Below are 72089 nucleotides of genomic sequence, written 5' to 3' on the forward strand. Positions count from 1 at the left end.
GTGTTCGGCATGTAATATTTACTCCTTTCTTTTGATTAGACCAATTTCTTTTTGTTTTTAAGCACATGTTTAATTTAAGAGTAAAACTAAACCACAATATGATTATCAATTTTAGAAGAACTTAAGGTAAATTAATGATGCACTGTTATGGGATTTAGAGTCACAGATAATATGAAACAATTGCTGGTAAAATTCAATTCAATCAATGTTTATTAAAGATATTGATTCGATTATACACGAAGAAGTCTTATTCAGGTTACCCTCAAAAATTACATGTTCACCTCCAACATTCGTAATTATATTTATTCATGTTTCTGAATGTCAGCATTTGAAATTAATAGATATTTGCTTGTAATTCAGTGCAATTTTTAATAAGGATTGTTAAAATATTATTGCATAGGTTTTTCAATAATTATTATCAATTAACAGCATGCCATTCAAGTATATTAACTATTAATAACTGTGGAGAGCTAAACTGTTTAGCAAATTAGAGGTTTAAATTATAAAATCTCATAATTAGTTATTGAAAAATGTATTTAAGATATAACTATATCTTTATTTACATGTGTCCCAGATTTCATTATTGGTTAAAATATGTACATATTTTCTATTTCTACCAGGCCCTCTCCTAAAGAAGATTTTACTTTTCTGTTCTGCTGATATAAGGCTTTATAGGACAACTTTAATTAGAATGTGTGTGTCATTGGCCATTGGATGTGTCTGCCATTTCCAAATGCTATATATTATGTCATGTGATAAGGTTTTTATTTATTCTTTTCTTATTTATTTTTCCTTATCTTGGACTCAATACTCGCATATTTGATCGAGAAAAGAGCTACTCACTTTGTGCCTATATGGCACCAGCCACATATGTCAAGGTGGCAGGTTTGAATCCAGCTCTGGTCAGCTAAACAACAATGACAACTGCAATAAAAAAATAGCCAGGTGTGGTGGTGAGCACCTGTAGTCCTAGCTACTTCGGAGGCTGAGGCAAGAGAATCGCTTAAGCTCAAGAGTTTGAGGTTGCTGTGAGCTGTGATGCCACAGCACTCTACCGAGGGCGACATAGTGAGACTCTGTCTCAAAAAAAAAAAAAAAAAGACAAGAGCTACTCAAAGTTACAACCTGCTTAAATTTGAATCAATTATTTATTCCATTATCATTTTAAAGTTTATTTTATAATTAATTAATTATTGTGTATATGTAAGAGTACAATGTGATGGCTTCAATACATAGATATACTGTTGAATGGTCAAATCAGACAATTGGCTTCTCTATTATGTCAAATATTTATCATTTCTTTGTAACAAAAATGTTTGAAATCCTTTTTTCAGCTATTTTGAAATATACCATACATTATCAACAGCTGTCATCACTGTGCCGTGCCACTGTACAACAGAGCCTACTTCTCCTCTCTCACCGAAACTTTTCAGTTGACCAACTGTTCTCCTCCCTCCGTCCTCTCACCTTCCCCCAACCCGTCCACCCCAACTTCTGGTAACCACCATTCTACTCTACTTCTGGGAGTTCTTCCAGGATTTCAACTTTTTAGATTCCATTTGCATAGTATAAGTGAGCTTACACGGTATTTGTCTTTCTGTGCCTGGATTATTTCACTTAACATAATCTCCTCTGGGTACATTCATGTGCTGCAAATGACAGAATATCCTGCATTTTTTAAGGCTGAAAGGTATTCTACTATGCATGTATCCCACATTTTTAAAATACAATCATGAGTTGATGGAAACATAGTTGTTCCATACCTTGGCTATTGTGAGTAGTGCTGGAACGAACATAGGAGTGCAGAAATCTCATCCACAAACTGGTTTCCCTTCTTTGGGTATACATCCATACATCAATTACTGGTGAATAGAACAAGCCACAGTAAGTGGAAACATTGCAGACCATGACTTTGACCATGCAGTTTGGCCATTCATTTTGCTGCAAATTGTTTAAGACTAGCAGTGTTAGTGGTATTTACATGAATTATACGAACTATGAAATATATGGATTAAGATAATTTGTATTGGAAAAAATATATAAAATATTGAAACCATATTTTATTTGTATTTATTAAACAAATTTAATAATATTTTCAGTGGATTTTCTTGCAATATAGAATTAAAACTTGAGTTATTTAATAATTAACCAATCATATTAGTGGAATAAAAATAGTGCTTATTATATTCCATAGCATTACTCTTAAATTTAATGTCAATCTTTTAGGGGGAAACAAATGGGTAAAATTGTCTTGTTTTTTTTGACTCAAGAGAATAAGCCAAGGTTACAAGTGTTGCTTTCTCACCACAAACAGCCCACAGGACAATCCACTGAACAAATAACTCTTTAGTGCAGATCCAGCATACTTTCCCCTTCCTAAGCACAAATCCCTCCACATCTGTTCAACCAACTCTGTTCCAGGTTTTTCACAAAAATGTATTGATGAATTGCAAGCCTTGTTTCACATTCTGTTGTTCCTGGCAGCAAAATCCTTTTTTTTACTTAAATTGTAAACCAAAAAGCCATTTTTAGTACTATGTCTTTTGTTTCAAAAAATTTTTCCTACACAGATATGCTACAAAACACTGTCAAGACTTTCTCTTAAATTGTAGAGTTCTTCATATTTAAGTATAAATTAATACATTCTTTAAATGAAAAATAGTATTTTGAAATTGTTTGAAAAACATTGTGGGAGATGGAAACAAAAAGAAAGAAAACTCTTGTAGGAGAGTCACCTTCACCGATACTGCCAAATCCTGTTTCCTGTCCGAAGGATGATTCATGGGATGTATGGAGGTCACTTTCTTGTAGGAAAAGAGTGCAGTTTTAAAGCATTAGCATTATATAATACAAATCAGCTTCCAAATTTTAAGTATATTTAACAGTGAGTATATATTTCATTATATATGCTACTATTAATCTATTGCCTATTCTGAAAAAAATTTCTGACTTGTTTATAATGACTTTCTTATCTTTGTTTCTCCATTGAAATAAAATTATTACTATTTTCCAAATGACATGGTGTAGAATATTTTTAGTATTTAATGTTATCAGCTTTTTAGCTTACATATGATCATTTTTATGTCAAAAGGTGTCATTAGAACATCTGAATTGAAAACCATGGTCTATGCTGCAGCTCTGACATAATAAAGCCATCAGTGAGTAGTAAATATTATTTTCTCTAATAATGGCTAATTAGTAAAAAACATATATTGGCTAATATGGCTCATCTAACATATGCTTCAGTGCCCTTAGTGAGACCCTGCCAAAGTACTGTATTTATCTTTGGACTGTTTTGATGAATTAGCAGTTATTTCTTCCATGATTGAAAAAAAAATGCCTCAGTGACTTGTTCATATTGGTTCTAATTATTTCTATCCATAAATACCAAATTCAAAATATGTGATTTTCCATTTTAAAGTTCTTCAAATGTTTGAAACACCTAGTACGTATTTTGTAGGCTTTTTCTCCTCAAGATTAAAAATGCTCCTATCTTTCAAACAAATAACATTTTCCCTTAGAAAAATATAACAGGCTTCTTTATAGTTATTAATCAAGTTGAACTGATGAAAATCATTTACTGAAATATCTTAGGTCTCTGCAGGTATATTGAAATTCACACAAACAGCCAGATCCCTGTCTGGGGAGGCTGGGAGGGGAAGATCACTCCAGTACAGGGGCAGGAGTCCAGCTCTGGCAGCACAGGAGATCTCGCCTCTAAATCAATCTATCAGTAACACAAATGGAAATGGATAAACTGCCAATACCTGATTCCTATTTCCTACCTTTCCACTTGTAATCATATAGTTGGGAACATTTTGATCCATAGCAGAGGCCTGGTATGGGGTAGGAAGCTAATGTTCAGAACAACTAATAACAGAAAGAAGATGGTTTCTTTGCTTGTCCATTTGTTTTAGTATGCAATGTCTCCCATCTTAGTGGATTCTTTTTTTTGTTTTGTTTTTGTTTGGGATTCATTGAGGGTACAAAGAATTAGGTTGCGCTGATTCCGTTTGTTAGGTAAATTTCCTCTTATAATTGTGTCCTGTCCTCAAGAGGTGTGCCATACACCGTGACCCCCCATTCTCCTTCTTCCCTTCCTCCTCCCCTCTCCCCACTCCCTCATTTGCCCACCCCCATCTTGTATTAGCTCATCTACTGCCTTCATATCAGACTTGAGTACATTGAATTCTTGCTTCTCCATTCTTGTGTTACTTTACTAAGAAGAATGTGTTACACCTCCACCCAAGTTAATACAAAAGATGTAAAGTCTCCATCTTTTTAATGGCTGTATAGTATTCCATGGTATACATATACCACAGCTTCTTAATCCATTCCTGGGTTGGTGGGCATTTAGGTTGTTCTCACATTTTGGCGATTGTAAATTAAGCTATGATAAACAGTCCAGTGCAAATGTCCTTACATTAATTTTTTTTTCTTCTAGAAAAGAAAAGATGCTTAGTAATGGGATGGGAGGATCAAATGGGAGGTCTAATTTGAGTTCTTTGAGGATTCTGCATACTTCCTTCCAAAAAGGTTGTATTAGTTTGCAGTCCCACCAGCAGTAAAAGTGTTCCCTTCACTCTACATTCATGCCAGCAGCTTTGAGACTTTGCAATGTGGACTATTCTCACCCGGGTTAGGTGATATCCCAGGGTGGTTTTGATTTGCATTTCTCTGATGATCAGGGAGGATGCGCATCATTTTCAAATCAACATTTTCAAATGTTGTTAGCCGTTCATCTGTCTTCATCAGACAAGGTTCTATGCATGTCTCTTGCCCAATGATAGATGGGATTGTTGGCTCTTTTTTGTTGATTAATTTGAGTTCTCTGTAAATCCTGTTATCAAGCTTTTGTCCAAATTTTTAGTGAATTTTTAATAACAATCTCCAGGTAGGCGACATGCTAGCTGGATTTTTGAGCATTATTGTTACATGTTTAGCATGGAAGGCACACAGTTGGTGTTTTCAAAAAGGCCAATCAGGTCAGCCTCATTTGCCTCCTGCAAGGCACCAATAGCTGCCCTCAGAACCTCAGACCCATTTTTAAGTCTTGAGAAATTTTTTGCATGACTAGATGCTGGAAAGGAATTTTGCAAATCGGAGTTCAGGGGACGTCTGATAGTGTTAGCATTTGCGAAGTAACACAGTACGAGGCCTGTAACGATCAGTTTATCAGTTCAGTAGAGGAAGCACACTTGAGAGAGGCTTTTGTAGCCAGTTCTATACTGTGTTTTATCACTGTCCACTTGCGGGTGGTAGCTTTGCGTCAACCGAGGTACACAGACCTTCTTACCTGCAACCTGCCCTTCTCCTTTGGCGGGAACTTGTGGAGCTTGAGACGGTGCAGCAGTGGCTGCATACACAATTCCAAACAAATACCTCTTGAATGGTTTTGAGTACTATTATGATTGCTGTCTGTAGCTCTGTAAAAGTTGTCATTCATTCACATGTGCAACAATAATCAAAATATGGTACCAATGTGCAGTAGAGTTTAACTGTAGCCATTTGATACCCTGGGGGACATTCTGGTACTCATACAACCTACAAGAACATAATTGGGTGGGTGGCTCTAAACACCTATGGCATAAATTAAGCTAACTTTTATATTTATGGTTATTTGCAGCATTGTCATTTAGACATGGATTCTTTAATATGTGTATAATAAATTGGTGGTAAATAACCTTCATTTGAGGAGCATTCCCTTGGTTCCAGAGGTTATTTTCTCAATGTCTGCTCACCTCTTGGCTTTGACTCCCTCCTTTGTGTTATGCCCTGGAGGGATTCCGTCTTTTGAAGCTCTTTCATCTCCCTTGCACTGTCATTTTACTTGATGCTTGTTAATGTGATGGTGGTGGGGTGCAGGGAAGCGGAGCATCCTCAGATGTTCTCATTAAGCCTCAGTCTTCAGAAGGTACTATGTCACTGAACACTGAGGGTGTACATTAAAACTTTGGCTCCTTTAGGAAGGGGGTAGCTAGTTGGTCTGGGAAAAATACCAGCAAGAAATGCTGTTTTCTGCTATTCAGCATCATTATCAAATCTTTCTCATGATTCATTCCGATTTTTCCTGCCAAAACCCAGTGGAGTTAATGGGGGGAAAACCTGACAGTGGGTATAAACCTCTCTAATAGCCCCGGAAGCTGAAGTTCTCACACTCATTCACACTTGCATTAACAGATTAATTACAATTTCTCAGCTGTGTCTTTGAACTGGCTTGTATGGCACGTGGCAATATGTATTCCAGGTATCCCCTTTCTTCTTGCTGGTGCATACATATACCTAAATTTTGAGTTATGTAGTTTACCTACAACTTCAGTTCTTTACATTTTAAAAAATTAATTAATTAATTTCAATTTTCCCACCTTTTTAATTATTATAAGTATGGGAGAAACACTCCAGCTTTCTGTCCTTGAGATCAAATTCAGAGAGACTTGAACAGGGTGTTGGATATTGAAAATGTCTGTATCACTTGCCCTTATGCCTTACACTAGTCAGTTTGGACATTATTTTTCAGTACATGCATGCCTGGAAATCTGTCCTTTCTTCCTAAATTTCCTCTTGAGTTCAGTTGATTTTAAACTCATATTGATTAAAGGAATGTAATGGAAGAAGAGAAGGCCTAGGACCAATACTACACTTATCCCCATCGGTAAATTGGGATGGATTTGCAATTTTTCTAAGTGCCTAGGGGATGGGCTTACCTTTTTCAGTCTAAGCTCAACCATACTTTATTTGCCATACTCTTTCCTTTCTACTCACACACTTACAGCAGTGACCATGAGTCAAATAAAACTTCGAGGAGCTAGATTCTGAGCACTGCCATTGTTGTTCAAAAGATGACTTATTTGTAATTCTGTAGCCCTTTGTTTTGAGAAGTATACTTACTTCAGTATCTAGCCAGTATTCGCTTTTTCATTATTTATTCTGCATACCTCCTAGGTTTATATGATTGATTCTTCCTACTGATCTGGGAAGTTGTATTTTCTTCTTCTTTTTTTTTTAATTTGTTTAATTTCATATTAAAATGAAGGTACATATGATTAGGGTACACAGATTGCTTTTGTAAGATACAAATCTGAGTGGGCAAAGCTGGAATAGGAAAGGACAATACTAGAAAACAGTTCATAGTAACTCTCTCACTTTCTTCCCAGGTTTCTTTACATCAAATTACACCTTTCTAATCACCACCACCACAAGCAACACACACACACACACACACACACGATCATTTTCTTATTCTTTTTTTTTTTTTTTTTCATTTTCTTATTCTTAAGTCAAGCTATTTTTCTTTGTTTTCCTGTAGTAAGTCTGGCTTTATTAAACTTCCTGGTTCAGTTTGGATGGTGGTTTATCAGCCAGTGTTAATATGTCATCCTGTTTGGAACGAGAAATGTTATAGAATGATCTTTTCTTTCTAGGGGAAACCTCTCATGCTTGAAATTTTTTAAATTAATTTGAATATCCTAGGGAAAATTCTCCTTTGCTACTAACTTGCCACATACCAACCAATAACATGGATTTTAGACCATCCGCACGAATTTTAAATTCCACGAGGTAATTCAGAAAGCTCTGGAATGAAGCTGTGTGTTGACCAAAAGTAGATGTTGAGAGATGCTGATAGAAATTATGACGGGGCATGGACAGAAGTCAAAGGGCTGAGTGTGAGATAAGTGACATGGTGCTGAGAGGTGGGGCTATAGGCTAAACACAAAATCCTACATCAGGATCCGAAATCAGTCTTTTTTTTTTTTTTTTTTTTTTTTTAGCACTATAGCTTTCTAAAACTGGAGAACAGCTTCACATTTGCTTAAGAGTTGAATTTTTCCTTTCCAGTCAAGGCAGTGCTACAAAATTTCCTATTCTCCAGAGTCTACGAACACTATTTTCCATTTAAGATGGTAATTGTTTACCACTTGTTCAAAGAAGCTATGGAAAAAGAAAACAGATTAAAGTTGGTTTTAAAGGAATGTTTTGCTATTAATTATGCTGAATATTCAATGTCTGTTTAATAGTGCAAATACATTTATGAAAAATGTTAAAATTTTACACATTCTAGAGATGCTAGAATAAATTATTTCTCTGGCTAATAAAAATAATTAGTTTTGGTGGTGTTCTCATTAAACTATATGTTACATGTTGTACTGGACATTATCACTCTTCTATCCCCAATACCTAACCTATAGTATATACCCAACAAGTGCTTGTAAAAAATGAAATGTTGATGACAAGTAAAAGATAGTATCATCTACATTTTCTAATTTCAGAAGAATTTTTTTAATGTAAATGCCCTTTTTTCCACTGCAGGTTTTGTTGCTACATAACTTCTTGAAGTTATTTTATTATATATATATATATATACACACATATACATGTTTATATAAACACATGTATATACATTTTAGTTATTTAAGCACATGTTAAAATTACTAAAGATAAATAAGGCGGTGGTAAAATTACACCTGAGTAAGAACTGCAAGACTGAAGCTAATTAATTTCATTTTAGCTAGATTTTATTTTGGTCTTAGAAGCTCGTGTAAACAAATATCTTGGTTTATTTTCCTATAAAAATAAAATTGCCATTTACAATTGATTGTTTATAAACAATGTAGTTTTGATGATGTACCTTATGTCATAAGAAATGTAAATACTTTCTAAAGATCACCTATCCCTGAAGATCCTAATTAGCACACGTGTGTATTTTGTCTGAAGTTAATATGTAACAATGCTTGAACACACAGTGATAGATTTTCAAAAATATTAAGTGTGTTTCGCAATATTATTAACTTACATCAGGAAAAGGACTATATTTTACTTCTCCGTCTGCCAACACATATTTTTAATGTTTATTATGGGTGGTCTTGCTGGCTACTAGTCCCTGTAAAGTAGTAGAATGCATATTCTACTCCAGTGTAATAAAAGACCCTACATAAAACTATTATATTTTTCAAGTAAAATTATGGTATTTGTTCAGTTATTAAAATATAAGAATTTAATTTGGAGACGTTTGATTAAAATATCAGAGAGATATTTTAAACTATTTTGAGCAAGCCTGTGACTTTGCTTGGCTTAATAATATCTTGTTGAAGATTTTGTTCATTTTAAAGAAGAGGGTATTAAGTCACAGAAGGAGAAAATCTCAGCCAAGGAGGACAATAATTTTCTCCTTTCTATCTGCTTTGGTGTAGCTCTGGCCTGGTCAAAATAGTTATCCCTGAGTGGCTTCATCTGGAAAGAAGAAAAAAATAAACTGGAAATTATGGAACCTAGGGGGACCTTTTTCTAAAGATCTATCCCAGAACTAGTTGATTTTAAAAAGTGGTCTTTATAGAAATAGTATGATTAGGATATATTTTATATGTTGAAAATATTTTTTATAATTGCTATGGAAAAATATTTCCATTTTAATACTAAACCAGCATTATTTTTAGAAAAACTACATATTACAATGAAATTATCTATAACATTACCTTCTTCCCCCCAAAAGTAATCACCTTTGGTATTATTTAAAAATGTTTTTCAAGGAATTAGTATTATATTCAAAGTTGAGACCTTGTTATTCCTATGGTTGTTAGAATGGTGATATTAATACCTTTGGTTCTTAGGAAAACAATAATACTTTTAAGTGCAATTGCTCATATTACATTTTGCACTTTGAAAAGTTAAACATTTTGTGAAAAAAATATTATGTATATTCTTTTATTTCATTTTATTTTATTTTTTTATTAAACCATAGCTGTGTACATTAGTATGATCATGGGGCACCATACACTTGGTTCATATATCGTTTGACACATTTTCATCACATTAGTTAACATAGCTTTTGTAGCATATTCTAACTCCTCCTGAACTTTACCTTTTTCAAGACAAGTTGTAAATTGGTGTCTCTTAACATACAGTAGGGTAACTAATGCCGATGTTTTAGCAGGGAACCATGCCTGGTACCTAAACCCCCAGGTACTGACTTTATACTTACAGAGTGGAGCAAGACATATGTGTCTTCAAACCTCCACAGGTGATTCAATGTGCAGCCAGTATTGAAAATTGCGTCTATAAACAAACTCTAAGAGCTCTCTTGATGATTTTGGACTAGACAGATGTTTACTCAACAAAGAGAACCTCCTTTTACTGCTCTTTTTATTTCTTTCTTCCAGTTTCTCCTATCTTCTACAGTTCTTTCTCCTAGATGCTTCCTGAGATTGCAGAATTGCCCAGACATTCTCTCAATAATTGGAAAGGTATATGTGTCATACTTGGTGAGTCAGGAAATTTTCAGAGGAGCACAGGACTTCATTGAGTCTTACCATACACGCACAAAAAAAAAAAAACAGGTGAATGTACTTGATACTAAAATATCCATGGAATTCCATGATTCTGTTTTTTTCTAGAATGTTAATGTTCTAATTCATTTAGCTATAATTTAGCCTCTCTACCTTTTCCTTGACTACTCAATATTATCTTACTTTATTTTCTAAGAGCAGTTGTGAAATAATATTTAATATTAATTAATGTCTGTCCTTCTGTACAATGTGGATCAACGTTGTAGAAAAAATATAGAAGGAATGGCATTAATATTTTCAGAAGGCAAAGTCATTTTATTTTAAAAAGTGCTATAAAAATGGTAGAACTATATAGCTTCTTCCTCATTGGTGATGTCTGCTTGAATTTTTCATGCACATCGTCACATATATAGTCAAAATCAAATATTCTGTATTTAATTCTAAACTGAGGTTTTCCCCTTGCACTAAATAATTCCATTTTCAAAACTTTCCAAAGCTAATAACGTGGAAATCAGTCATGATTTCTCCTTTGTCTTTATTGACTCTATTCAGACACCAAACACTAACAATTTTCTTTCCTAAGGATCTCACAGATTCCTCTATAGTCATCTTTCTGATAATGATCAGATCATCTTTTGCTAGACTAGTACAACAGATTGTTAAATGGCTTAGTTTGCACACTATTGTCAATTTGTCTATTAATTCGTCTCTCCTCTGCTTTAATTCATTCATTGGATTCTCACTGCCCTAACGGTAAAGCTACCTATGTTATGAAGCCTTGTATTTTTAAGGTTTGCCTTCTTTACAACATCTCATCCCTTTTTCCAGTCACACTTTCTGTGCACTTGAACTCTAAACTTCATATATGTATCTTGAAGTGTTTTTCCCATCAGAGTGACCTGATGTCTCTTATTTTTAGGTTTATGCATAGGCTGATTGTGTCCCAAAACTCGCCTGTCAGCACATTCTCTGAGCAACCCTCAAGTGTCTCCCAAGTCTTGCTTTAAATGGTGCTTTTTTCTGAAACACCTTTCTGAACCTAAAAATAAGTTCTACTTTTATTTTGCTTCTGTCACATCCAGTAGTCCACCATGACAATATGATAGAACCTCCATGGTTGACCACCTCCCTACATTGACCACCTCCTTAAGTTGACCTAATTTTCATAGACTGGATGTGCCCCACATGTACATATCAGTACAGTAGGACCAGCACCTTATGTTGACCACCGCTGTATATTAACCAGTTTGTAGAGTCAGTAGATTGCAGTAAAACGGCTGTAAGTTGACCACCCAAGGGACCATAACAAACAGGTGGTCAATCTGAAGGTTAAACTGTATGTGCCATTTGGAAGATTCAAGTAAAGATAGCAAAATTCTGTAAAATGAACAATAAGATACAGGAAAAAGCTATTGTCAGTATATTTGCATGGTAACGTGCTCACAAGCACCAGGGATCATACTAATAAAAATCGTTTTTCATTTTCTTTCCTTTTTCTTTTCAAACAAAAGGCACAGAAGGTCTTTGGGTAACACTTTTTATGTGATTCCTGTGACTAGCAGCATTTTGATTAACATAATAACATTGCTTTGAGACAAATAGTTGTGAACCCCTGTGGAGGATAGGAGTCAAGGGCCAGACCCACAACATATAAATTGGCAGCACTTAGAAAAGTGTAAAGAATGTACTTTCATAATTAATAAAGAAATGAAAGAGCACAGTAATGCCATGTATCACTTTTAATAGGCCTAACTTCCAAGCTCAGGAGCATAAAGTGGTACTAGGACAAGGAGTCCTTGCCTTCTTTCAGTTTTATGGGTTAACTGCTCAAATAATCTTGGAAGTCATTTTTTCTTAATGTGGCTCCATCAGCCCCATAATAGCTGCTGGATATTGATTCAAGATTCTAGCAAAATTATAGCTTCTTTCATCCACATTGGAGCCTGTACTTTTTTGCATTTGTTGCTTGAAACATTACCTGCCTATCACTTACTTACCACTCAGGGATTGGTTTAAAAATCTGCTTATCTATACATTCTTGTATCTTCTTCAAAATAAAATGGACTTTCTATCTCATAGAACCTTGCTTTATGTATTTTAAACACATCAAAATATATAACTATGTATTTATTAACTTAAGTTCTATCTTCCCAAGTATTCTATGTGAGTCTATTAGCATACGAATTCTGTCTGTATTTTTTTCTGTTTCAGTAGTATGTTTTCAGTGATTAATCTTATTATTGAAATGCAGGAGGCATTTAATACATATTTGTTAAATGAACTAATCAATATGCAAAAAACACCTGGAAAAAATAACATTATTATTATATTATTGAGTTATTCTTTGTTTTTACAAATTTTAGAATGCTGATGTTTCTAAAATTATCATCTATTTCTATTATGATCAATCATTTTAATATTATATATAGTTTTATGGTATTAATGTAAGAGTATATATCAATTAGGCTCTGCTTTGTGCCAAGCATTATGAAAAAGTCTCAAGACATACTAGCATTTCTATTCTCATTTTACTACTTTATAATTAAGAAATATTTGTAAATGGTCATTGTAATAATATAAGACTTTCCTTATAGTTTGATTTCTGTATTGACATAGTATGAACCTAAAGTTTTGCATGATAATGGAAGTAAATCAAACTAGCAAATTATATACATTTACTATGTTGATCATAATATTTAGTTATAAGATGATGTGTTATTTTATAAAAACAATGGTTAATTTACTCACGATCCTCTGCCAATTTTGTTAATTAACTGGTGTAATTTCCCTTAAACTTTAAAACCAGGTTATGTATTCTTGGAATTCAATCAATTGTAACACGTATTAGCCATTATTTAACTTGTATCAGCTCTGTGACAAAACAAAATACCAATAAAACTTTTCTTAGCAATACAATCAATCATTATGATTGACTTATTATATTCATAAGATGACTTTAGATGTATTAATGTTGTATTACCTGGGGCATTTACATTACTATGATAATATATTAAAGACCCCATTAAATTATCTTACTTTACTAATTAATTTATACCCATCATATTGCTGAAGCAGTTAAAAGGAGTTTCTAGAGCTTATAGTGATGGAACAGGATAATTTTTTTCTCTCCAATAAAGATATAAAAATCTTGTGAATATATTTCAAAGACATTTAAATTTAAAATAAAGTCTAAATAATCTATTTTCTACTGCTACATAGACAAATTTAGTCATTTAAAACAGTATCATTCATTATTTCATATTTTCTGTTGTGCTGTGGTAACTGTGGGTAAGATATAAGAGCAGAGCACAGCATATATGTGTCTTCTGACTTTGGAACTCGATAAGGTACAATCAAGGAACCAGCTGGGGTTGTAGTTTCATATAAAGGCTTGACTGAAAAAGGATCAGTGTCAAAGCCCACTCACATGGCTGGTGGCCAGATTCACTTCCTCCAACGCTATTGGCTAGAGATTCTTATTGCATTGAGCCATTTGTTGTTCAGATTCTTGCTTTACGAGCGATTTTGTAAGGAAGATCATAACATGGCAACTTGCTCTATGAAAGAGAAAACAAAACTCAAAAAAGGCAGAGAAATCCTATACCAGCTAAAGGTATATCACAGTTTTTCATAACCTAATACTGGAATTGGTATACCAACATTGTTTCTGTAGTCTATTCTTTTATTTTTTTATTAAATCATAACTGTATACATTGATGCATTTATGGGGTTCAGTGTACTGATTTATACACAATGTGAAATGCTTACATCAAAGTGATTAACACATCCATTTCCTCACTTATTTGTTGTGGTGAGACAATTATATTCTTTTCTTAATAGTTTTGAAATGTACCATTGCATCATGCACATTAGGAGAGGTCCTCTGAATACCCTCCCTTCTCCTACCTGCCTCCCTCCCCTCTCCTCTCTCTGCACTTCCCTTCTACTTTCTGGGCTACACTTATTTTTACCATTCATATGAATGTGTAGGTGATTATATATTGATTTCATGGTAGTATTGAGTACATTAGATACTTTTTTTTCACATTCTTGAGGTACTTTACTAAGAATATGTTCCAGCTCCATCCAGGTAAACATAAAAGATGTGAAGTCTCCATCTTTTTTATGGCTGCATAGTATTCCATAGTGTGTGTGTGTGTGCATGTGTGTGTGTACACCACAGTTTTTTAATACATTCATAGGTCGATGGGCACTTCTGGTGCAAATGTCTTTGTTATAAACAAAGATCATCTGGGTACATACCTAGTAGAGGAATTGCAGGGTCAAATGGTAGGTCTACTTTTAGTTCCTTGAGTATTCTTCAAATTTCTTTCCGAAAAGGTCATATTAGCTTGCATTTCCACCAGCAATGTAGAAGTGTTCCCTTCTCTCCATATCCATGCCAACATCTGTAGTTTGGGGATTTTGTGATGTGGGCTAGTCTTATTGGAGCTAGATGATATCTCAAAGTGGTTTTGATTTGCATTTCTCTGATGATTAAGGATGATGAGCATTTTTTCATGGGTCCGTAGGCCATGCACCTGTCTTCTTCAGAGAAGTTCAAGTCTCTCGCCCACATGGAAATGGAGTTACTTGTTCTTTTCTTATTGATTAGTTTGAGTTCTTGGTGGATTCTAGTTCAGACCTTTGTCGGAAGCATAACCTGCAAAAATCTTCCCCCATTTTGAAGGTTGTCTGTTTGCTTTACTTACTGTGCTCTTGGCTGTGCAAAAGCTTTTTAGTTTGATCAGATCCCAGTAATATATTTTTGGTGTTGCTTCAATTGCCCTGGGAGAACGTCCTCATAAAATATTCTCCCAGGCTGATTTCTTCAAGTGTTTTGCCTGCACTCTCCTCTAGTATTTTTATAGTTTCATGTCTTAAGTTTAAATCTTTAATCCAGTGAAAGTCTATATTAGTTAATGGTGAAAGGTGGGGTCAAGTTTCAGTCTTCTACAGGTCGCCAGCCAGTTCACCCAGCACCGTTTCTTAAATAGGGAGACTTTTACCCACTGAATGTTTTTGATAGGCTTATCAAAGATCAAATGATGATAAGTAGCTGGGTTCATCTCTTGGTTCTCTATTCTGTAGTCCATTCTCAGGAAATAAGTCACTAGGCCCATTTTGTACATAGATGGAGAGTATCACACAGGGGTATAAATATCAGGAGGCGAGAATCATTGAGAGCCATTTTAGAAGTTGCCCATCATAGTATCAGTGCAAGTGCATAGCAATTACCATGATAGTGTAGCAATTACTTGAGTTCACTTAGGTTCAACTTCCAGCTCAGTTATTTATTTCCTATGTAATTTTGGCAAATTAATAATGTTAGAATTGCTTCATTAAAAAAAATTCTAAACTAGTAATGATAGCTAATTGTCTCATAGGTATTATAAAAATAACAAATATGGTTTTCTTAATTTGGCACTATTGACATTTTGCAAAAAATATGTATATACACGCACATATATACATATGAGTACATATATATTCATATATATGTGAATGCATTTGCATATATATACACACACACACACATGAATGCATTTGCAACCATTAGTGTGTCCTGTGTGTTGTAGGCTGCTTAGTAAAATCCCTGGCCTCTATCCATTACATAACAGTAACAGGACTGCAATAGTGACAAACAAAAATGTCTCCAGAAACTGCAAAAGTCTGCTGAGAGACAAAATAACCTCCGATTGAGAGCAACTGGAATAAACAATTTAGTGTGCATGAAGTTATTGAAACAGTCTATGTTAAAGCTATGTAATTTTAGCCATTTTTTATAATATTGACTATGGTTTCAAATATTTTTTCCATTCAAGCACTAAAAGAAAGGGTACGAGATCCTCCAATAAAACTCAGGAGACACCTGAAGTAGAGTTCAGAACAGACAGCTAAGTTGGTTATAGTAATACATGCTCTGGGCAGCCTGGATTATTAGTAAGTTCTCATGGGGGTATTTACTCAGTTAGTGTCTACGCTGCTTGAAATTCAAGTGATTCCAGTTACTTACACTATTTTCATTTATACTGTTAGCTCATACACACACAGGGAATATTTTCCAAAATAAAATGACTCTAGAAATAGGAATTATTAAGTGAATTTTAAATATTATTTTACAGATTTCTATTCAACTATAACTATCGAATGCTTGGTTCTTTTGTTTGTAAGGTCTGAGAATCAGGTAACTAAGTCTTAACTTAATTCGAAGTATTCATTGTGTAGGACAGTACTGTCAGCTAACGAAGGTCTAACTAAGTCATTCATTGTGTAGCACGGAGAGCAATAAAAAGTTCTGGAACATCAGTATAAGAAATATAAAAGGCTAATTTCTTTTAATGCTCTGAAATATCAACTACTTTTCTAGGACAGTACCAGAGATTAGCCCTCTTGAGAGAAGAGTGCTAGTTGTATAGTTTGCTTAATGCTGCTTTTGAAGAGAAATCTGACGTTACATTTTAATAAGGATTGGTTTTTATGTTATTCAATTCAATCAAATGTCATAATGTTTGGGAAAGCTTCTCTTTTTTCAAAATTGGAATATATGTCTATGTAAGAGTTCATGTTAATGCAAATAGCGAAAATGTCACAGCTAAAGCAGTTTTTACAGTTAATTTAGTGTGTAGGTGTAAGAAGATGTTATTAAGATTTACAAAATATATGTTGCAGCTGATATCTGTAATAAAATTCCCTTGCTTATTGAAATAGCCTAATTCCGAGGCAGTGAATAAAAGAGAAAAGAAGATAAATAACTGCCTTTCGGGGGTTTGAGGTAATATAACTGGTTACAAATTAATAAGCTTCACAAATCTATCCTTGTGAAGGTCACCACCGGGCTTTGGCCATCCCTGCATTGACATGAAAGGCAGTGATAGGAAACTTCCGTTTTCCTTCTTGTTTAGCCTACTTAATTCAACACATGCTTCTGCTGTAGTCACATCCATCTTTATTGGATCGAAGTTTTTCTATGCTATTTAAGCAAACTCTTTGTTACCTTCTTTGTTAATGATCATCCACAGTATATTTTTAATTCTCTAAATTCTTAATTTCATTCTCTGGTAATGTCCTAGAGTAGTTGATACTTCAGAGCATTAAAAAAATACTTTCGCCACACCACAAAATGTTATTTGTGTATTTAACTGATTACAAATTATATTTAAACTACTGTGGTCAGTTCAGTTGAGAATACAAAGATCAATCAGACAGTTCATATTCTCAATAAATTAAGAAGAAAATATTTGTATTCTGTCAACCACACTAAAAGCCAGGTTATACTTGTTTGCTTGTTATTAAGGAAAAGTAAGGACAGCTTGACACATTAACAGCACATCTGGTGACTGGCACACAGGAGGGAGGAGTTTGCTTTGAGACAGGCTGTGCATAATAGTTATTTAATCAGATAGAGAAGAGAATTGTCATTTCTGGAAGAAGTATAAGCACAAATGAAGGTACTGTGTATATTCAAGAAATAATAAGTTGAAGGGAGGGTAAGTTGTGGAAGAGTAGGTTGGGAAAAGCAGGTTACAAGAATATTCTGAAAGATCATGAAAAACCAATACAGCAGAGTCTGTAAAAATTAATATTTCATTTGTTTTAATTGCTGTGAAAGCATTACTTATCCTCCCTTTTAACACATTTTGCAACACCCTTTTTCCCTCTGTATTAGTTTCCTAGAATTACCATAACAAAATACCAGAAACTGGGTGGCTGAAAATAAGAAAAGTTTATTTTCTTCCGGTTCTCCAGGCCAGATGTCTAACCCTATGTGTCAGGCCCTGCTCTCTCTGAAGTTTCCACCTTTTCTTGTCTTTTAGAGGTTACTGCTAGCTTTTAAGATTTCTTGGTTTGTGATTTTTTTCCATTTTTCCCCAAGATTTCTTGTTTTGTGTTTTTTTCCAAATTTTTTTTTTTTTTTTGGCCGGGCCTAGGTTTGAACCTGCCACCTCCGGCATATGGGACCCGCGCCCTACTCCTTGAACCACAAGCGCTGCCCATTTTTTCCAATTTTTATGTGTACTCTTCAAATGGCATTCTTCTCCTATCTCTGATATCTTTCTTCTCTGTACCTGAATATCTCTTTCTTTTATTTTATTAAGACATACATCACTGGATTTAGGTTTACATGTAGAAATGACCCATTCCTAACATGATTACATCTGCAAAGGCCCTCTTTCCATATAAGGCAATAAATACAGGTTCCTGGGATTCGAATTTCGATATATCTTTCTGGGAAACATAATTCAACCCACAACATTCTCTTGAAATGAGCTTAAAGATAGCAAACCATAATTATGTAATAAATACATAATTTTGAAAATATATACAATGTTCTAACAATCAAAAGAACTAAATAGTAATACTTCATAATGAAATAAATGTACCTTGTATTATGGTTGGGAACTATCAAAATAAATAATATCAATGGACTAGTCAAATACATACCCGGATGAAATAAAATATGAGAACCATATTTTAATAATGATGATTCAATACCATAAAAAACATTGCCATCAGATGCGTGATTTTCATATTGAATCATTTTGGATACAGTTCTGAACAAAAGTGAATAGAATTTTCTTCCTAATCCACAGGATATTTGAATTTTAGAAATAAGTTTACAATAAAATATATAAAACTCATGATGATTTTATATATTGAAAATGTCTTTTTTACATTTTTTGCTCAGAAAATTAAAAACCTGTTTTTTTCCTGTTGGACGAAAAGACATAATAACATCATGGAAAACTCAAAATTATTATTTAATAAAATGTGATGGAACTGTGCTGAACAGGATGCCAAATTCCCCTTTTACATCCACTAAAAACCTAGAATACCTCCTTTCTAGGTTTCATTTTAAAAAATTAGAAACAGTCTTACTTGCACAGTCCATAAAATTATAGTTTAGGGTCACCCAAGTTACTGTAGAGATCTGTAGTCATAATTTCTAAGTTATTCTTAACCCATGAATGAGGCCACAGGATTTGACCTCTCTGATATTGTGAAGGGTAAAGATAAATGTAAGCAAATAATTCAATAAATATAAGTCATAATTTATTTAATAAATATTGACTAATTTATATGCTCGACATTAAGTCCTGGGGCAAAATGATTAAGAAGAAAGATAAAAAGTGTTTACCTATGCTGATCCCAAATCCTTCATCAAACACCTGCATGTACAGAATTGAGACTAGACTTGTGTAGTTATATGTCATTTTTTTCTATAATGAATATTATTGGTTCTTATCATTTTATGGATTTTTAATGTAACTATAATAAAAGCACCTTAACCCTATTTATTTTACACCCATCATGATAGTTGACTTACATGTTATTCTTTCCACCATCTGAACTAGATAACTTTTGTCTCTTATTTACAGCTGGGGACACTGAAGTGTATGGAAATAAGAAGTGTATTTCTGCTACACTGGCAGACATTTCAGGTACCATTTTGAATTGAAAAGATCATAGACATATTTCAGGATATTCTATCCTACAACATTTCAGATCACACTAGGCAGGCTTCATGTAAGGCCAACAGACATCTCTGTTTCTATTTTCAATGCCCTATTCATTCTAACTTCACAAAGAATGGGGATTCATATGAGTGTGGTACAAGCTGCAAACATAAAATCTGTACACGTGTGCTTGATGAATAATACAAGATAGAAGAAGACCAGGGGTTGAAACTATGCTGTCACAAAGAAAGTGACAGTATGCACATGGCAGATGCATGAGAAGTGAATCAATAGTGTTCTTAAAGTAGACATAGAGCTTTAGTATGGCTAAGAGAAGAGTACTGGATGTATATTACTGAAAGAAATCCCTTTAAACTAAAATGAAAGAGAAGTCTTCAATCATTACATTCTCTTTCTCTTTCCATGTTCCAATGTGAAGAGTGAAAATATTTGTGACTTAGAATTCACTGAAGACATTTCTTAGAGTGCTTCTGAAAACTTTACTTTATAAACCAAAAATAGAATAATAGAAATTTATTTTTAAAGCAGTTAAATTTATTAATTTTTTCACATGAATAAATATATATGGCAAGCGTAGCTTTGTTTAAAGATTTACAGGGTTTGTGGGGCCCTCCTCATAGTTCAGACCTTACCATGGAACCAATTTGAATAAGATATAATGACATGATAATTACCTCTCAGTCCCTCTCCAGATCCTGTTGTGCGTGGTCTGCCTAGTCCTTTCAGGCAGTCTTCCTTCTCCCAGAGGGGGCAGTTAGCTTCTGGGGATAGGATTAAGTTGTTAAGCAGGGAGGTAGAGCCCACCTTTGCCCTTCTTCCCAGGTGGGGCAACTTCACCAGGCTGCCATACAACAGATTTCCCATTTTGTCCCTTCTCTCTAGGAGGGTGGAATTGCTATCCACATCACGAGCCCTACTATATGTAGAAAATGGCTTTGAATTTATAGTCCAAGGTAATTTGTTTGCAAAGTAAATGAAGTTAAATTTATCACACTATTGATAGTATTAAAATAAAAATACATTTAGCACATTTTCAGTGTATTCCATACTATCATCAAAATAAATATTCTGAAAGATCTTTGTATAACCTTAAAAATAGAATATATTAGCTCAGGAATCTGGCTAAATAAAATTTTTTCAAGTTGGCTTTAGGAATATTTTGTCTGATAAAGAAAGAATCTGTAAATCAAACCACTGGTTCTAATAAAGAGGTAATTCTGAACTATACCAGTGTTAATGGAGTTACCTGAGTGACACATGTAGAAAAGGAAGTGACTAGAAGACTATAAATTAATGAGTATGTGGGAAAGGACTCCAGAAACAAAGTGGGTCACATACAAGTTATCAAGAGCACCATAAATCAGAAGCCCCGCTAATAAAGGGTTCCCAGTTCAGAGCTAGACAGGGACCCCCCCTATGTTCTAGACATTGGTGAGTTCAGAGATCAGTTTCGTCTCAGACTCCACCCTAGGCACAAACAACCTTGTGAAACCAGCCTGATCAGTATCTCAAGTGGGCTACCTCTCCTGGAGCAGGGAACAAATCCTGGAGCAGGGAACAAGAGGCTGCCCCTCTCATGGCAGTTCGCCTCAGACTGGACCATATTCCTACCCAGGGGCAGTTTTCAAATTAACGTCTGCCCCCAGACCTCTGGTGCCAAACATTTGTGACATAGTCCAGACATACATTCCATCTCCCCAAACTCCCCTGCCCACAAGATAGGAAAAGATATAAACCCTTAGAAAGAAGGCCCAATGGGCTACCTGTACGCAGGTCCCCCCATCACTGCAGCAGAAGTTTCCTTATCCATCGTATCTAGCTGTCTATCAGTAAAATCTGTCCTTTGCTAAGTTGTGTGGTCCATGGGTTCGCTCTTCGAATCTCAGAGAACAAGGACCTGGCAGAGAACAAGGACCTGGCAGAGGGAAAGAGAGATTCTGGCTGTACTATCCCAGGAGTGGGAAACCTTTCCACATTGGAAGACCACATTAATTAATCTGTAATCAAGTAAGGCCAAATTCAAGACACCTCTATAAGATATACTTAAACATGTCTATTATTCTTTAAAAATCTAACTACTATGTACTTAATAATTTGAAAAAATAAAAACTATTTGTTAATTTTGAAGTTAACTAATCTTTTTATGATTTTGTTGTGTCTTCTTGAAGGTCTAAAGTTTCAACTGACTTTCTAGATGGGTATCAGTCATTCATGACCTTATAAGATTCTTTATTTGTGTTAGGTGGGAGAATGTAAACTCATAGCAATAAGTAGTTGAAAGCAAGAAATCGTCTTTTGGGCATGTTGCCTAAGGAAGACATGAGTATTCTATTGCAGTTTTCCATAATTAAATCGGATCTTTCTTAGAATGAAACAATGACTTTAAATTGTCATCTACTGAGAGCTCAATCAATACCATCTGTAGTTCTTTAAGTGCCTTGGTGATATCAACTAGGTGAGGCTGAAATGTTAATTTGAGTGTCATGCCATGGTTCTCAGAGTCAGCAAACCTTTGCTTGTAATGGGGTATGTAGCTGTTAGAGACCTGTTGAATTAAAGGGTCTATAGCAGCTACATATTCTTCAAATTATTTGCAAATATCACCCTGCCCATCCCCTCAATGTTCTTTGGTAACTGGGGACAATGTTCATCCAAAATTTTCTTTGAAGAAGCTTTTTTTAAAAGATAGTTTGTTTTTTTTTCCCCCAAAGGCTTATTTTTTTCTCCCATATTAAATATAGACTAAGTTTTACCTTGAAAAGAAATGTTCAAGTCATTTTGTTTTGACATGGTAGCACACAGAAATGCTGCTTTTCTATAGAAATCATCTTTTGATAAATACACATTGCTGATTTAGTTCTTCATAAAATTTAATGATCTGTTGTCACAGAGATGAAATTTTGGCTAACACCTGTCTCTGGGATAGCCAGAGCACCTTAAAATAATATGGTAAGGAGTGGCGCCTGTGGCTCGAAGAGTACAGCACCGGAGGTGGCGGGTTCAAACTGGCCCTGGCCAAAATCTGCAAAAAAATAAAAATAAAAAGATAATAATAACACTATGGTAAATCCACACTGAATGCTTCATTGTTCAACTGTAGCATGTTATAAAACTGATGATGCTGTATTACATTTGCAGGAATATAATTAAATCATTGCTAAGTGTCACTTAAAATAGTAGCTAAAGTATAGAGTTTTTGTTTGTCTGTTTGATTTTGAAGCAGAGACTCACTCTGTTGCCTAGGCTAGAGTGCTGTGGTGTCAGCCTAGCCTACAGCGACCTCAAACTCCTGAGCTGGACTCAAGTAATCCTCTTGCCTAGGCTTCCCAAGTAGCTGGGACTATTGGCACCTGCCACTACAGCTAACTAATCTTTCTATTTATAGTAGAGACAGGGTCTTGTTCTTGCTCAGGCTAGTCTCAACTCCCAAGTTCAAGCAATCCTCCTTCCTCAACATCCCAAGAGTGCTAGGATCACAGGCTTTAGACATCATGCCCATCCCAGCACAGACATTTTGTTGATGCAAGATACAATGAGAAGAAATGAGAGCATCTGGATCTTTTCATGCTTTTTTTTTTTAATCTATGCTATAAACTCTTCATGTCTTCTTGTCATGGAAGGTGCAGCGTCTGTACATACACTTACTTCATTTACCAAATTCAGTTCCACTTCACAACATTTATCTTTTTTGAGGTCTAGCCCAGTCAGCCAAGGTGCAGTGTGAAGTGAATAGAAAGTGAGAGAGTGAGCAGAGAACAAAAGTTAAACAGGTCAAGATCTGAAGGTCGGCTCCAATGGGGGGAGGGGAGGGAAGGCAAAACAGTAAGAGAGTCTGAAGCTGGAATAGAATGCAAAAGTAAACTCACATGAGCTTTAGTAACAGAGGAAGTTTAATGTACTTCCAGTGAGAAGAGAGAGATCTCAGAACAAAGGCAGGATAAAGGTATAAATACCCTCTTTCTCTCCCTTAAAAATCTCTTGTGTAACTCTTTCACTGATCTCTCTGCATCTCCGGGTACCTTTCTCCTTTTCTATTGGTAATTGATTAACTTGGTTACATGGTACCTACATCCTTTCCCTTTCTTGGTGAAGATGGCTGAGTGCTGATCTAATTGTTGATTATACCCATACTTGGGGGATTTGTGGTTTCACCCTATGTCTAAATACCGAAACTGTGTTTTGTGCAGGACATGCTTGAACAATTGAGTCACAATGTGCCCATAATGTTTCCCTGACCTCTCCAGACTTCCTCATTCAGCAAGCTAGGCTTTTCACTCATTTCTCATGAAGCTGTTTTTTTTTTTTTTTTTTTGTCATTATTCACTGATTTGTTATGGTTTTCCTTGAGACAGTTGTTTGTACTTTGAAGTAATATTGGGGCCTAAACATCCTATACCTTCAATGATGCATTCTTTTGCAATTTCTACATCATTGAATGGCTTACTTTCCCCTCTGCCAAGAATATGAGCTACTTTATAAATTGCTTCAGTGGAATAATTTCTAGATATTATTGCGGCCTGAAAGAATGTCTGTGCTATTGCTTTTCATCTTTTAATTTCTGCAATATAGCTTTTCATAACTCTCTCTTTAATTTGAAGTATTTGTGGTCTTTATGAGTGTTGCAAGATTTCTTTCATACTGATATTGCAGTATCACAAAGCAAGCACACCATCTTTTCTTTAGCAGAAACAAGATAATATTGCAATTCCCAACATCATTAAAAAAAAATCTGTTTTTGGCTGGGCACAGTGACTCTTGCTTGTAATCCGAGCAGCTTGGTAGGCTGAGGAGAATGGATTGCTTGAGCTCAGGAGTTCAAGACCAGCCTGAGCAAGAGTGAGGTACAACTTGTAATTTCTACTAAAATTAGAAAAACATATCGGGGCATTGTTGTGGGTGCCTGTAGTCCCAACTACTCTGACAGCTGAGGCAAGAAAGATGGCTTGAACCAAGAATTTGAGGTTGTGGTGAGCTGTGACACCATGCACTCTACCCAGCATGACACAGTGAGACACTGTCTCAAAATAATAATAATAGTAATAATAATAATAATGATAATAACAATAATAATCCTAAAACAAAAAATTATTTTCTTTCATCAGTGTTTGCTTGGGCTTCTTTGATATGATGGGCTGTTAAGCAGACAGAATTAAAAAATATTCAAGATGTGCAACTACAAATTCCATACTGAAGTACCAACCCCCATAAACTCTCACTAAAGAAAGGTAGTGGTGCTAGTCAGGTGGGCAAAGTTAGAGCTAAGTCATGACCCTAGCAGCTGCTAATTTAGCCCTAATAGCTTACAAATGTTTTAATTGTGCCAGTCCGGGAGAATTATTTCATTGAAGCTTACTTTATTATTCAGTATTTTAAATATGTTTTCTAAAAATTAAACATAAAAGATGAATAAAAATGTATTAATAAAATCAAAATAATTTGTTCTGCAACATTTGTTTGTTTGTTTATTTATTTATTTTTATTGAGATAGGGTTTCACTTTGTGGCCCTCGGTAGAGTGCCGGTGCATTATAGCTCATAGTGTTGCCTCAGCCTCCCAAGTAGCTGGGACTACAGGCACCTGCCACAACCCCAGGCTTTTTTTCTTTCTTTCTTTCTTTCTTTTTTTTTTTTTTTTTGTAGAGATGGGGGTCTTACTTTGGCTCAGGCTGGTCTCTAACCTCTGAGCTCAAAGCAATCCACCTGCCTTTGTCCTCCCAGAGTGCTAGGACTATGAGCCACCACAAATTAAGTAAAATGTTGCACCTACAAGGCACGTGTGCCCTTACAGCCTCAGGTTCCTCACTCTGAACCCTAGACCTATTACCCCAACTAAATCAATTTGTCATCTGAATCAATTATAATTAATATGCATTTTTAATATCATCTGGAAATGGAATAACATAAGGCATAGCATTATACAGTTGTAAATTTCTAAGAACTCCAAAAAAAATTCAATGATGCAAGGAAATATTTTAAAATATCAATATACCAAAAAAATCAATATACCAATATTTCATGTTAGTCAGTCTGGAAACATATGAGAAAATTATTGATAGCATAACATTCTTATGTTTTACTGATATCATGACACTTTTCCCCATTTGGATTTTCTATAGAGAACATAAGAAAATGCATGAAAATATCCTCTTTAAAACTCCCTGACAAATAGAATAATGTATCCTTCAGAATATTTTCATGCAATTTTAGAATTATTTTATGTGCATTATTTTCCAATCAAGAAAAGAAAGCTCTTTGTCGAACACAGTGTAAGATGAAGTTACATGTACTCTTATTTCTAGATGGGTGATATCTACAAGTTAGATTAAAAATGATATTTGTTCGGAGACTGAATGAGTGCCATACTATGGGAATTTATATAGATGTTCTTAAAATCTGGTATTACATATGTATTGTATCTTTCTAAATCAAGCTTCAGTTCTTTCACAAAACAAGCTCACAAGACCAAAGACACGGAGAATTTAAGATTAATCACAGGCATTATCAATAGTCAAGGGATCTAAATCCAAAATGGGAACAATAACCATATGAACAAAGTCCTATAAAATAATACTTTTCTGTGTTTCCTAGATGCCAGAATCCTAGTTCCAAGGAAGTTCCTTTGAAGTGGTGAGAGTGATAGTGGCAGCTGAGGCATAAAATAAGTAGAGATAAACTCCAGGAAACAACATCCTCTCCAGGGCAATAGTACTGAAGTTCAGAGCTGAAGACTAGCCACCTGTGAAAAATAAACAGAAAAACCAAGACTCAGAAGTCCAACAACAAAGATTACATTCTGCTTGAATTTAGACTATTGTCTGTTGTAGTTATCTATCCCTGGTGACGTACAGGAGCGTATTTCTTTCCCAAGAACTAGGGGAGTAGCGTTGAGGCCAGCAAAATAGATTCCATTCAAAGCTACAGTCTGGACATCAGAGATATCCAGGGCCCATTTCTTCCCTTGACATTAACTTTTCAATATGTATTGCGCTACTACACACAAAGTTAATTAACCACATGGATACCTCAAGTAGGATGTATATGCTATGGGAAAAAATGCCAGATGGAACGTCAAAAGTAATATAATTTTCATTATCATGAGTTTTTCTGACAGGCACCTTGGAACAAGTGGAGAATGAATAAATTAATACATATGAAGTTTTACATAGTTTTGTTCTTAAAGGAGAAAATGAGGGCTATTTTATCTATAATTATTATGTCCAAAATATTACAAATTGCCGTCCTGGGTTATTCAGTACAAAAAAATATAATCAATTGAATAATTGACATTTTCAACAAAATTTCCTATATTTTCTAGCATTTCATGTTTTTTCTCTATGAAAATTACTACATATCACTGTAAATAAATTAATAAATAAATTATCCAAAATGAAATAATTATAGCTTCAGAATCTGTGGATACACACTGTTGTCATTTTGTTGTAAATACACATTTTATGTGTTTATATGTTCCATAAAAATATTTAAATAGAATATTGATTTACTTTTTTAACCTTAACTGTACTGAAAAAATTACTAATTCTACTAGCCAGTGCTACCTGCTGAATTTCTTTTGAATCATTTAATTTCTTTCGATTTTCACTGCCTCCCTTTATCACAAATGACTATCATTGATTACCTAAAAACCATACTGTTTTTTACCAAGTTTCTCTGTCTGTACATGCTGGTGGTGTTTTCTTTTCAAATAGTCTCCACATGTAGTCAGAGTTCTTATGTCAAACACATTTTATTTATGTAAAAACATAAATCAATTTGCATCACTCTCCTGCTGAAGTATTTTAGTCTTCAGTTTCAAGCGTGTATGAAAAGACTGTTCAAGAGGTAAAATGCTATTTATCTCTTCACCCTCATCACGTATTTGTGCCTCTCCCCTTGTCTACTGACTAATTCAGTCTGTCGTTGTTAGGATATGTCACTTCTCTGAAGATTTTTCCATGTTGCAGCCTGTAGATTAGTTTGGATTCAGCACCCATACTTGTCTGCCATGGAACTACAAGCTGACGGTAAAGTCGTTTGAATAACCGAGTGAAATCTATCTGGAAAGAATTCCAATTTTAAAAATATTATGTTTTTAAGAACAAACATTGTCTCCCTATGTGCATATTATTTCCTCTTAATGGGATAGTCTTTGCCACTACCAAACTTGCCTGACTCTTCCTTATCTTTAAGTGCATTTCTTATCCTTCAATGTTCTTTATTCACAGCCCCCCCATCCCAAACCTAAAATCCATACACTGTTAATACTCTCTCAAAGTATGGATTAATTGTTTTTCATAGTGCAAGTCATGATCTATAACATATGTCTTTTTCTTTGACTATGTGATTATATTAATTTCTCCTACTATAATGTCCATTAGAGCAGGAGATGATTTTCTTTCTTTCTCTCTGCTGTCCCCAGCAAAATGTTGCACAGCACGAAATGAAGGCTCAGTAAACATCTCTTTAATGAATGCTGGATAGTAAGACTTTGGGGTTTTGTTTGTTTTGTTTTGTTTGATTTGGAATTTGTGTCTATTTTATGTCCTATTTAAGGAAATACAAATTTCTCTAACAATATGACAAGCCACGTTTTCCCCAATGTTTCTGATGCATAAAAACAACAACCTGGAACACATAACTGGAGAGAAAACATGCTGATATCTAGGGGATAAATGTTATGAATGGGGGTTTATTTTTAAATTGATGTTTACATCAAGGAAATGATGTTTTAGTTGCATTTTATTTCAGTGGCAAAAAACCATTTGAGCAAAAAATATAGTTTTTATTTTAAAAATTATACTCTAAGAGACTCATCTGTCACCCCTTGAATCAGGATCATTTTGCCCTAACATCCTAGCCAAACTGATCCCAATTTATTCCTTTATTGTCACTGTGGTTGAGAAATAGAAAGCACAGGGGACAATGAAGCTTTAAATTGCTTGAACACTATTGGAAAAATGTGCATTTCCTGCTTATTTATGCCAAATAAAGATTACCTGAGACATGGAAGTTAAATTTATTAGCATTTCACTGAAGATCAGCGTGCAAAGTGAATAATGTCTCTTTTTAACAAATTAGTAAACAATATGCATTCCTTGGATAATGGTAAGTATATCATTCCTGAGGCCACCTTCAAGGAAAATAATGTAAGAAAAACAGTTATTCTAGAAATTAACACATTAATAATTTATTTATAATGTTTTGGGAATTTTAGTCACAGAAATTTTTTAAAATAACGGTAACTCCTACATATTCGTGTCTTGAGACATAAGTTTTATAAAACCAGTTTACTAATGTTCCTGCAGAAGTACAAATAGGATTTAACAATAGAAATGAATTAAAAATGTTCATCCATTATTAATACTGAATGTATAAACTCTATTAGAAAAAGAGCAGAAACAGTTTAATTAGACACGATCATATGGATATAGATGTGTCAATACTCTCAAGTGACTGGTATATTCATCCATAGTTCATCAAAAATTCATGGTTACTTAATTCCTGACAAGCTCAAATAGGAACACTAAGCTTTAGAAAAAGAGGCAAGCTATTTGATAATAAGTTTCACTTTATTTATTTTAATATAATTTTTTAGTTATATTTTTTTTCAGGAGCATATTTTTCACTAGAATTGGAAATTTGTCTAGGAATTTATGAAAGATTTCTTGTCATTTCTGCTTATTGGAATATTTACATGGGATGCATTTTAAAATACTGAAGAATAATGGAACTTTAAGCAGAGTTCTGTCTCCTGAAAGGCTAAGGTGAAAATAAAATCAAACTTTTTTTTTTTTTGCAGTATAGTAGCTTTCTTTTTGAAAGGATAATTTTTTGTATTTATTCAATATAAGGAATTTTAACCTTAAAAAGTTGAGTTAATGTCTTATTACACTACTGATCATGAGTTTGCTTTTGACTATTTAGTATGTCAACAGAGGATGGATACTAATTTTTTGTTTGTTTGTTTGTTTTGCAGTTATTGGCTGGGGCCGGGTTTGAACCTGCCACCTCCAGTATATGGGGCCAGTGCCCTACTCCTCTGAGCCACAGACACCACCCAATGGATACTAATTGATATATTCCTAGTGATCTAAGTAACATAACACAAAATTTGAAACATGAGAACAGAAATAACAACAAAATAAGAAGACACTAAAAAGTAAAATAACAATAACTTGTAAAGATTGAGACAATAAGAAACATTAGAATAATATATCAGAATTAAACATCACATTAGTGTCTATATCTGTTGTGAAACCACATCATATTTATCATGTTTTCTTTCAACTAAAAGATAATTTTGGAAAATTCTTGTTCTCTATTACATGGAATATTATGCTAGAAATTCAATGCTATTTTGTGGAATACATGGCCAAATATTTAGTGTTTATTTTTATACTTCTTAAAATTATAAAAACAATAAAATAATTTTAATTTTTGAAGCCATAGAAGGTACTTGTATCATTTACTAAGCTATTTTCCTAATCTGTAATATTGCCTAATTTTTTTTATCAAATTCTTAAAGAAGTGGATTTACCATCACTCTCTTTGATGACCTGTCACACCCCACGCATGCTCTGCCACTGCCCTGCAGAAATGCTTGGGTTATTTATAGCTCTTTGCCAAATAAGACCAGTGTCCAGGGCACTGGCTCCCCATCTCACTTAGAATTATGCCAAAGATGTAAAATTTGGTGTGGATGCCCGAGCCTTAGTGCTTAAAGGTGTAGACCCTAATAGCCGGGCGTTGTGGCGGGCGCCTGTAGTCCCAGCTGCTCGGGAGGCTGAGGCAAGAGAATTGCGTAAGCCCAAGAGTTAGAGGTTGCTGTGAGCCGTGTGACGCCACGGCACTCTACCGAGGGCGGTACAGTGAGACTCTGTCTCTACAAAAAAAAAAAAAAAAAAAAGTGTAGACCCTTCAGCTGATGCTATAGCCATTATAATGAGGCCAAAGTGAAGAGCAGTGATGATTGAACAGCTTTGGGGAAGCCCCAGGTAACAAGAAATGACATGACTATTCCATAATCAATTGACTTAAAGTATAAACATAAAAATATTGGAGCTAAACTTGTTTATGATGTTGCCAATAACACAAAGAGGCGGGGGATGGTACCACCACTGCCACTGTCTGGCACAGTCTATGGCCAAGGAAGGCTTCAGGAAGATTAGCCAAGGTGCGACTCCAGTGGAAATCAGGAGAGGTGTATTGTTAGCTGTTGATGCTGTCATTGCTGAACTCAAGAAGCAGTCTAAACTTGTGACAGCCCCTGGAGAAATCGGGCTCCTGTTAACTATAGCAGAAGTTGCAGTCACAGAACTTCTTAAAGAAGAGAAGGACCCTGGAATGGGCACAATAGATGGCATGGAGGTGGCATGTCTAATTCTTAGAATAGTGCTTTACCATTAATGAGCTGTGATTGGAAGCCAAGACAGTGTTGCTTACTGTCAGCTGAAGAAAGTGAAGAAAAGCCTGGCTGATGTTTAAGAAAATCACTATAACCATCAGTTACTGGTTTCAGTTGACAAACATAATTGTTTACTGCTGTCATCCCTTCTCCATGCATACAGATAATTTATTTTGTATTTTTGAATAACAAGTCAACAAGGTCTGTTGAATGTGGTGGATTACAAAGAGTTTGACAAAGAGTTATGATACTGGGTGCAAGAGTCATGTATCAGCGTACTGCTTTTAACTTGAATCACTGAGGTATTTTTACTACTGTTCTGTTAAAATCGGGATTTTAGTGCTTGCTATAACCAGATGAAAAGTTAAAAATCAGCCTTTCTTTGGAGAGTAAGTGTACAAAAAGTAAAGAAATATGTGACGATCTTGTGTAATAAAAATGGTTTAAAGTTAAAAAAAGAAGTGGATTTAATGTTTTTCAATTTGTTCTTTCAAAGAAAAACATAATATACCTTTAAAAATGCATTCACTCATTCAAAAAATTATATTCTATGCTTATCGGAAATGCTAGAGAAACGGTAGTGATAGACATAAAGAAGAGCCTTACTCTGCTAGAACTTACAGTGTAAGGAGAGAAAGGCTTTAAACTAATAGGAAACAAAAAATAACAAACTGCTATAATCCATACAAGAAAAATATAGAATAATATGAAAAATTATAACAGGAGTACCAAATTTAAATTGAGGTTTTTGGAATGCATGAGTAAGAAATTTATATACAATCTAAAACCTGAAGGATAAATAGAAAGCTATAAAACTGTTGACTCCATCATATCCAGAAATAAAGGAACCAGCTCTATGTGCTCTCCTACGTAAGCCTCATTACTATTGTGTAACTTTGTGCAATAACCTTATGACTTATTTAAACTTAGCAATTATTTCAATTGTTGTCATTACATTCACTCAAGAAATGATTTAATAGCTAATCACAGAGAATAACCTTTCCTGATTTTACATTTTTAAAAATGTAGGTCATTAAATATGGGATGTCTGATTTATAGCAAAAGTTTAGTTTATTATATCTCAACAAGAACCAGTACAATTAATCAAAGTATGTGCTCAAACGTAGTGACAAAATTTTGCCACCTTAATGGTAGCTTTTATGCCCACAGTGAAGAAGCCAGGAGAGCAAGTGGTGATGAAATTTCAGAATTTTTCAATTGAATATTGAATTGAATATTTTTCCTTCAGGAAGTGGTCCAAAGCCTGGAAGAAGTGGTAGTCACAAGGTCTACTGAATATGGTGGATGACAAAGAGTTTCCAGGTCCAGCTTCTGTAGCATGAGCAGCATGTTTGTGTGGCAAGTGGTTGAACATTGTCTTGCAAGAAGATTGTCCTGTATCCATTGACCAATCCTGGCTGCTTAATTGCAAGCATCCTTATCATGTCATCCAATTGATTGCAGTAGACATCTGCTTTAATGGACTTACCAGGTTTCATGAAGCGGTAGTGCATAGTAACCAGCCCTGAGCCACCAAATAGACCCATTTAGCTTTTTTTGAGGATTATTCAGTTTTGGATTGTGTTTTGATACTTCAGCTTTATTCAACCATTGTGCTAAATGCTGTGATTATAAAAAAGCATCCACATTTACCAAGTTTCACATATACCCTTGTAAGATGCACCACTGGTAGGATGTAAGTGTCTTGGCACAGTAACTGAGAGAATGCCAGGAAGGCTATGTTGACCAGTGTGATGAACGTGTGTCAAACGGTCTGTGAAGCTAGTGAATGATGCCCCATGATCATATCAATGTACACAGCTATGATTTAAAAAAAAAAAAAGCATCCATTTCTCATAATATGTAACATGTTATAGAAGAAAGGCAAGCTTCATGATATCTCTTCTGATGTTTCCTTAATTTATGCAGAACCCATCTATCCAGGTTCCTTGCTTGCTGATTCATTTCCAGTGGTTCGATATATTGTTGAAATAGCAATGCCAAAACTTGCTGCTAATTCATACATTGGTTAAGGTGGATTTGCTTCCACTACAACTTTTAGCTCATTATCTACGTTGGTGTTAGGTCCACCATGTGGCTTATTTCATGATTGAAATCACCAGAATGAAAATTCTCAGACCATGGAAGTACTGTGTGTTCATTAGCCACATTCTTCCCAAACATTTTACTGATATTTCAAACTTTCTGCACTGCATTGGTTCCACAACAGAACTCAAACTTGAAAATAACATAATTCTTTTTTTTTTTACTTATCTACAGTTTCACAAAAAATGCCCTAAATTTTTTTTGAAAGAGAATCACAAGCCAAATTATGAGTTTCAAAGAACAAGAATATACTTTCACAACTAAATAAAGCAAGAAGTGTCAAAGAGAATGGTCAGGTTGGTGGGAAAAAAAAAAAAAAAGAGAGAATAGTCAGGGATATCAATTGTCAAACTTATGGAAATCAGACATTTCATATGTAATAATATAATAATGTCTGGTGTTGGTATCTCCCCAATTTTTTTTTTTTAGGTTGAATGTCTAATTGAACTTCTAATGTAATTAACCTTATACAATAAAGTTCTACTCTTTGTTTAATACTTTTTAATGTCTCTCTTTTGCCTTCCATATGTAAGTCTCATTCTTTTAGCCAAAACTTATAAATATTTATAGTCTTATCTTCATTGGACTTTCAAGACACAGTACTTTTTATACTCACTCTAGCAATAACCATCTCAAGTTTCAAAAACATGCCAAGTTCTCTTGCAGCATCTGTATTTGGACATTTGATTTTCCTTTTCCAGACCCTGCATCTATACCCAAGTTGAGCCTTCTCTCAAACATCAAAAGGAAGTTTATTTTTCTTAGAGGTCTTCCCCAATTACCAGGCTATGTTAGTAGACAATCATATATGTTCTCATACTGTCACCAACTTTCTTTTTCAGTGGCACTTTTATTTAATTATTCAATCATGACTGTGTACATTGATGCATTTATGACGTTCAGTGTACCGATTGATATACAATGTGAAATGCTTGTATCAAATTGATTAACACATCCATCACCTCACTTACTTATTTGTTGTGCTAAGACAATTATACTCTTTTATTAACATTTTTGAAGTGTCCATGGCACTTTTAATAATCTACTGCAATCTTTCAAAATTTGTGTTTTTGCAAGTAGGTAATGCATTTCTTAAATTTGGGGAATAAATTATAGTTTTCTTGTATGTTTCTCTTTTGTTCAGTGGTCAGTTCACGGAATGTGCCTGATAAATATTCATCAAATTAACAAATGCATAATTTAATAAAATAAATAATATGAGTAATGATATTAATGAGAAAAAAACATGCTTAACTGTAGTCTTAAGTTTAGTGTTTAAGAATATTTAAGTCTTTTTACCTCTCTTTTAACATTCAATAGGCTTTTAATTCATGTGTCTATGATCAGCACATTTGTAAAGATTCATAACTTGCAAAAATTTAAGCATTAAAAGTTGAGAATAAATTGAACTTCTAATGTAATTAGAATTTATACTGCAATTTTATACAGTTTAGCAGTCTATAAAAACATAAGTAAGCAGATATTGTAAATCACTAATAGAGTGCACAAACTTTCTCAGAGCACAGCATAACCACGCCGAAAAGCTCCATAGATATAACTTGTTGCAAACCTTTCAAAGCGAACTATTAATCTTAATTTTTACTGTTGCATTTATCAGAATTAATGCATGGAAAATTATATATGTGAGCTATTTATATGATAATGAAATTCTGTAAAATCTGTAGCGTGCACAAATCAAACATTTATATTTGCTTTCTTTCTTGCTATGTTTATTTTGTTATATGTGTGATTTGTAATTTATTTTCATATGCCATATTTATGAATAGGAAATTATAATCTATATAAACTATACTCACAGAAGATACTGCATTATAAAGATTTTGTCATCTTTTTGTTGATGTATTTTCTCATTCTCTAAAATATTATAAATATGTCCTAGGTAATTGTATATATGATGGCATTCTCAACAAAGCATAGGTGTGTAATTCTAAATGAACTTGGAATTCAGTCCAGTCGTGCCACAGATCATGTTAAACATATTTGATCATTCTATGATTATTATGCTTACTTAATAAAGTGGGAACTACCTTTTAAATTTGAGAATATAATCATAGAAAAACGTTAATCAATTTCAAAAGACGTTTTTAATGCCAGCCCTTTCCACCTCCTGAGTTTTTAAAACAGCAAATATCTGGCAACATCAATTTATTTTTAATCTGAATCTTGAAATAATAAACTTTGTCTCTACCTTTTACTTTTACCTTTGACTTTCTATAGAACTTTAATTATCACACAGGGATACATTCTGCCCTTAATTTTCTAATGAAAATTTAATCTGAAAGGCATTGGTTTATTTTTCTTCAGCTATTCTTCCTTTCTTTCAACTTTTCCATGGCTTTTGATATTCTATTAATTCCGTAATTTATTTTTTTAAAAACAGTACCTCATTAAAACTATTTGTTTCATTTTTTTTGTTTCTGGAGCCTTGGTTTTTTCTGTATTTCTTTGTGCAAGCAGCTGTGATATCTCTGATCTTTCATCCCATTCTACATCTTTCGTATTCCTTCACTTTTCTTTATTCTATTAATATTAAAGTTTAAAAGGTATTTTTTCCTATTCAGACTGCACATTTAAGTATGTAATAAGATTCAATGGGAAATCATTTACCAAACAAATATGATTTTCAAATAAATTCCAAAAACTTGTTCAACTTGTGTTTATTTGTTACATAAAGGCTGTGGTTCTTACTAAAGTACATTATTTAAATTTTTATTGTATACACATAAATATATGTATATATCTACTATGTTAAAGTTTAGTAATTTTGTTTATCACAAAGGCTATACATATTAAGTATGCTTTTCAAAACATTCTTTCAGATAGGAGTTTAGTCAGTATGTACAATAACATTATAGGCAATTTCATTTGGGGTTTGATAATCTGAGCTTTCAATGAAATCATTGGAAATTCTCAAGCAAGAAAAGATCATAGAGATGTAAATGCTTCAAATTGTTTATAAATTTGAATTTTGATTCCGAGTTGCCTTAAGCCATCTTACTCTAAATCATACTTCATCATTGTCACAATTTCTCCAAAATTCACAGTCTTAACTAGATGATTACTGTGTAAATCTGTATAAATATAGCAATAGCCATTGCCAGGATCTCTTTGAAGATTTCAGGTGATCATTAACGTTAAATCTTTAAACCTTATGCTACCATTAGTCTTAAGGACAAATACATTTTTATGTTTTATTTCTTATCCATTTTTTCACCCTTTATACTTCAAGTCTGTTTTTCTTAAAATAAATTTTAATTTATGAAAACAAAGCAAGTGCTGTTCACAACTGAAATAATAGTTCTTTTCCAGTGACTGGTGGAGATGAGAGGATGAAGGCAAAATGAGGAGTAGAAGACGCAAGAAGAAAGTTTTAAAAGGCTGGGCTGTGGGGCTTTCCACCTCCAAACCTGAGGACCGATAAAGCCCCTAACTCCAGGCTAGCTCAATTTTTATTATGCACATCACTGTTTTAATCATCACTCTAATGGGGGAAGGCTGAATCCTTATCTTATGGTTCTTTCTGGGCTTACATTGTCTAACCAAACTATTTCTTTAACTACCCTTAATTAGACAGATTTACTTCGTACTTTTATTATTCTTATGTCATTGATGATCTTATTACAAGCAGAGCACGTCCCAGGGAACATAGTTCAGAAGCATTATGTCAAAGGAGATCCCAGTCAGACAAAGCACACAAATCCCAAGAATGGTGATTAACCCCCCAGGAAGACTTGTAGGCAGAAGAGCTGGCACTCAATACTGACATGACAGAAGATAGGACGCATTTTCCTCTTTACCTCCCTGAGAGACATTTTCTTTCTTAACAAGGTCAGGGCCCACTCCGTCTCCAAGCGCGTTTTGCACTCCCTCACTATTTCCCCAACTCCCCAAAGGCACTCACCTCCCTGAGAGGGTAGCCCCACCTGCAAGGAGCCTTGTCTCTCAGTGCTCAGTGACCCCTTAACCTTGAAGCTGTTGCAAGACAGATCTTTCTGTTTGAAAACACTAGGCTGTTGCACTTTGTAACAGAGTTGGGGCTCCTGGCGTTGCTATTGTGATCTGAATGGGCACATGCTTTTCTCTGATCCACTTCTCACCTGTCTCTTTTCCCTTTTGCCCATCATCTGCAATTATTTTCTTAATTCAATTCCTAATTTACTTATAATAAGCAATTGAAAATTGGTCTTAAGCTTATTAAATCATTTCTAGCAATGCAGATTTGACTCTTCCCTTAAGTATTCACATGTCCACCTGCATATTTGTTTCAGAATTAGTTAAACACATCAAATAATAGGCTTGTACTTTAATGCCTAGAGTTTTCAACTTCAGACTCCATTTGTTGAGTTCATTTCCAACTACGGAAAATAAGAAATTATAGACATTTCTTCAACTCATTTGTATCCCGCATTTCCATTTCTACCATCTCAAAAGGAATAGCAATTAAAAGAATAGTATTTAGTGTTTTCACTGTTATTCCTATTAAATGCTGTTTATAGCTAGGTTCATAAAATCACATTTCTAGTTCTTTATCTCACTAATTTTAATTTGAATTTATTCTCCAGGATCTGCTGTTTTTGGGTGCTATGTTCTTATTTAAGTACTTAGGAAACCTCAAAATGTGATTCTGACCTTGAATTCTTTCAGAGCTCAACATTAAGTTAAATGGTCAAGACCCGAATTGTTTGATTTAAAGATATTTGGAGGTCAGTTTGTGTTGGTATTTTTAGCAAGATTTATCATTTTATTGAGAGAAGAGTCCCCAATCTGCTAACAAGTATGATCATTCTGGCACGTAACAGGGAATAGCAGCTGGTGGTCCTAAACATTCAGTTTGGAAACTTTCTCTTAATCACCTTGTTTTTGCTAAGAGACATCATACCCCCATCCCATCCCTTTTATCTTGAGCTCTTGCTAGTGTTTCTAGACCAAATCTCTTATATTTCACCACCAAATCAGTGGTAAGCATTCTTTCTTTACCTTGTTGAAGGGTAATGAAGGGGAATCGCCTTCACATCTGGACTAGAAATATGATCTGGGATCCTTTCTGTGCCTCTAATAGATTTTCACCCAGCCCTCTTCTTTTGAGCTTTTTTTTTTTTTTACTCAACCCTTTGGGAGAATATAAATCCAAAGGTGTTCTGCATGCATCTATAGTAAGAATAGTTTGAATTCTCAGTGGTATTCATATGTCGCTACCTTGGCTATACAGGCAGGTTGGTTTTAAATTTATTTTTTTTTCTAATCAATTGCCAAAAGTTCTTGCTTTCTATCTTCTTAAATCATATTCGAATTTCTTCTTGGCTTCCAGCATTGTTATTGTCAGATTAAAATTTTCATTCATTAAAATAATTATTCATGACATTAGTAGAATCGTAGGAAGAAATATTAATATATATATTCAATAAATCTACATTTTTTACTAATAGATTCATAGTATTCCTTTTTAGTTTTCAGAGTGAGATCCAATATATATGCTCTGTTACATGTATATTGTAACAGATTTATATACAGATACATATGTCTAATATATGAGGTCAGACAATTAAATTAGAGAACTCACCCTAGAAGAAGTGCTACATACCTCATTGTTGATTATTGCTATGGCACCCTTGAAGCACTCCCCTTGGGAAGCTGTGCAGCAACACAGTGCCTTGTCCACCTTTCAAATCACATTTTCTAGGGTAAGTACATGACCTTTGTTGTCCTACCTCATATATTTTGTTGATGACACCTGTAATGACCATATTATGAAAAGAATTACAAAATTGTTTTTAAGGGTGGACTAGGAAGTGTATTAGTGCATAGTTTCCTATGGGGAGCACTTCAAAGGTGACTGTAGAGATACTCAGCAATGAGGCATGTTGCATTTTTTTTTTTGTTGTTGTTGTTGTTCTTTGTTTTAGGTTGAGTTCACAGATTAATGTCTGGACTCATATGTATATATGTATATAGGATATGCCTGGATACAATATCTGATCATATTCCCATATTTATACCTACTTACCTCTGTCTAAATAATCATAGGATTGAAAAAGAAATGAAAACACTGTTCTAAGTGTGACAAATGATATAATTTTAACACATTATTTTTCATTTCAACTTTTCAGCTATTACTTAAGATGCAGTTAATTTTGTCCCAGAAAAAGATATACCTGTGATAGTCTCCTAAGACTGACTTAAGTCAGGTGATTTAACAAAAATAGAAATGCATTCTCCCATTCACAAACTGTACATCTGGCAAATGATTGATTTTCATAATCTACAAAGTACTCAAACAAGATAGCAAGAAAAAAACAAATAATCCCATTAAAAAGTGGGCAAAAGACACGAACATATTTTTTTTTAAAGAGGCACAGATGCCAAACAAATATGAAAAAATGCTGCATACAGGGTGGCACCTGTGGCTCAGTGAGTAGGGCGCTGGTCCCATATGCCAGAGGTGGTGGGTTCAAACCCAGCCCCGGCCAAAAACCACAAAAAAAAAAAAAGAAAAAAAAAGAAAATTGCTGCATATCACGAATCATCAGGGAAAGCAAATAAAACTACATGAGATGTTGCCTTTTTACAGGAAGAATGGACATTATTAAAAAGTATAAAAATAACAGAAATTGGCAGGGATGGAGTGAAAAAGGAGTACTTATAAATTTTGTGTGTGTGTGTGTGTGGGGGGGTTGTAAATCACTACAACCTTATGGAAACCATGATGGAGATTTCTTAAAGAACTAAAAATAGACCCACCATTGATCCAGTAATTTCACCACTGGGGATCTGTCCAAAGGAAAAGAAGTCATTACATCAAAAAGAAAATTGTACCTATATGTTTATCACAGCACAATTCACAATTACAATGATGCGGAATAAACTTAAGTGCTTATCAACTGATGAGTGAATAAAGAAAATGTAAAACACACACACACACACACACACACACAGACACACACCATGGAAAACTACTCAGCTATTTAAAAAAATGGAAATAATGTCATCTGCAATATCCAATGGAACTAGAGGCCATTATCCTAAGAGAACTTGCTCAGAAATGGAAAACCAAACACCCCATGTTCTCATTTATAAGTAGGAGATATGCTATGATGAATGGCCATACAAAGTGGCATAATGGGATTTGAAGAGAAACTTCTCTGAAGAAGACAGGCTCACGGCCTTCAGACATATGAAAAAATGCTAATCATCTTTAATCATCAGAGAAATGCAAATCAAACTACTTTGAGATATCATCTAACCTCAGTGAGACTAGCCTATATCACAAAATCTTAAGACCAGAGATGTTGGCATGGATGTGGAGAAAAGGGAACACTTCTGCACTGCTGGTGGGAATGCAAATTAATACATTCCTTTTGGAAAGATATATGGAGAACACTCAGAGATCTAAAAATAGATCTGCCATTCAATCCTGTAATTCCTCTGCTGGGCATATACCCAGAAGACAAAAAATCACAACATAACAAAGATATTTGTACCAGAATGTTTATTGCAGCCCAATCCGTAATTGCTAAGTCATGGAAAAAACCCAAGTGCCCATCGATCCACGAATGGATTAATAAATTGTGGTATATGTACACCATGGAATATTATGCAGCCTTAAAGAAAGATGGAGACTTTACCCCTTTCATGTTTACATGGATGGAGCTGGAACATATTCTTCTTAGTAAAGTATCTCAAGAATGGAAGAAAAAGTACCCAATGTACTCAGCCCTACTATGAAACTAATTTGGGGCTCTCACTTGAAAGCTATAACCCAGTTACAACCTAACAATAGGGGGAAGTGGGAAAGGGAGGGGAGGGAGGGGGGTGGTGGGTAGAGGGAGGGGGATCCGTGGGATCATACCTGTGGTGCATCTTACAGGGGTATTTGCGAAACTTGGTAAATGTAGAATGTAAATGTTTTGGCACAGTAACTGAGATAACGCCGGAAAGGCTATGTTAACCATTGTGATAAAAATGTGTCAAATGGTCTATGAAGCAAGTGTATGATGCCCCATGATCATATCAATGTATACAGTTATGATTTAATAAAAAAAAAGTGGCATAATGGATTAGAGACTCAAAAAGGAGAGGCTAGGAAGTTGGTGGGGGGATGAAGAATTACCTATTGGATACAAGGTACACTATTTAGGTGATGTTTACATTAAAAGCCCATACTTCACTACTATACCATTTATGTAACTGAAAGCACCTTTTAATCCCCAAATCAATTTACATATACTGGAAAAAATTATATTTTGTCACAGTCTGGAGGCCAAAAGTCTGAAAGCAATATGTGAACTGGGCCATGCTCCCTGTACAACTGTGAAGGATCATTCTTTGCCCCTTCCAAGCTTCCAGTAGCTGCTTGCTATATTTTGTGTTCTTTGATTTGCAGTTGCATATCAGGCATCTTTGCTTCTCTTGTTTCTTGACCTTTCTGGGCTTTGTCTGTGTCTTTGCTTCCACATGGCCACATCCAGCCATTGGATGTTGCTTCCTCCCTAATTCAGTACGACTTCATTTTGGCATCACATTATGACTTTCCAATGGGCATGAATCTTGGGAGGATATTACTTAACCTAGTTCACTACCCAATTCATTTTCTGATTCCACTAAGTCTAAGACTGATTATGAAGGAGGTTCTTCTTCTTTCTGAGCTTCATTTTATAGTATATGACATTGCTGCATATTATGCATTTTTTATAACCTGCCTGTCAGATTTATATTAATCAGTAACTAAGCACAATTGCATTTTTATTGATGTTAATGTCCTAGCAAGGAAAAGCTGTATCTTATTGTTTTAGCAGATTCCAATTGCTTTTTTATCTTTCTTTTGCATTTTAATTTTGATATATAATTAAGTATGTCTTAACATAACAACTAAGAAAATGCTGTGAAGGCCATGTTAATCAGTTTGATGAAAATATTTCAAATTGTATATACCGTAGAAGCAGCACCTTGTACCCCATGATTGCATTAATGTACACAGCTATGATTTAATTAAAAAAAAGTAACTACTTGTAAAAATAAATAAATAAATAAATATGTTTCTAAATTTAAAACTCACAATACGCCAAAATGTTTTTTTCCCTGTTCCTCTGATGATATATGCCTCTCTGAAACCTAAAGTATTAAACCTTATCACCTATTGTTTAGTGGTGGATATCCGCATCATTGACTTAGCTCAGTAGACAGTAGATACTTTGCACTGCAACATTTCTGACATGTTTATCTGAATAAATGCCAATGACTTTTAGCATTTCCTACTTATTTCAAAGTTAAACAAAAGAATTAGCTCATCTCTCTCTTTCTCTCTCCTTTATTCTAGCAAATGACACAAGGTAACTAGACGGTAGAATATAATGATTAGCATATACTCATCCCCTTTGTAATGTATAATCACTAATTTATTTTTGTACTGTGCTTTTTTATTATACTTATTATTATTATTATTTTAATATTAAGAAGTAAATAGACATAAGTACTATGTAGAAATAATTAGTTTAAAAGTTGAACCATAATTTTACAGATAGGTTTGAATATTAAATCTCAAACTTTTTATAATCAACCTATTTAAATTGGGGTTAAATATTCTTGTTTGGGTACATGGATTAGAGAAGAAGCTTTATTGAATAAATTAAAGGAAAATTAAGAAAAACTTATTAGTAGTGAAAAATATGAAGATTTACGATCAAAACATCTATAAATATTCATTACTTCGAAGAGCCAGTAGTTAGCACAGAAAATGTGAGCTTTCTATTAGATCTGCTAAAAAAGTCAGGTGGGCTAATTGGGGCAGGAGTCCCTGAGTAAAACTTAATGATCTTCATCACTTTCCTGGGTAAGTAGCAGTTGGGAGATGTCATGAGCAAGCAGCTGAGATATGAATAATATGTAAAATAAAATATGTAACTTATATGTGAACCTTAGTAAATGTGGCATGTAAATGTCTTAGCACAATAACTAAGAAAATGCCAGGAAAGCTATGTTAACCAGTGTGATGAAAATGTGTCAAAACAGTCTATGAAACTCGTGTATGGTGCCCCATGATCACATTAATGTACACAGCTATGATTTAATAAAAAAAAAATGTAACTCACATTTATTTTTTCTTTTTATATAAAGAAAATATGTCAATTTATGATACAATAATCTTAATACATGTAGTAGACAGACTCAAAGGTGACTTGAAAATCTTATATGTTCATATCATCATTATGTTTTGGCAATTCTAAACAATCTCAATTATAAGAAAAATTCTCTCACTCTTACCCCAGTCCACCCTAATCCTTCTATCACTTGTAGTTCATCAAAATTAAATTACTTCTTCTGATGAAATATTCTCTGCTATACGCTTTGTAAATCTACCTTGATAGTAAGTCTTCAATGCTTGGGATGGAAGGGCACAGAGGTGGAAGGTAGAGGATAAGATAGGACCGTGGAGGTGGGTGGGAGAAATGAAGATGAAGTGAGTCTATATGGAATCTCTTATTTGACTGCTAAATCTGTATATTTTTTCACTGAATTCAGATCCTAAACATTAAAAATAATCACTGAATCAATTATAATGTATGCAGGTCAGGGGAAAAAGAAATAGAAACCAATGTTGAGACCTATAAATTGTCACTCTGCTTTCCGATGCATTGTACATTATGGTGTTGATTGACTAACAGCCAGTGCCTACCCTGGCTCACCCTTACTTCCCTGCCTTCTTTGTTTGCCCTTTCCACAATGTTCACTTGATGAATATGTGCTATGTGGTGTTTAGCAACCAGGAGTAAAGTACAGAGCAAAACAGATACCATTCTGCTTCATGTTGTGTTTTTAAGTTAGAAACAATTCACTTAGGAACACCTTAGGTTGTAATTATTACTGTGTTTAATAAAAAAAGATGAAGTAAAAAAATGGGAAACATGTATACTTGATTAAAAACACAGAACAGATAAAATAAATGAACAAGTAAACAGAATTACAGATATTCTATTGCTATATTTGCTTGAGCTACTAGGCATTAGATTTTAAGATATATTTACTCATGCAAATACTTCGCAACTGAGCAATGTCTCAGATAAAATACACGAAAAAGTTTTACTACAAGAATATGTTTGATGTTAAAATTCTAGCAACATTGATTGCACTGATTCATATTGATAATGAGACTTGAGAGAAACATAAAGTTATAGTAAAAATGAGTTTAAAAGGCAAGGTGAAAGAAATAATTGACTTACAGAGGCTTTTCAAAGATATCAAAATGCTGAGATGGCTGATACCATGATTTAAGAATTAAAAAAATATCTAACCCAATATATAAACACCTACACTCTCGCAGGAAAGAAAACCACGGGTATATTCTAGTGAGGGGAGTGGGGAAGAGGAAAAGGGGAAAGGAGAGGGGGAAGGTAACTGGCAAGTTCTCACCTAATGTGCACAATGTAAGGAGTTCAGCACAGCACTGGGTGAAGAAGGGTCAACTACAACTTGAACTTTACCTTAGAAATAAAAACAATGTAACCTAAATATTTGTACTTTTGTATCAATCTGAAATAAAAAAACAATGGACTTCTTTTTAAACTCTCAAAACTATGTTATTCCAGAAACTCAACGTCTCTCTCTCTTTGTGTTTGTGGGGAGGGGCATTTGGAGACATTCCACAGTGGAGGCACACCCTCCACTATATGAGGAAGAAATAAAACTTTAAATGACGTCTTACTACATTTCTTGCATTTCTTCTCAAGTTATAACCAGACAATTCCAATTCTAGGATCAAAATTGTTTTCAGAAAACATGACAGATAGATTTGGTTTGTGATTTCAATAAAACACTATCTTTTGGTGTTGTTTAAAATGCATACATTGTATACTTTGTAATAAGTTTGGGTAACTAATATTACAAATAGAGGAAAATGAAGGTCAACTTTAGAAAAGAAAACATCTCCAAACCAACTGTTATACCTCAATTTGAAGAAAATTTTATTTATTTTTATTTATTTTTATTTTTTTTGGAGACAGAGTCTCACTTGGTCACCCTTGATAGAGTTCTGTGGCGTCACAGCTCACAGCAACCTCCACCTCTTTGGCTTGGTGATTCTCTTGCCTCAGCCTCCTGGGTAGCTGGGACTACAGGCACCCACGGCAACACACGGCTATTTTTTTGTTTGGCTCAGGTCAGGTACAAACCAGCCACCCTTGGTACATGGGGCCAGTGTCCTACTCACTGAGCCGCAAGTCTTGCCCTGAAGGAAATTTTAATTGACTCAATAGATTGGATAAATATTTTAATTAAAATATCCCTCATTCTATTCAGTAAATACCAGATTATGTCCAAGTATAATACTATTGATAATTTTATCAGATATAATTTTGGGATTAGTTTAGTTTTTTGAATGTCATTTGGTGTCTAAAGGATCATCAATTTATTTTATTTCATCTCTACACATATAAAACTGCCTCTTCAAGGCCCTTTGAAATATTGACTAAAGCAAACAACAACAAAACAATGCATAGATGTTCTTTCATATTGTTCCAGTTTTAAAATCAAATGGAACATTCTGGGTATATAGTTTAATACTATTGTTTATTACTCGCTTTTTTTTTAGTAAATAATTCTAAATCTTCAGTGACTTATAAAAGACATTTGTCTTCAGATTACATTACTTATGAGCAGTTTAAATTCAGATACTGAACTTGCTCCACATCTCTTCTTCGAGACTCATACTCAAGTGTAAACTCTTCTTCAGAACATGTTACTCCTGAGGATACATGGGAAGAGGGAAAAGGGGCCAAAACGCAGAATTACTTTTGAAGTCTTAGCTCAGAACTAACCCACTGTCACCTCTGTTCCAGTTGGTTCCAGAAAGCCACATAACCATGCCTGGAAATGAGGTAAGGAAGTACACTGTCCCTACACGCGAGGGATGATCAAACGGCTAGTGGGGAAGACAATAAATTCTTGTTGAGAACAATAAATAATCATTGATTTTTTTTTAAATCCCCTTTCCCATTAAAGTATGAGATGTTTGAAACAAGAATGGTCTTTTGAACATTTTAATACCACCTTCCACATAGAATGCACAGTGCTGCTAAAATACATATAATTGACAAACATTTGCATGTTAAATGAAAGGAAAATAATTGTAAATGAGTTAATTCTGTTATTCTACCTGCCCTTGGTTACCGACTATAAAGAAGAAAGAAAAGAAAGAGAAAACAATCACCCTGATGCTTTGGAGAAAGTTGGTCTTTTTTTTTTTTTAACAGTATGTCCCCAATTGATGGACACAATAATGTCCTCTTTATGTGCTCAGAAAGGTGAGAATTTGTAGAGGCATGATTTTTAAATGTTCTGCAGCCTGTTGCTAGGGTCTGGTGGGACATTCAAAGGCTGAAATTAGGGGTTCTTAGCAGTCCCGGGGGGAAAATTCCTGTAATTGGGATTCATACTGAGAATATAAAGAACATTAAAATGCCATCAACTTCAACTATGCACACTCTGATAATACATTAAATCTAATTATTATGACATTATAGAAATATGCCTAGTATCCAAATGTTCTTTAAGCTATTTACAAAAGTGAATATAAAAGTGCATTTGGTATCAGAGAATATGTTAACTTAATTGTTGAGGGGGGAAAAGCCACCTTACTCCATGTAGAGAAAATTCAGCACAAAGTACTTGGATCTATATTTGTGATTCTCTTGAATATCATAGCCAATTCAGTTCATTGAAAGTGAATAAATTTCAAATGGACTGGTTTCACAGGACTAAAACCTGGAACAGAAACATGTGAAGAAAAAGGAGAGGAGTATCTCAGTTACTTATTGTTCATTGATTTTCTTCAATTGTTTTTTGTTGCAATTTTTTCCCCTCTTCTTAATTTGCCTTTTGATTGGCATCGCTTTGATATCCTGAACAGACAGCTGCTGCCAAATTCACCACAGGCAAAACATTGCTAACTGCCAATTGAGTTTTTAATGTTTTGTTTTGTGTTAGCATTGTTAAAATCACTAAATGATTTTCTAACAAATCACACCACTGGCTATAGTTGTTTTGCCCTGCCCAACAATATGCCTGAGCAAAGATGTTTTTGGTTTGACAATAATTTGAAATGTGTAACCATTTTGAAGATAAATATGCTATGATCATGCTTAAAACTAATGTAAAGTGTAAAAATGAATATTTAATTGCCTAAAACCCATCCAACTTGAAAGGATCGTGCTTGCTCTCTTTCTCTCTCTTTTTCTCCCTTTCCCAGTTTATTAATCTTTTTATTAAGAGTTTAATCTTATGGAAACAAAAGAATATTAGCTATCAAATGTTCAATCTTTGTTATATTTTCTGTTTTGTACATAAAGGGATAAACTCAATTAGAAGGAAATAAAAAGGTGGGCCTGTCTAACTCATCTCATTATAAACCTGAGCCAAAGGAATCTCCCCAAATTATAATTAGGCTTTAGTGCAAAATTGCTCACTCATATCACATATACAGAAATTACTAACATCCCACTGTCTCCATAAAATGTATATGAAAAGCACTTTTTGGAAAATGTTGTGCAAAATACTTTTTTTTAATCTTCTGGACAGCTGACTGGAATGAAAGTTTAATTATAAGTTAATATAAATGTAAATACATTTTTCTTAGTATATAGTTAGATTATGAAGTTTTAGAGATCATCTTTCAATGGAAGTGTATGCAGAAGATAAATAATAGGCATTATGAAATACTAAATTGTCCAGGTTCTTATCTCCATGAATAGAATTTCAAACAAATGTGAAAATTCTACATTCTGAGATACATATACATATATTATATATATATATATATATACATATATAATATATAGATGTATAATCTTTCAATACTGCAGATATTTTTAAAAACTTAAGAGGAAAGTAATAATCTCTTATATATGAGTAGATATTTCCTATTTCTGTTACTCCATTTCCATTTTTGGAGAACACAGTTTTCCCTTCAATATAATTTACTTTCAGCCTGTAGCATTTCCTACAAAGTAAGTTTACTGGAAAATATTTCTCATTGGTTTAATCACATGAAAATCTATTTATTTCACAATTAGTCCTCAATGATATTGGTTAAGATAATTCACTTGGATTTGACTGTTTTTTGCTTTTCCAGTTTTATGTATATTGTCCCAATGCCTTTGGATTATACAATTTCTGGTGAGAAATCCAGCATCATTAGAATCATTCTCCCTTTCTATGTATCGCTTTGCTTTAGTATTTTACTCTATCTGCTTTAAAATTATTGTCTTTATCTTTTCTGTTCAGTAGTTTCATTATGATTTCTCTTGTCATGGTTTTCTATTGAAGATTTGGAGTCTCAGTGAACTTCAAAACAAAAGTCTTTGTATTTATGACTATGTCAAACCTAGGAATTGTTTCTTCAGGTAATTTTTTTCTGGTCAAAATCCTTCTTCCCTCTACTTGAAATTCTAGTGACAAATATTTACACATTTGCATAAAAGAACCTCAGGTCCATGAAGTTCTATTAACTTGTTAATTCTGTTTTAATTTTGTCTGTTCTTCAGAATGTATAATTTTGACTGATTTATCTGAAATTTAATTGTTTTCCCTGTCATATCCATTCTTCTAGTATGTACATCATTTTGTTAAATTTAAAATGATATAATTTTTAGTTCTATAATTTGATTAATACATTTTCAGCTTATGTTATCTGTTGAAAACTTCCTTTTTCTATTAAATTCAAGTGTGTTTATCTTTATTTCATGAACAAGTAATATTCACTTTTGAGTATTTGTCTGATAACCCCTTACCTATGTTGATTTCTGTTGAGTTTTTTTTTCTCTTAGAACTTGTCACATTTTCCCATCCATTGAATAGCAAGTTGTTTTGAATTATTTTCTGAACATTATAAATATCTAGACTCCAGACTTTGGTCTAATCTTTGGGGGATATGTTTCTTTTTTTAATAAGAATACAATAAATTGAGATATGTTCACATTCAACACTAACAAATTTCCAATGAATGATAATTCCTATCCAGTTCATTTTTCCAAACTTGTATATTCTATCTTAGCTCTCTCCTACACATTTTTACTCAGGGTGTAGTCTCAGACTTTGACCATGTTTTATCAGCTCAGTCATCAAACACTGTACTGTACTGAAAGGGGCAATCTCAGCTATGCACAATGCAGGAGTAAGTCTAAACCTTACATGTTAATGATCATGACAAAATGCTATAAATCATTTGCATTTTTCTCATATTTAAAAAGGTTTAAATATAAAAGGTAAGAAACTGTTCAAAAGAAGTATAAAAACAAGGACAAATGAGGAAGAACATGTAAGGTTATAAAAAGCAATTTCTTAAAATGAAAACTTTAATGCAAACAAGTAAATGTAAAGACATGTAGTAAGCAGATATGGTTAAACTAGCAACAAAATACAATTTTTTTTAATAATTCAAAAGTCAAAAATTACCAAATATGCATAACCATGCTCCACTTGTATGAGTTTAACTTGATATAAACATTTTGGGGAAAAATCTGGTAGTAATAAGTGAAATCAAATATTCACATCTTTTGATCCAGCATTCTACTTATAAATGCATTTTTTTGAGGAAAAATCACACAATTATGTAATAGATCTTGATTTAGAATAGTCTCTTATTTATTATTTAGTCAAATAGACAGAAAGGATCTTGATGTCCATCATGAAGAAATCAATATATAACATGTCATGAGGATTTGCAATAAAATATTATGAATAATTTAGAAATGATTAATTTGATGTCATATGGAATACAGATAGATTTTTCAAGGATATCTCACAAGTACAGTAGTAAATACTTATGTATTGGAGTATAGTGGGAAAAATTTAGAAGATTATAGCTCTCTTTATTGTTATATCAACCACATTTTCTCAGCATGCATATTTCTGAACAATCCAACGGCTTCTTACTGAAAGCTCCTGGATTTCTGCTTGAGGACTTTCTCTAATTTCATTAATGTGCATAATTCATATTCAGGGCAAGTCAGATTGGGAGTGCATTAAATTCCCCAAAGCCACTATTAACTAGTGATGACTAAACATTGGTTGATATGTACTACATTTTTCTTATTTCATTGGAAAGCCAAATTCATTGGCTATGTTTCCAGGAAGGCCCAAAGGATGATCTATGCCACAATCATAACTTCTGATACCTTTATTAGAATAATAGCAGTGCGTCAGCAACTTGTTATGTGACTCTTACTTTAACAGCCATTTCATTTTTTTTGTTTCCACATCTGAAAGGGGCACTAAAGAGAACTATCCTTTTGTCTTGTCCAGACCTCACCTGTGTTTTACTAAGACCTTAATTTTACAAGACCTTAATTATTTTTGTGTGGTCAAGAGCATCACACTATGTGGATAATATGTTATTCATATTTCTCATTTCCCCATAATATTCTAATTAGTTCAGGTTGTGCAACAAAGGGACACAGAGATGGGATCGGATGTACAAACTATTGGGGAAAATACATGTGAGAGAAAAAAGGAGAAGTAGACAGCAAAAACAGCTGCGGGAATGCAATACAGTCTGTGAAGGAGAGGGAAGGAAAGATGGATGGATAGACAGAGTCTCAGACTGAAGCATAAATTTAGGAAAGCTTTGGCCAAGTCGATGGATATTTTTTGAGTAACAGTCTTATGACAGAAGATTTTTCCATCTAGTACATATAGACCTGCTGTGCTTAGTTATTGTTTGAGAACTGCCTGTGGGAAATGTAGCCTCAGCAACAATGCATTAATGGAGCCAGAGCACAGCATCTGGGGCCACCATCCAATGTATTTTCCTCAGCAGCAAATCTAAGTGGTGTGTTTTTGTGGCTACTACATAACAGAAAATATTAATTTTTTTTGACTTTCACGTGCTTGTTTCATTATAACATCCTACTTACTCTTTTTTCCTGAAATTCTTTGGCTTGTTGTTTGAGAACCAAGTTTAAACATTGCCCTCTGGGAATGAACTGTTTGGGAAAGGGGTATACAGGATCAGCCTGCTTTGGATTTGACTTTTGTATAAAGTTGTATTATCTTTCATTCTGTAAAACCTTTTTCAATCTTATATACAACATAGAGTACTATGATTATTTTGTGGAAGTCTATATCTAAGTCTAAGTTCTTAGATGTTATCGTATAACCAGTATCAAACTTTTCAAATCATGTAGCCATAACTTCTAGCATTTGTTTTACCTCTTACTAATGAAACAAAATTATTTTTGAAATTAAGTGTCGTTAAAATGAAATAATAAACAAATTAAGAGAATTAATTCTTTTGTTTTTCCCTGATTTATACAATGTTGATAATAGGAATGGGATATTACAAGATAACAATACTCTGCATAATCTCAATAGTTGAGCACTTTGGCCTATTTTTTCTTCCCTGATTACTCAGACAGATTTGGAACTGATATTGCATTGTGTATTATATTACTTTTGTTCACATTTATTCTTCCTATTAAAGCAGGGTGTACTAATAAACAAAACTATTTTATATCATTTGCATTTTATATCGTAAAAATTAAGCAGCATATTATGTTTATTGTAAGCCACAACAATTGTTATTGAATTCTTATTTAATTGGTCATAAGATATTAATTTTCAAAGTGTATCATAAGACTTCATAAATTTAATATCATAAATAAAACAGCAAGTTTTTATCTTCCTTTGTTTACCAAAAAATAGATTCTCATTGTTTTAGTCAAGGAAAAGTTTATTTAACTTTAAATTCTGTATATTGGGAAGTTTAAGAGCATAGTACTTCATATGGCTGGCTTTTGGTGAGGGCCATGCACTGGGTTAAAATATGGTGGGATTCACTGCCTGCCATGGCAGAAAAATATTCTAATTCCATATAAATTAGAATAGAAAGTCAGGGTGTGGACAGAGATCACATGGTGAGAGAGGAAGCAAAGGTGAGTCTAGGAAGCTAAATTCACCTTTATAATGATCTGATCGCATAGTAATTAATCCTGTCTTGAGCAAGTGAGAACTTACTTTCACCAGATTTTATTAATCTATTCCTGAGTGAGCTTACCCCATGACCCAGCCATCTCCCACTAGGCTCTACCTTCCAACACTGATTCGCTGGCAATTAAACTTCACCATGAATTTTGGCAGGGAAAAACTGCATCCAAACCATTGCAGTCATTAATATTAATTTTGCCCTATAATCACATGGAGTTTGCTATTCAATGTCTGTACATCATGTGTACACACACACACACACACATCCATACACACAGTATGTCCTTACATCAAATTACATATTTGTATAACAAAACTAGTGACAAAAGATTTTGGATTATGAATGCTACTTATTACAAGTAATACAAATTCTCTGACTAAAAAATACATTAAAAGTTCAATGCTTAGCTGTTATCCCCAAACTGTCACCTACTCTTCGCATAGAAAGAAATATCTGTTTTTGTACAATTAAAGAAACCAACAAATGTATTGCACTGTTTCTCCCATCTATGCTTGGGGTTTGATACGGAGGCAATAAGAGCACTTGTAGTAGAAGTCTGTACGCTCTTTGGAACTAGAAAGGAGTGAGGTGCATATAGATGGTGTCTTTGCTGCTGAAGCCACCAGTCCAGAAAGTATGAAGAAAATCTTCCTACTACAGCAAGACTGAGATGTTGGTATTAGCCAAGTTATTTTACCTACTATACATTGTCCAATGTTGTATACTTAGAACGGGCAAGCATAATGAACTATTTATTTTTCTGACTTACAGGTAGTTCAATAAAACCTAAATGCATTGATATGGATAATCACATAAGATGGTTACAAACAAAATTTTATCATTAAAAAATGTTAATTCCAAAAGGTAATAAACATGCAAGAGGCAAAAAATGTTTTGTCATAGTAACATAAAACCCAATCTATTTTGTACATATGCTGATCCTTAAGCTCCTCTTTCCTACCCCTCTGAAATCCAATTAAATGTTAAGCAGATACAAGGAGAGTCTAGACTATAAAAATCAGGGACTTAATTGCTTGGATGAAAAAGTTATAAATTGCATCTCAGATTTATATATTCCTTAGGATCTTGGGTTGGATGGGATGGAAAGAGCATAGGATTCAGTTTTATACTTCAAGAACAGACTGCCTCATGTTTGCCACAGCAACATTTACAAGTGTGTCATATCATTCCTTTCAAGAATTCAGAAACTAGCACCGTCGTTTGAGAATTTTGTTTTTTCTTGTAGCAGGTTCTCTCCTCGTATTTTGAAACATTCCTTTACTTAGCATGTGGAGCACCAGTAACTTTCGCTTTAAAACCACTACATCCCAAGTAGGCTCAATGCATTGCACAATGTAGCTATTTATACATTTGTAAGTGAACATTGTATGTTTTCTCCCATAGGGATTTCTATACAGAGATGAAAGAGTGCCATACACTCCGTTGGTAAACTGCCAGTTAATGAAAATAAAATGTAGGAAAAATGAGACTCCAAGAAAAAAAATGATGACAAGGCTGAAATAAATGCAATAGTGATGTACCAGACTAGAATTTTAAATGAATATATAATCCCCTATCATACTTCATATTGTAAATGTAGGCTCATTCAGTTATTGAGTGTAACTCAATATTGTAAGTGTAGGCTCATTCTTTTAAATAAAAAATTGATGATATTACATATGCTTTCTAACATTCCTGTTAACATTTCATTTTTGGAGTTATTAAGCTATAAGGTTTAACAAAGTAAAATGATTAATAAAATTAAAAATTATTATTTATCCCTTTTATCTTCACCAGTTTGTTCAACATGCTAGCCCTTGGCGTATTTAATGGCTAGTTTGAATTTTTATCTAACATTGTTACAATTTCTTGAACTTTCTGTAACATATATTGTAAATTCTCTTTATTTATATTAAAATCACATTTAACCATTGCAACTCTATTTTATTCTGACAATCACAATATAGAGATAAGAATTTATAAACTTTAGCTTATTGATACTAGGATGAAGATTTATAGCAGAGAGGATCTATCGTATTTGCCCTGATTTCTTCTGTTGTATCCTAAGAGACTAGCATCATATCACATATGATCAGCATTCAAATCACATCTCTGATAACAGTGATGTAAAATATAAACAATTTCTTTCTCTGCTGATTTAAAATTTCTTGCTATGATTTCTCCAAAATAAATTGCTGGTTCCAAATCCCCCAAACCTCTTGCTTGTCAGTAGCACATTTGCCTACTTATCCCTGACTTGTCATTTCAACATTCTGATACTTTCATTTTTAAGTTTGTTGCTACCCTAATAGTGTATTTTCACAAAGTCAGTTAGCCTTTGATAAAATATCATTAAAAAAATGTTCTCTTCTCAAGAAGGTCCTTTGTTAATTTATATTTTCTTGTGAATCTCCTTCTACTTACTAATACCAATTAAATGTCAGTATACCTCAGATAACACCATATTCAAAACTCATTCTTTTAAATTTCACCCCTTTCAGGATGACTTACCTGAAAAGAGTAAAATACATGTACTTAAGTATGCTTTATTACTTTTTTAAAGAAGCAGCATTGGAATGTTTTCATACATCAATTAAATACAATTTACAGTCAACCCATTTCTGTTGCAAATCAGTCCTAAACACAGAATTTTCAAACACTTTCTTCTCTTTTTTCTTATCAGTTATCCACCCTGAATAAAAATGTAACAAAATATATTTGAAACGCAGTCCACATAACACATGAGGTTTAATTGGATAGAGAAATTCTGATTTTCCTTCAAATTCAAGATAATGAGTACAGTTTTCGAGACTAAAATAATCACAAACTGTCAGGACCTTATTAGGCTAGCTCAAGTTTCAAAACTAACCATATGAACAAAGAGAAAATGATAAATAAGTCGGCAAACTGTATAAATAGACTAAATTAGGTAAAACAACAATGTAAAACAGAATCATTTCCGATTCTAATTCTCAATTTATATTAAACAACCTCGTTAACCCTAAGAGAGAAAAAAAGGCCAGCAATTGATAGAAAGAGACTTATACAATAGACTATATGGGGGAAGACAACTCTACTGACCACGTGGGATGGTATCTAAGCATTTTTATGTTTTTAAATGGTAAAAATGTTGTATGCTTTAATCATATACACATGTTGCCTGACACATGTATACATTATGGAATGTCCAGACCAATACATACATTACTTTATATAGTCTCCATTTAAATCCCTGTATTAAAATCCTTTTAATACATTTTTTCTACGTGTATTTTCAAAATTATTGAATCCATCAAAAGAACTAAAGGACGTGGAGCTGTTTGTTTTTTATACTCAGGTGAATTTCTGGAGTTGTCTTAGAACATCCATGGCTTTCCTGAGCAATCCAGGGTCTCTAAAGGGACGCAGTATCCTAGTGATGTGATCTCCTTTCATGCTACATTCAACTAATTGACAGTACATTCTACTTCTTTTGTTCTTCATTCTCTCAACACTTTTGAAATCATCTTTGGAAAAAGATTAGTTTTTTTTCAAGCAAGTGAAGCTGTGATCATCAGAAAAATATTGACCATTTTTAGGACATACATTACAGTTGAAAAAGCTGGAAAAATGATTATGTAGTATGATTTATAAGTTGAGGTGGATTAAAAATGAATGATCAGAAATGAGAATAATTAATCTTTTGCTTACATATTGGCTTTACTTATTCTTTTAATGCACTGCAGTTACTAAATTTGGAATCAATAATAAAGTAGATAGAGGGAGATGTGGCATAAGAAAACTTGTATGTGAGAATGCCAGCTCTGTATACTGGCTGAAAATGAATTCTATCTAGCAGCCATGGCAGGTATTTAAATTTTCTCATCATATTTTTCGTTTGTCCATATATGCTAATTACTACTAATACATCTACCTTAACTTAGCCTCTAGTCTTAGATCTGAAGAGGCTGAGTAGATAATTTATTTTATTTTATTTTATTTTTTTTATTGTTGGGGATTCATTGAGGGTACAATAAGCCAGGTTACACTGAAAGATAATTTTTTTTATGATTCTTGGTATTTGGCAATTCTGGTTCTGTTATAAAATATTCTGAGAGTAATTGATGGCTATCGCCTTCAGTCTTTTTTCCTCTACTTAAATTTAGGGAGCCCATTGCTTCATCACTCATGTTTTACACAGACTATTAATTTAAGATAATAAATTAATAAATATATTATTCTAATTGTACAAAAATTTCCATTCTGTCCACATAAGAAGCACCAGGACCTTTTTCGTAATTATTTTCCAACTATTGGTGGGTTTCAATTAATATGTGTACATAATTAGATAGGAGAAAGACGTTTTTAGAATACCCACAAATATCTCTCAAATTCTAGCTCTTTACTTCCAGTGCTGGGTTGAGTGAGATATATGGCAGTAAGCCAAACTTTCCTCCTTCCAAAAACAGCTACAATAAATCGTTGTACTGAAATAGAACATTAGGACTTCAGTTTGGCACGTGTTACATTCAACTAGTACTATATTTGTGACATGACTCACTCGGCCAACTGCCCAGAGGAACTCTGTGTCTGGGTGCCCAGTTTTGAAATATAAAGAAGAGTTCATGACCACCAGGCTTTGTAAACCCACATTTCTGAAAATTATATTTCTCTATTTTAAAAGGCTGTGCGATAGCCAGATGTGTGTATTGGGAAAAATCAACCATTTTGTGAAAAGGCTTTTGTGTACAATTTCTAAAAACACATTGGTTATCACTTGAATTGGTTACACATTGCTTTCTGGCAGAGTAATTTTTATATTTCTATAGTTGGCTAAAAATGATCAGCATTCAATTTGCATTCAAAGATTCTACAAATATATCATCAGTGATATTGTGTTTTATTAAATACGCTGTTAGGAAGACTAAGTGGCATAGTGAAAAGAACACGGACTTTGCATCAGAGAAATCTGGGTGTGCATCCAAATTCATTCACATACTTGCTATGAAAATGCAGAGATATTTAACTCAGTTTCCCAAGACCTGGGTTTTTTAACCAAATGAAAAATTCTCATTGGGAGGAATTAAGGATTATGTAAAATAACCTACACAAACCCTAACCTATATAAACCATGACAGCAACTTCTCTTTGAAATAATGACTGTCATTTTGACCATTTTTTTCAGATAAGAAAATTAGAGCTTCATAATTTCTTTATGGTTAGAATGGGGGCAATTAGCCAAGCTAAAGTTTAAATGTAGGCAAGGTGACCTCCAAACCCAAAATGTATCTAAACAGCATGGTCCTCATTAAAATCATCTTCCTTACATGTTGAACATCCTCCTAATCATCCTCATAATTTTAATGTCATTGACATAATTTTCTCATAGTTGATATATTCAATGAATTTTATATTATACCACCAGCAACAACAACATTTATAAACACAACTTCTATGATCTTCAGCCCAGTTAATGAGTGATGTTGTAGTCCTATGGTCTCTTAGTCATGTGAACTTGGACATGCTAACAACTGTTCTAAAATTCTGTTTTCTCATTTTCAGATCAGAAATAACATAATTACCTCCATTACAGCATTGCTCTTAAGTAAAAGTATTTAAATAAAATGATCAGTGCAAATAATTCAGTACTTGTAAAATGTAATAACAATAATGAGTGGAATGATTATTGATTGGATGAAGTATGACTCAGAGTATTTGGCTTTTGTGGTTGCTCAAAAATGACAGCTTTACTTTAGACTTAGTTTTAAATTGATTGTGAAATTAAAAAGTATTTAATTCACAGTGAAATGCATGAGGAGCCAAATAATTGTGAATTGAGTTGAGGTCTTAATATTATCATTAGTGAATCATGTTATTATTTGCAACAGCTGCAACAAGACTAAACCTCATCTTCTTCAACCCTATTTTCCAAAATGGTGAGTAAAACTTTATATATACACCTAAGAATGGTTGAAAAGATTATATGGCATAATCAAAATGTTCCTTGAAGCCAATATAATAATTACTTTTCAATAGTTATTTTCCTAAATTACTTTTTTTTTTTTTTTTTTGTAGAGACAGAGTCTCACTTTACCGCCTTCAATAGAGTGCCATGATGTCACAGGACTCACAGCAACCTCTAGCTCTTGGGCTTCCACGATTCTCCTGCCTCAGCCTCCCAAGCAACTGGGATTACAGGCACCCGCCACAACGCCCGGCTATTTTTTGGTTGCAGTTCAGCCGGGGATGGGTTTGAACCCACCACCCTTAGTATATGGGGCCAGCTCCCTACTCACTGAGCCACAGGCGCCACCCCCTAAATTACTTTTTTGACAAGAATTAGGAGGATAAGTAAATATACCTCTGGATCAAAATCATATGATAAGTCTGATGATTAGAGCAAAAGGATTATTATTTTTGTGGGTTTTAAAATAAATACAACTATTAGCAGAAATATGGCAATAGATTTGTGGCCATAAATTGCTCTACAAATACTTTTGTAAATGAGTGTCACAGATCAGAAAATAATTTAAGAGATATAGCAATAAAATTTTTCTGCATATGCATAACTGAACTATTGATAATGATAATAATTAGAATTCTCAGAGTGAAACAGACAAATGGATGGAATAATGTCCTTATTCTTTTACTCTAAAGTAACATTTAGTCTTCATTTATTCTAATGATTCTAATGAGGACAGCACTGATTGAGTATTTTGACCCTTTGTACATCACTTTTTTTCCAAGGCCAAATTTTACTTGGTCTGTTCATTATTAAACTTTCTGTTTGCAATTGATTCATATTCAGAACTGAAGGTGAAGAAACCTGAAAATTCATTAAGATGATTAATTAAGAAGAAAAATTTTATTCCGTCTTAAAAAATGATACGCAACCCTATTAGCCACTAAACATTGGCTGAGATGTGATTCCCAGAAGTATGATTTGTTTTCCTGGGGATGATGGAATTACTATTAGGACTAAACTTCTACCAACTTTACCACAATGGCAAGACATCCCAAATGGGCTCATGACATTGACTTATGTGTACTTTGCTTATGGAAACCATAAAATTTGGACTAATTTTGCAACTGATTTACTCACATCTTCATATTTAACTAATGGAATAAACTTTTTCTAAAGCAGGATGTTTATACATATAATACAGGTTGTCTGTAAAGTTCGTATACTATTTAAAATAGTCAAAAATATAACTGGCTCTTGCTTAAGCTAGAGTATTTTTCTCTGCCTTAAATATTAATAGATTAGATTTTAGAAATATATATTCCATATATACATTTTTTCGGTTTTTACATCCATAGATTTTCTGTCTATTCCAATCACTGTGAGAACTACAGGTAATTAAGAAGTCTCTCTTCCATGACTTTCATTAAATTTAATACAGTTCTGGTTAGTGCTGAATGGTTTCCTCAGGCACTGATAATTTCTAAACAGAAAATTGAAATATTTAATGGGCAATACAACTGAAATATATTTCATGGGTGACATAGTTAGCATTTTTATCCAACTGTTCATTTCCAAATTTCATTTCATGTATATATTTCTGAAACAATCAGGGAAGCAAATATTTGTTCTGGTAAATAAAATATTAAGCTGTCAGTCATTTAGACAAATTTCTTCTAATTAAAATATAATCTGTTTATATACTAATAAGGTAAGGCTGTGGATATTTGTCAAAAACAAATACTTGGAAAATTTAGAGCACTTAATGTATAGGGAATTACAAAGGAAATACATGACATTTGTGGTTTAAGAATATTGTTAACTGAGCTAAAACTTCTTTTTCCAATACCATTTATCATTTTATTTTGTCATATGTCAGTGAAATTTGTTAATTAGATGCAAGTGAGAGATAAAATTCTTCCCTCTTCTCTACTCAAACATGGTACCTAGTGGAATAAATCTAAATTGCTGTTTCTACTTGCAATTTAGAAAATTTGGAAAATAGACATAGTTAAAATTTAGAAAATTTTAATGCAATTTAGAAAATAGGCATAAAACTCAAATAGCTGCACTTTTGAAAAAGCCTCAGCTCTGTCAATTTACTACTCTTAAAAGCACAAGACATGGAGGATTTATTTGAGATTCTTGTGGCAATATCATGGACACAGATTTTAATTTTAATAGGACCATATGAAAATATTTCCACTGGCTATAGATGGGACAAGAAAGGGGTCCAGGCCTGAGGGATATCATTCTCAGGGGTCAGGTTCCGATTTTTAGAGGTTTGTGAACATTATTCATGGAAGGTAAGGGTGTGTGAAGAATATTTTCCTTCAAACAACATCTGGAATACCATTTAAATGGATAAAAACATATTTACTATCCACTATTATAACTAAGGAAACCTTATAGTGATGGTCAGAGGTAAAGTTAGTTGAAATATCTTCAACACAAGTCTTTTAGTCCTTACTAAACTATAGCATATGTATATACATAATTTAATATTTCTTCAAATACAACCTACCCAATATCTGAAAATATTGTATATTAAAACTGATTTATACTTGTATTTAACTATAGTTAATGATATCAGTTCAAAAGATTGTAAACAATATAATTTTCTTTCTTTCTTTTTTTTTTATTTGATTGGTGGGACCACACCTACGGTGCATCTTACAAGGGTACATGTGAAACTTACTAAATGCAGAATGTAAATGTCTCAACAATATAATTTTCCACCCTCAAGTATTTCAGTATGAATCCCTAGAAAAAATGCCAATCTTTATTTAATATTGTGAAGATTATGTTATTGCAAGTTTAATAATAATTTAATAATATTAATTACGTTAATTGATTAACAATGGCTAATACATTAACTATTCCAGTTTAACAGTTTTCTTCAAATGATCTTTAGAGCTCATTTTCCCAAAACAATATTTAATGTGGGACTAATTGCATTTTGTTTATATTTTTTTGTTAATACTATTCTAATGTTTTGAAGGGTACAGATGTATCCAATTTTCTTATTTTGGTGATGTTTAAATTACCTCAATTCTAATAAATTAGGAATTCAAAGCAAAAGAATTTATTAGACTCAAGTTAACCTTTTGTAAAACTTCATTGTACATAATATTTAACACTTACATTTCATTTAATGTTATACTGCATTTGGTCACCCCAGTATTAGTAGATGGGGATTGGGTATTTGATTAAAACGGTCACAGTTTGATTTCTTCTTCCTGTACTGTGTATCTTCTCGCTACCAAAACATACCTTAGCATCATGTGATCATCTAACCCCTAACCCCCTCACTCTAGATAACTGCCTAGTAATGCTAATACCTAATGATCACATTAGAAATTGAAAAGTCCATCTGTAGTTACCTGTTTTGTCTCTAAAGGAGAGAATTTTCTGACTGACAACGCTCATCATTTACATTGAGTATCATTTCTCACTGGAAAAGAATGATATTGTTCAGTTCTTTACTTTGATTTGCTTCAAAATTCTCATCTAATAGTTGTCCTGTTGTGAACATCTTTCTCCTTGTTTCTGATTTTTGTTGGACAATTTAGATTGCTCTGAAATTCTTGTGTTAACTCACTGATTAAACATGCTATTATTGCTATCTTTAAATGAAAATATGAATTGTTGTCTCTTTGATTTTATTCATGTTGTTATTCAAATGCTATATCTGAAAATACCCTACTCTCAGCCCTTACCATATCCGACATACATTATGCGAATTGATAACATTTTATTTATCCAAAGCCACCATTTTTACCGGCATATGTAAACATTAGCTAACAACTCCCTTTTGCCATTTTTAGTGACTGAATTATTTCATGAAAGTCATTCATACCCTAATCTTAATAGTCTCTCATTTTTCAGCTTCCAACAACAAGTTCTGTCTGTCTACAGTGGTCACATAATGTTTTGTTAGGAAGATTCAGGCTATCATTCCTGAAAATGATTATGCAATCATTTGCATAATCCAGAAAACTTTAGGGTAGTATTTCATTAAGATTGCCTTACATATTAAATCCTTTATTTTCTCTTAGTGCTTCTAGTTTGTCTTTTGGGGTTGAACTATGAAGTTATTCATGACCCATTTAAATGGTGCCAGTATTGATTTACAAATTTGGAGATCTAAATCCCTTTGTATCTAATCAATATATATATATTTTTTTTATTTATTTATTTTTTTTCCATAATTTTATTTTATTTTATTATTTTTTTTTATTGTTGGGGATTCATTGAGGGTACAATAAGCCAGTTACACTGATTGCAATTGTTAGGTAAAGTCCCTCTTGCAATCATGTCTTGCCCCCATAAAGTGTGACACACACTAAGGCCCCACCCTCCTCCCTCTATCCCTCTTTCTGCTTCCCCCCCCATAACCTTAATTGTCATTAATTGTCCTCATATCAAGATTGAGTACATAGGATTCATGCTTCTCCATTCTTGTGATGCTTTACTAAGAATAATGTCTTCCACGTCCATCCAGGTTAATACAAAAGATGTAAAGTCTCCATTTTTTTTAATGGCTGAATACTATTCCATGGTATACATATACCACAGCTTGTTAATCCATTCCTGGGTTGGTGGGCATTTAGGCTGTTTCCACATTTTGGCAACGGTAAATTGAGCTGCAATAAACAGTCTAGTACAAGTGTCCTTATGATAAAAGGATTTTTTTCCTTCTGGGTAGATGCCCAGTAATGGGATTGCAGGATCAAATGGGTGGTCTAGCTTGAGTGCTTTGAGGTTTCTCCATACTTCCTTCCAGAAAGGTTGTACTAGTTTGCAGTCCCACCAGCAGTGCAAAAGTGTTCCCTTCTCTCCACATCCACGCCAGCATCTGCAGTTTTGAGATTTTGTGATGTGGGCCATTCTCACTGGGGTTAGATGATATCTCAGGGTTGTTTTGATTAGCATTTCTCTAATATATAGAGATGATGAACATTTTTTCATGCGTTTGTTGGCCATTCATCTGTCGTCTTTAGAGAAAGTTCTATTCATGTCTCTTGCCCATTGATATAAGGGATTGTTGGCTTTTTTCATGTGGATTAATTTGAGTTCTCTATAGATCCTGGTTATCAAGCTTTTGTCTGACTGAAAATATGCAAATATCCTTTCCCATTGTGTAGGTTGTCTCTTTGCTTTGGTTATTGTGTCCTTAGCTGTACAGAAGCTTTTCAGTTTAATGAAGTCCCATTTTTTTATTTTTGTTGTTGTTGCAATTGCCATGGCAGTCTTCTTCATGAAGTCTTCCCCCAGGCCAATATCTTCCAGTGTTTTTCCTATGCTTTCTTGGAGGATTTTTATTGTTTCATGCCTTAAGTTTAAGTCCTTTATCCATCTTGAATCAATTTTTGTGAGTGGGGAAAGGTGTGGGTCCAGTTTCAGTCTTTTACATGTAGACATCCAGTTCTCCCAACACCATTTATTGAATAGGGAGTCTTTCCCCCAAGGTAAGTTCTTGTTTGGTTTATCAAAGATTAGGTGGTTGTAAGATGTTAGTTTCATTTCTTGGTGTTCAATTTGATTCCAAGTGTCTATGTCTCTGTTTTTGTGCCAGTACCATGCTGTCTTGACCACTATGGCTTTGTAGTACAGACTAAAATCTGGTGATGCCTCCAGCTTTATTTTTGTTACTAAGAACTGCCTTAGCTATACGGGGTTTTTTCCGGTTCCATACAAAACGCAGAATCATTTTTTCCAAATCTTGAAAGTACAATGTAGGTACTTTGATAGGAATGGCATTGAATAGGTAGATTGCTTTGGGAAGTATAGACATTTTAACAATGTTGATTCTTCCCATCCATGAGCATGGTATGTTCTTCCATTTGTTAATATCCTCTGCTATTTCCTTTCTGAGGATTTCATAGTTTTCTTTATAGAGGTCCTTCACCTCCTTCGTTAGGTATATTCCTAGGTATTTCATTTTCTTTGAAACTATGGTGAAGGGAGTTGTGTCCTTAATTAGCTTCTCATCTTGACTGTTATTGGTGTATACAAAGGCTACTGACTTGTGGACATTGATTTTATATCCTGAAACATTACTCTATTTTTTGATGACTTCTAGGAGTCTTGTGGTTGAGTCTCTGGGGTTCTCTAAGTATAAGATCATGTCGTCAGCAAAGAGGGAGAGTTTGACCTCCTCTGCTCCCATTTGGATTCCCTTTATTTCCTTGTCTTGCCTAATTGTATTGGCTAGAACTTCCAGCACTATGTTGAATAGTAAAGGTGACAGAGGACAACCTTGTCTGGTTCCAGTTCTAAGAGGAAAAGCTTTCAGTTTTACTCCATTCAGTAAAATATTGGCTGTGGGTTTGTCATAGATAGCTTCAATCAGTTTAGAAATGTGCCACCTATGCCTATACTCTTCAGTGTTCTAATTAGAAAAGGATGCTGGATTTTATCAAATGCTTTTTCTGCATCTATTGAGAGGATCATATGATTTTTATTTTTGCCTCTGTTAATATGGTGGATAACGTTTATGGACTTGCGTATGTTAAACCAGCCTTGCATCCCTGGGATGAAGCCTACTTGATCATGATGAATGACTTTTTTGATGATAAGCTGTAATCTATTGGCTAGCATTTTGTTGAGAATTTTTCCGTCTATATTCATGAGTAGGATTGGTCTGAAATTCTCCTTTTTGCTTGGGTCTTTTCCTGGTTTTGGTATCAGGGTGATGTTTGCTTCATAGAATGTGTTGGGGAAGATTCCTTCTTCCTCAGTTTTTTGGAATAATTTCTGCAGTACAGGAATAAGCTCTTCCTTGAAGGTTTGATAGAATTCTGGAGTGAAGCCATCTGGACCAGGGCATTTTTTAGTTGGAAGCTTTTTTATTGTTTCTTTGATCTCAGTGCTTGAAATTGGTCTGTTCAGGAGCTCTATTTCTTCCTGGCTAAGTCTAGGGAGAGGGTGTGATTCCAAATATTGATCCATTTCGTTCACATTGTCAAATTTCTGGGCATAGAGTTTCTGGTAGCATTCAGAGATGATCTCTTGTATCTCTGTAGGATCAGTTGTTATTTCCTCTTTATCGTTTCTGATTGAGGTTATTAGAGATTTTACTTTTCTATTTCTGGTTAGTCTGGCCAATGGTTTATCTATTTTATTTATTTTTTCAAAAAACCAACTCCTTGTTTCATTAATTTTCTGAATGATTCTTTTGTTTTCAATTTCATTGATCTCTGATTTGATTTTGGAGATTTCTTTTCTTCTACTGAGTTTAGGCTTAGATTGTTCTTCTTTTTCCAATTCCATAAGATCTCTTGTGAGATTGTTGATGTGCTCTCTTTATGTTTTTGGAATGTAGGCATCTAAAGCGATGAATTTTCCTCTCAAAACTGCTTTTGCAGTATCCCACAGGTTTTGGTAGCTTGTGTCTTCATTGTTGTTATGCTCAAGGAAGTTAATGATTTCCTGTTTTATTTCTTCCTTCACCCATCTGTTATTCAACAGAAGATTGTTTAATTTCCATGCCTTTGGGTGGGGTCGAGCATTTTTGTTAGAGTTGAGTTCCACCTTTAGTGCCTTATGGTCTGAGAAGATGCAAGGTAAAATTTCAATTCTTTTGATTCTGTTGATATTTGTTTTGTGTCCCAGGATATCATCAATTTTGGAGAATGATCCATGGGGTGATGAGAAGAATGTATATTCTTTATCTTTGGGGTGGAGTGTTCTATATATGTCTATCAAGCATAATTGTTCTAGGGTCTCATTTAAATCTCTTACATCTTTGTTTAATTTCTGTTTAGAGGATCTGTCCAGCTCTGTAAGAGGTGTGTTAAAGTCCCCTGTTATGATGGTATTATCAGATATCATATTGCTCAGACTGAGTAAGGTCTGCTTCAAGAATCTGGGAGCATTTAAATTGGGTGCATAAATATTTAGAATTGAAATGTCTTCTTGTTGTAGTTTTCCCTTGACCAATATAAAGTGACCATCTTTGTCTTTTTTGACTTTACTTGCTTTAAATCCACATGTATCTGAAAATAAGATTGCAACTCCTCTTTTCTTCTGAATTCCATTTGCCTGAAAAATTGTCTTCCAACCCTTGACTCGGAGCTTTAATTTGTCTTTTGAAGCCAGGTGTGTTTCTTGCAGACAGCAAATGGATGGCTTGTGTTTTTTAATCCAGTCAGCCAATCTATGTCTCTTCAGTGGGGAATTCAAGCCATTAACATTTATTGAGATAATTGATAAGTGTGGTAGTATTCTATTCGTCTTATTTGGTGAGAGTCCATTGCTTAGTTTTATCTTTTGCATCAGTGTGGAGGTTAGGTTCTGTCCTTTGATTTCTGAGTTCTTACTTTGCTGCTGATCCATTGTGGTGGTCAGTGTGCAGAACAGGTTGAAGTATTTCCTGTAGAGGTGGTCTTGTTGTGGCGAATTTCCTCAATGTTTGTATATCCGTAAATGATTTGATTTCTCCGTCAATTTTGAAGCTTAGCTTAGCAGGGTACAGAATTCTGGGCTGAAAATTGTTCGGTTTAAGTAGATTAAAGGTAGATGACCATTTTCTTCTTGCTTGGAAAGTTTCATTAGAGAAGTCTGCGGTCACTCTAATGGATTTGCCCCTGTAGGTCAACTGGCGCTTACTCCTGGCAGCTTGCAGAATCTTTTCTTTTGTCTTGACTTTGGACAGGTTCATCACAATGTGTCTTGGAGAAGCTCGGTTAGAGTTGAGGCGACCCGGGGTCCCATATCCCTCTGAAAGCAGTGTGTCAGAATCTTTGGTGATGTTTGGGAAATTTTCTTTTGTAATATTCTCTAGTATGGCTTCCATTCCTCTGGGGCATTCTTCTTCCCCTTCTGGAATTCCTATAACTCGTATGTTGGAAGGCTTCATAAAGTCCCATAATTCTGACAGTGAACGTTCTGCTTTCTCTCTCTTCTTTTCTGCCTCTTTTACTGTCTGAGTTATCTCAAGAGCTTTGTCTTCTACCTCTGAAATTCTTTCTTCTGCATGGTCTAACCTGTTGCTGATACTTTCCATTGCATCTTTAAGTTCCCTAATTGACTGTTTCAGTTCCTTCAGGTCTGCTATATCCTTTTTATATTCTTCATATCGTTCATCTCTTATTTGATTCTGTTTTTGGATTTCCTTTTGGTTATTTTCCACTTTATTAGCAATTTCCTTCATTGTTTCCATCATTTCTTTCATTGTTTTCAACATGTGTATTCTAAATTCCCTTTCTGTCATTCCTAACATTTCTATACTGGTGGAATCATCTGCAGTAGCTACCTCATGGTCCCTTGGTGGGGTTGTTCTAGACTGGTTCTTCATGTTGCCTGGAGTTTTCTGCTGATTCTTCCTCATGAGTGATTTCTTTTATCTGTTTCCTTGCCCTAATTTTCCTTTCACTTCCTCTTGCTCTTTAAGTTCTTGTGCCTGTGGACTAAGGGTTACAGGACCAGAAGGTTGAGAAGGTTGAAGAGCAAAAAAAGGGGGATGAAAGAAAGGAGGACCGAGTGATAAGAAAAAAAGAAAGATAGAGAAAGGAGAGGGGGTGGGTATAAGGAATATTGACAAAAAGAAGAGAGGCACAGAAAGAGGGAGACATGGCAATATAGGTGTACAGTAGGGTACTTTGACACAACCTTAAAAAACCCCACCTTCTGGGGGTGCCCAGTTGCGTGGTTCCCTTGAGGTCAGCAGCTGTTTGCTAACCTGGTCAGACACAGTACCCCACCTCCACCAAGTAGAGAGGAAAGACAAAAATGCTATAAATCAAACCAAAACAAGCAAACAGAAAACTTTATAGGTATAAAATTGGGTGAAAAACCAAATTATATCGGTAGAAACACTAGCAAAAATGAAGTTGAAGTTATTAAAAAAGGCAGCAATGGGAAATTATAATTAAACTAGGAAAATTGAGAAAGAAAAAGGGATCTGTGTGGAAAAGATTGAAATTAAAAAAACAAAAGAACATCAGCAACGTCAAAATAAACAAACAAAATAAATAACCAAACACAAAAAGAAAAAAAAGAAAAAAATACACAACCAAAAACAAAGCAGTATGTATATGTTGTTGAATATTGTCTGGGCAGCACGTGGTCTTCTGGGGTATGAGATGTTAGTCACAGTTCTGATACGACTGGAGGCTGTTGATTTCTCAAACCCCAGCAGGTAGACACCCTAAATCTCTCTTCAGCCTACTTAAAAGGCACTTTGAACTTGTAAACTTGCTGAGCAGAAGCTTTCCCAGCTTTCTCGCTGGAATCGCTGCTGAAGTGGCTATCCACTTACCCAGTGTGCCAAAACCGGTCTCACTCTGCCCCTGAGGGTTAGGGCTGCAAGGCGGCTCAGACCCCACCCTTAGGCTACTTGGTTGCTGGGTTACCAGCTCCCACCCGTTTCTAGCTCTGTGACCCTGAGGGCGGAGCTTGCCGGGGCAGATCACTGACAATGGATCCGTGTGACCCACCGCCAAACACTATTAGCTCCGTCTGGCTCAGCGGCTCAGACTGGGGCCCTAGACAACGGCCAAAGTTCTCCGCGCTCCGGCTCAGGCCTTCCCCAAGGCAGTTCAACTCAGTGCCAAGTCCAAGGACATCAAAACAGTTCACAGGTAAGGCCTTTCTGGTTTGCAGTCTCGCTGCTACTGAACTTACAGTTGTGGGCGGGTTTAGACAGATTGAACACACGTGACCACTTGCCGGTTTTCCACGGTTTTAGTCCTTCTCTTGGGGTCCAGAAGTCTCTCGCTGACTCCCTGTATCCTCATAGGAGTGATGATAGGCAGTTCCCACCAGCCAGAGATGCCTGGAGTCCTATCTCCCCAGACTCACGGTGCCCAGATGCAAGGAAGCTGTTACTCGGCTGCCATCTTGCTCGATGGGCTCACCGGCTGCCGTGGTGACAACCGCTGTGGCTCCCACGTTCCTCGCCGCCTTTGCCTCCAGCAGCCCCGCGTCCCGGCCAACTCCTAATCAATATATTTTTAATAACCTAGCAAATGGAAATGATGGTGTCATCTGATGTGGATAAGCATGGTATTGAATAAGGTCTTTTAGCACTATCTCATGAAATAAATTGACATTCGCATTCTCATTTTCATTATATAAACATGTTAATTGCAATTTTTTTAAGTTTAAGATGAGACACATATCATATCTTAGTCTGCGGGAACTTCCAATAATTTGGCTGGTGGGCATTATCACTTAGATGGTTTTCACAGTGCAATATCTCCACGGTGCTACACAACCTTTGTAATATTCATGCATTTATGAGAACTCATACTATTATTATTATTATTAGGGAATCTCCAAGAGCACAAAGAGCCAGGCTACACTGCTTGCATTTGTTGGGTAAAGTCCCTCTAATAATTTTTATATAATATATTATGTCTCTTATAACCATAAGTAATATATACCATAAGTTATATATAACCATACGATAAAATTTATTTTAGAGTAAATATGCATTTAGTGGTTGTCATCTTTCCTGTTTATTTATTTATATTATTTTATTTTATTTTTTTGAGATGGACTCTCACTCTGTTGCCCTGGGGTTGCTACAGCATGGCATCAGCCTATCTCAAAGAAACCTCATACTCTTGGGCTCAAGCAATCCTTATGCCTCACCTTCCTGAGTAGCTGGGACTACTGGTGCCCACCACAATGCCTGGCAAATTTTTGTTTTTAGTAGAGACAGGGTCTCACTCTCATTCAGGCTGGTCTTGAAGTCCTAAGCTCAAGAAATCCACCATCTCAGCTTTCCAGAGAGTTAGGATTATAGACGTGAGCTACTGTGTCCAGCCTCTGCCATAACTTCTTACGAGAGAATCATACCAGTCTTTTCTTGTCTGAATTTTATTCTTCATCTAATTACTCATAAAGGAGCCATAAGAATGTTACCCTGAGATGTCTTGCTGTGTTTTCAACAACCCTATAAAAAGATTACATGATTGTTTTTGTTTCAAATTGTCACTTTATGTTTTTATTTGTGGCAAAACTTAATATCACATTTGTTTTTATTGCAACACACCATGTTGTCTTAGCTGTGAGGGAATGGAGAAATGCCTTCACTTGTCCTTAACTATTTGTATCTACCAAAAGAACCCAACAATAGTGGGTGTCTGAACTGGATCAGATCAGGCCAGTTAATAAGAGAGAGAACCAAACTATTATAAATGCAGAGATAAGGTTGGATATTATGGAAAGACTTCCATGGTTTAAATTTTTAAGAACATGCTAAAATTTAAAAGATAACTATCACATCCAAATTGAATAGACTTCCTAAGTATATAAAAAGTTCTATAGCCTTTTCATCTGACCAACAGTGTATCATATCAAAGATAAAGAGATAATTTAAGAAATGTATCTAGCTATTCTCAGTATCATTTATTTGAAGCAATAAAGGGAATTTTAAAGAGAATATAGTCTTTTAAGTAGTATTTCAGTTTAAATTCAAGCCTAAAAATTACATCAGTAAAATTTTCAGAATATCTTTGATCTTGGATCTTGAGGTGCCACGATTTCATGGATAAAATGTAATGTAAGTAATTTTACTTAGGTAAATCTAATTAAACATATCCAGACCTAAAAAAAAAAAAAAAAAAAAAAATCAAGACCTTTGTTACTGTCAGAAAAATTAAAGAATCAAATTGCAGCAACATAAAGACTTTACTCCTAGATTTATAGTATGTTAATATAATAAAATCGTCTTTAAAATATGAATTGTTCATTATACTGAGGACAATAAATAACAATACATCAAAACATTTAAGAGTAGTAACAATATATACTTACATATAGACATGTATACAGTTAATAACAATATATACTTGACAAATTGCTGAGGGTATATTTTCAGTATTCTCACTACAAAAAGTATGTGAGATAATGCTTACATTTAATAGCTTGATTTGGCATAAACTATGTATAGATATATCAAAACATCATGGTATATACTATATATTTTAGACTATGTATGCATATATCAAAAGATCTGGTATACACCATAAATATATACAGTCTTTACTTGCCTTTTAAAAATTACTTTCAAATGGTAAAATGAATAAATATTTCAATAGAAAGCTCATAAAGAGCATAATACGGAAACATTGGAGTTAAAATAATTGAATTAATGTTACATTTCATGTTATTACATGATAGTTTTCAGTCAGGCTCTACTTTATTTAAAAAAATTTAAACAAAGATTACCAAGGATTGTTTCAATTGTAAGTGTTCACAGCAGCATATATGAAATACAAAAAGATGCTGTATATTTCCCTTAAATACTATTTTCTAGAAGCAAGTTTAGAATACCTTTGCTAGGAAAATAGATCATTATTAAAAATAGAAATTCTATTAACTCCCTTCAGTAAGGAACCAATACAGGCCACTTTTTCAATCACCACCACATTTTACCAAATACAGCATATATTTAATAATTCAATGCATCACTTTATAATTTTACCTCAATATATAAAAAAATAAGCATTAAGCTATCATCAGTGTTTTCTTTTTCTTCACCAGTGCTGTCAAGCTTGTTATATGTTCCTGCTATAATCATAAGAAATAGACCCCAAGGTTCCAAACATGCAGGAGAGAAACTCGTATCTCCCCAATAAAGAGCATTGAAATTTCTGCGTAATACTAGAGGTGTGTTTCCATCATATTATAAATTACTGATTCTTCAGAGCTGCTTTATACAGGCACTGGGTCTGTCCTCGAGCAGCTTCGAAGTCCCGAGGTCTTCGTCTCCCCAGCACTCTGCTATCCAGCTTGGCGAGGTTGCCGTGTTCTTTAAGGCACAGCAGGCTGCGGGGAGCCCATGTTTCTGTCGTTGCTCCTGTCTGAATTTTCACAAATAAACGGTTCACAAGCAAGTTCAGTTTTCTAAACTTTTGATTTTGGATATACTTATTGAG

The 72089-nt window shown here is 34.2% G+C and overlaps 1 pseudogene; it reads left to right on the forward strand.

Annotated features, from left to right (window-relative positions):
- The first annotated feature begins 19245 nt into the window (after positions 1 to 19245).
- On the forward strand, positions 19246 to 31161 carry LOC128566441 (60 kDa heat shock protein, mitochondrial-like; annotated as a pseudogene).
- The last annotated feature ends 40928 nt before the right edge of the window (positions 31162 to 72089 follow it).

Source organism: Nycticebus coucang, chromosome 15 (assembly GCF_027406575.1).
Source record: "Nycticebus coucang isolate mNycCou1 chromosome 15, mNycCou1.pri, whole genome shotgun sequence".
In the NCBI taxonomy this organism is placed as follows: Eukaryota; Metazoa; Chordata; class Mammalia; order Primates; family Lorisidae; genus Nycticebus; species Nycticebus coucang.